A 72089-nucleotide genomic window follows, 5' to 3' on the forward strand; every position below is an offset into this window, starting at 1 on the left:
AAAGATTAAAGTTTTACCAAACTGAAGGGCTAAATTCGTTGTTATGGTTCTGTATATGGCTATGTATAAGGTAAAACATTCTTAGGATGCTTTCAAAAATTGCAGCCCACTTCCTCTGAGCCAAAAAAAGAACACTAGTTATGTGGTTCAGAGGTTTTTGAAACAAAAAAATGCTGTGGGTCTGAGAACTGGGTTTAAAAAGTAATAAACAACAATATTACAGAATTACACCTTTAACATAAGGTTACAACATAAGTTGTAACATAACACACTCACAACATTTATTATTCATACAATACCTGCTCTGTACAAGAAAAGAGATGTCTTGTTTCAAAGAATGGATAAAGTATGAGTGGTATCCCAAAAAAAGAAAAAAAAAAAAAACGACAACTATAAGGGGCTTTATCTAAAAGAGCAATGGTCAAGGGGATATAAAGATGATAAAGAAAGACCAATCGTTAATAATTACAAACACTGGAAGAGCTTTATATAGGGGAGTGTTTAGGATGATCTCAGTTAAACCCAGTTCTTTCTTTCAGGATGGCGCTGTAACAAAGAAGAATGAGTACTGTATACCAGAGACTATAATATAGAAGTAGGATTTCAAAGTATTTCAGGTAGACTCTTAGATAGGGTTGTTCAAGGATTTTAAGGGTGCATTAAATAATTGTGTACAAAGTTTTTTTTAAATGTTTTATTTTGCAATTATTTCTAGGTGTGCTCATTTCAAGGATTCTTCTTGGACATTTTAAGGGGTCCTACTGAGGGTCAATTGAAATTTTCCAGTGTGCAGCGTCAGAATATTTCAGGTGGGCTTTACATTTCACTAGAGATATCCTTTTATAATCCTATTTTTTTACGTAATTGGCATACAGATAGTGTAAGACTAACCATTAATAAGCAATAGTTAAAAAACTTTATATGTTGTTCTGTGCTGGATAATTTGTACTGAACATTGCCTGTTGTCTTTTTTGTGGTTGATGTGGTCAAAGGAATACACTTCTGCACTAGCACTTACAATGAGATAAAAGACATAAGACATATATAATACAGACCAGACATAATACATAATACACATAATGTAGTTAAACTACCTTATGACAAGGCTACATCTTTGTTGTATTGACTGTTTATCAAAGGACTCTAGGATTAAAGGGAAAATCATCTGAGACTGATGGTTAGCAGAAGTGCTTTTGAATGTTCTGTTCATCTAAAGGTGATTTGAAAAGAGAGTCTGGCTAACCTAATTATGAAGCATGATCAGGAAGCAAACCAAATGCAAAATTAAATATCATTTGTTTTTGTTTGTCTATTTTAAAAGCCCTAAATAGATAAAGACAAAATCTAGAATCTTTTACACTGTGGTTCACAAAACCACAGCAGATATGTGTACGTCTTGAGAAAACATGCTCATACAAATGTTTTTTTTGTTAACTCATGCTGAGGTAAATGCAGTTAAACATGCTGATATGGCCAGAACATAAAACAGCCTTTAGTAGCAGTACAGAGGTACTTCTATAAGTTTGTGTGTCCTTAGCTGTGTTGTCCAATAACGAGAAGTCCTTTCCTGAAACAGAATTGCAGTGGGATTCACTTCCGAACACTTTTTAAAGACACAATGATGCAGTATGTGGTGTCCAGACCACTTTACACAGAAGATGACTTTACAGATGAGCATGAGAAAGTCTGTCGACAACACAAGACAACACTCGGCCATGTTAAAGAATACTTCACGTAAGCCTGAATTGTTTTTTGTATTTCACTGATTTACTCTACTATACTCTTTTGATATTGTATGAAAGTGTACTATGGATATATAATTACATTATGTGTTTCACGGAACAAATTTGATACACTTTGTATGTATTTGTGTTTATCTTTGTGTGTGTGTGTGTGTGTTTGTGTGGTGATACAGTTGCAACTCAGAACGTGCAAAGAATGCAGCTTTGTCTTTGCTGCCAATCATTGGATGGATGAAAATGTACAATATCAAAGAATGGATACTGGGTGATATTGTATCTGGAGTGAGCACTGGGCTGGTGGCTGTACTGCAAGGTAAAACTGTCTCCAAATAAATATTGTCCTGTAACAAATTGAAAATTCAAATTACATTTATTTGTATAGTACTTTTAACAATTCACATTGTCTCAAACCAATGAAAAAAATGATTCCAGCCGATTCCAAAATTTGTCAATGGAATTCAAAATAAGTTTCTTTTTCAAAGAAACCTTAACATAAATGATCATGAGACCCTAATAAATGTGATTCTTAATACATATTCTTAAATATTTGAAAAATTGACTGACTGAAAGATTTGTTAATAGTGTCTCTCATAACTCAGTCCACAGGGAAGCTAATAAATGTGAAATAGTGGTTCATATAATTAAGTATATTTTAATCTATTCTTTTCTAAGGACTGGCATACAGCTTACTAGCATCTCTTCCTGCCTGGTATGGATTGTATGCTGCCTTTTTCCCTGTAATCATATACTTTTTCTTTGGAACTTCTAGACACATCTCTGTGGGTGAGTTACCATCTTTACAATTTCTTTTTACCATTTTAGTATTGAAAATGTGATTAAGATATGCATGACTTAAAGTGGAATAATTCAGAGGGGGACTTAGTAGTACAGTCCCAATAAAGGGTGTTATGCTTTGGTGTTGTACTGGGTATAAATGTAGAAATATACCTGAAGATAACCTTTGTCTATTACATCAACAACATAAAACAAGAAGTGCTTATGCAACCGTTATCTTCTGTGATTTGCGGTGGCCATAAAATACAAACAAAATGTTACACATATAAAGAATGAGAGATTATTAAAGCAAAAGGAATATAATGTCAATGCATCCAATGTGGAAATATAACGGAATAAAAATATAAATTTTATGTCCAATGCATATAATTTCAGATGCCAAAATATAGATACCAATATTTAGATGTTTTTGTGTTTCTAAAAATGTGAAGTCATCATGGAAAGCAAAACTAACAAGAACTGAATCCTGTTCTGGATTCCCGAAGCTTGCTCTTTGATTTCTTCTGATCCAAACACGGACCCAATGCTGACTGTATCTGGCTCTGAGGAGCTGTATGCAGGTGTATCAGCAGAACAGCTCCCTCAGTCCACTGTATTTGAGGAGCTGCTTGAGATTGTGATTCATTAGCTTAATTCATTATGGCCAAACAAGCAGTGAGTGGTTGCATTTTCAAAGCTAGATAACCTCTTCCTCACCAGTGGCCTAGATCAACCTCCCTGCAGAAAATCTCCAGTTCTTCCATGACCTCCACAACACAGTGGAAAGAATTTTAAATAATCTGTACATGGCTCATGTGCACACCATGTCAACATGCTGTCCAAGCCATACAGAGATCCAGCTCTGGGTCAAACTAATATGCCTGAAGGCAATTTACATTCTTGGGCTTCCAAATTTGGGAGCAGATATCCTGTTAAGGCAGGGGCTGAGGGCTGGGGAATGGCACCTCCACCTGCAGGTGGGAGAACCCATAGGGCAGAGGTATGGCTGAACAGAAGTGGACTTGTTCACCTCCAAGATGTTGATCTACTGTCCCTTATTGTTTGCCCTCACACCTCCAGCTCTTCTGTGGCTGTATGCCTTTCCTCTCATAGCTCTGCTTCCAGGAGTTCCAGAGCTACAAACAAATTCTATCACCTTAAATGGTGTCTCTTTAATTGTGGAATGGTTAAAGCTATTCTGCACCCCAGACCGGACTACATTCTGAAGGTGCCTTCTGTGACTGGCCATCTGGTCATCTTGAAAGCCTTTCCTCCGCCTCATGTATCCTTGTAGCAAGGTAGTCTTCATCTACTTTGTCCAGTCCAGACTCTTATGCTCTACATCCACCACTCAGACCAGTGTCATAGCAGCATTTGATATTGATGTTTTCATAGCCACAAAACGGAACTGAGTAAGGTAAAGAGAGTCTGTGTTGTTTTGCCACACTTTGTGCATGTCTTCTGTCAGACATCTAGAATCTGGGGATATTATGTAGCCTGACCTCATGTTGGCCAACAGAATTGACGTGTTTCCATCCTTGCTTCAGATGCCACTCTCACATTCCTTGTTTTCTTTCTTTGGGAACTGCATAAATTATTACCCTTAGATTATATGTCTCTATTAATGAGCTGTTATTATGAAAATGGCAACAAACACATTGATATTTAATGCTACTGTTGGCTCCATGTTATAGACAATTCATAAGCTTCTGACCAGTCAGATTAAAGAATTCATATAAAGGTGCTGCCATGTTAACTGAGATATGTTAAATGCCCAGGTAATGATATTATGTTGTGCTTTACTACTAGTGATCTTACAGATTTAACCATTCCCTCCAACTGCATGTTTCCATGTCAGGAGCTTTTCCAGTCCTGAGTCTCATGATAGGGTCTGTAGTGACCAGGCTGGTACCTGATGATGGTCCTCCAGCCAACATCACAGGCTTTGATGGGCTTACAATGGACCAGCAAAGAGCCATAGTGTCTGCCTCACTTACCTTTCTAATTGGCATTTTCCAGGTATTCCTCATCATGTCATAATCTTTAGCTATTGCAGCTCTGTGTTACCTACTTATAGAAAAAAATATCAGCTGAACTGTAGTACTGATACTGTAACTGAAATTGCAAAATGTAGTTACATTTTTAGCTATTTATGAAGACTGATTGTCATCTAAATGTGATTTCTCTTTTGCTCTTTAACACCCAGCTTGGCATGGGGTTGCTGCAGATTGGATTCATAGTCATTTATCTGTCTGATACTCTGGTGTCTGGGTTCACTACTGCTGCTGCAGTCCACATCTTGGTGTCACAACTCAAATTTATTTTTGGGCTGAAGGTACCAGGCTTCAGTGGACCATTCGCCATTATAAAAGTAAGTTCAGCAGGTTCTTGTGTTTTTTTGTGTACTGTATAAGTTACAATTAAATGCAAATGACTGTACATGAAATATGCCACAAGACCTCAGACACCTTATCTCAGTTCGTTAGAAAAACATAATGTCACAGAATGATTGCAACTGTTCATTTGTGATCATACTGTCACTCCATTCATACTTAATTTTTTAGATTCTGGAGAAAACCTTTGGACAGATCACATCGACAAATGTCCATGATTTGGTGACGTCACTTGTGGTAATGATTGTTGTATTCATTGTGAAAGAACTCAATGAAAGATTCAAGAAAAAGCTTCCGGTCCCCATCCCAATAGAAGTCATCATGGTGAGTATAACTGGTTAATCAGTATATATAAAACAAAGCAATAGTGTTGTCATCTTGTGTTAATGTATGAATGAATTGCTGTTATTAATTTCTGAGTACAACTAATTACTGTTTTTTATTAAGTGATTAATCTGACAAATATGACTGCAGGAAGTGTTTTATTACCATATTGCGCAAAACGCTTTAAACCGTACATACAGAAAGATAAAGGTTCTAACCTAGTTGTCCTTTCACCAATTTAAGAAATTTATGTGGCACAATACTGCCACGGAGTTAAAACAATTCATCTGCCATTGTTTATTCATCATGAGACACAAAATAACTGAAGAGAAAACTTTCCTTCAAAAATACTCAATCCACTTTTAGTTGCATGTGTTAAAATTGAGAAAGGTCACAGTCTAACCTCTGGTTCGAGCTCTCTCAGCTTTTGTTTATGTGAATGGCAAACAGAGCTTACTTAAGTAGCAAATACTTATTAAAATTAAATTAAAATAATAGCATACAGATGGAAGAACTAACACGCAAAATGAAAGCATAAGGTCTGCATATTCTAGTACATTTAGTTAAGCCACGAGGAAATACAAACTTCTTGATACCAGTGTTAATCAACACACAAAATAAATAATACTCCAACCACATTCACAGCTCTCATTAAAGAAGTAGAACTTTGATAAAGAAGTAGAACTCTGATAAAAAAGTTTTTTTTTGAAAACATTATCAAAATCTTTTTAATTGGTGCTCAATGTGCTAAAAAGATAAGATTCTAATGCTGTACTTTTTGTTGTACTTGGCTTTTTTGTTAACCAACTTAATCATGCACCACCTTTCTGGTTTACCACCAGTGAAACTTTACCACCAGTGAAAATGTTTTCACGCTCTCACTTATGTTATCAAATCAATCAAGAAATTGTTGCAGTAAATAATTTTATTTATGTTCATATTTTGGATTTCCATGAGTAGAAATATTAACTCAACAATTTCCATTATTTTGCAGACTATCATTGCATGTGGAATATCTTATGCATACAATTTCAGAGACAATTTTGGAGTGGATGTTGTAGGAAAAATACCAGATGGGTAAGCAAGGAAATCATTAATAATTTTATATTTCATTTTTGAGAATGATCACAGAGAAGAATGAGAAGTATGACCACAACATATTTTCTCCTTCTACTAGATTTGAGCCACCACTTGCTCCTAATTTTCAGGTCTTTCAGGAGACGGCAGTAGATGCTTTCCCAATGTCTATAGTTGGTTTTGCTGTAGCTTTTGCTGTGGCTAAAGTCTATGCTGTCAAACATGACTATGTTATTGATGGAAACCAGGTGAGCTCCACTGTCATGTAGCTTGAAAGAAAATGGACAGCAAATAATACTGCATAGATTGAGTGTGTCTCTGGGTTATTTGATTGTCATGCAAGACTGACCTATTTACAGGAGCTCATAGCTTTTGGTGCAAGCAACATCTTTGGTGGAGCGTTCAAATCCCTGGCAGCTAGCACAGCTCTCTCCAGGAGTGCAGTACAGGAGAGCACAGGGGGCAAAACACAGGTACTGCCCTTTATAAACATACAGTATGACAAGTTTATCAGTTAAACATTTATCAGTTTTGTAGGTGGTATTTCTGTGTCTGTATTGTGTCATCATTTGAACAGAAATATATCAATACATGAACAATCATAATTAAGAGCACATAAGTATATACATTGCCATTGCAATGAAATTCTTTCTGAAGTATAAAATCTAAATATGTTAACAGAAATAATGCCCTCTAGGGTTGAGGTGAGTTATGTACAATTCTCCAGTGAAGTACAACAATAAATCTCACATGAAACGCATGTAATTACAGGAATAAACAATCTCTGTTGAATGGGTTAAGGGTGGAAATTTATATTAATATATACAGCCTATAAAAATGTGACCTACACTAAGGTGCCTTTAAAAAGTCCTATTTTTCCTTCTGTCAGATGATCTGAACCCATTTTAGTTGTGTCTATTGTGCAGTGACAACAGCAGACTACAGTTAAAAGTAACATTTTGTTATATATCAAAATATAACAAGTCTATTGTCATTTTCCAGGTTGCTGGTCTTCTGTCTGCAGTTATTGTCCTGGTAGTAACTCTGGCCATAGGGTTCTTGCTAGAGCCACTGCCGAAGGTAACCATCATGGTTAATCTACAGTTCTTAATGTGCAGTGCATCAGTTCCGTGTTCTGAGATTCAGTTAATGCCTCAGAGTGGTATGCTCTATAAATATGATATATCGTGTGTGTTTTGTAGTCAGTGCTAGGTGCAGTGGTAATAGTGAATCTGAAAGGGATGCTGATGCAGGTCTGTGAAGTCCCATACCTCTGGAAAAAGGATCGACCTGACTGTGTAAGAGACCACCATGTTTTCAATCAGCCTTTGAAATTTCCTAATAAATCAATGATATTAGCCCTTTGTCAGATAATCAAAATCCAGCCATAGCATGATGAGTATCATTTCCAGACAAAACCAATATACATGTTACTTACATTGTTGAATTTTGTTAGTTAGCTAGCTCATATTAGCCAAATTGACAGGATTTATGAGGGAATGCTTAAATCAAATAGTGAATAATGTTCACAACTAATGCTAGGTGGCTAACAAATGCTAAAGTGTCAGGATCTTTCAGAAAAATGTTTATAAACTACTCAGTTGTACTACTCAAAGATCTGGCCATCAGAATGTGGTCTGAAGTAAGATCCTTCACAGAAAACATGACTAAAGATTCCCAAAAGTGTAATATTCAGAACATTAGCTGGGAAATAGTGTTAATAACAGCAATAATTCATTTAAAAGACTGACAGAATTGTTGGTGAATAAAACTGTACTGCATTTTATAATAAAATACTTCTAATAAAATAGACTTCTGCAATGGCTTTTGTAATTATGTGCGCATTATTTAATTATGTGACCTCCCTCCATTCAGTTTGTTTGGGTTGTGACCTGTGTGGCCTCCATATTGCTGGGGCTAGATCTCGGCCTTGCTGTGGGACTCGGAGCAGAGATGATTGTTGTTGTCTTCAGGACTCAGTTGTGAGTCTGACTAAATGAAATAAATAAAATAAAAATTAATAACTGCAGAAACGTTTGGTTTAGATACTGAAAAGAGTAACAATATAAATCCTCTATTTCTAGTCCACACTGCTGTGTCCTAGCAAACATCGCTGGCACTGAAATTTACAGGAACCGCAAAGACTATGTCAATGTAAGTCACTCTTAATTACAGATTAATTACATACTGATTACAGTGCTGAAATATTCCACAGTCCCCCATTAAAGACAATAAAAATTGTAACCCTAAATCTGGTCTACTGTAGCTCAGTAGGAGAGTTAATGCACAATATGTGTTTATACTGTATGTGTATATTGTGTATACTGCACCTGCTCACCTAACTGAGAAAATATTTCTCATGCAAAATATAATCCTTTTTTTATTATTAACCCTACACAGATATATGAACCAGAGGGAGTGAAGATTTTCAGAATTCCTTCACCAATATTCTTTGCAAATATTGATTTCTTCAGAGACAAACTGATTGATGCTGTAAGTATTTATAAAATTAGAAGCTTGACTTTAATCCTAAAGTTCTGCAACAACAAGTACCTGCCTTGGTCAGTATAAAACAAAGTGGAGGCTTAAACACTTATGTGGCTCACAAAAAATCAGTCCAGAAGAAATTACACAGTTTGCGGGTTTGTTCTGCTGTGGTAATAAATACTCACACCTACCTATAGTGCCTCAATTCCTACAATGATTTACTTATTTGTTGCCAATTACGGGTGTAATGCCAATTGCTCCATAGTAATAAACAAACTATAAAGTGTTTTCCTTATCTTCATTCTTTTTAATGTTAATTTAGTTGTATGCAGTCTTTCTTACATGTCTGCAACATGTCCACAACTAGTTCAAAAATTTTGCTCACCGAAAAAAACGAGGAACCAGACTCATAGGCTATACATATAGTTTACATAAATTGTTTTTGTGTGTGGGTATATATAGACTACTTCTTGTATTGTTGATATTCATTACACACACAGCTTCTAGACCTTTAAAACCTTCCTATCAGTTATGTCTGACTGTTCCTTGACCCATTTGTTTTACTGTTGCTGTGCCAATGCTATACAGATTTATACAAGTTATACAATTTATTCCAATGCATCTTCAACCGCCACACATTGGTGAGGTTAGACGTGAACACTGGCATGCCACAGAAAGGTTTGCACAAATGCGAGGTTGTTATTTTCATGTAGACAAACGTGAGCAGCCAGACATTCAGGACAAATGAAGACCTCATTCAGTTACATCACAATGCATAAATCATACCATAAATCATAATCAGACAATACAGAAATCATAACTGCCTAGTCATTACCAGGATCAGATACAGATAAAGGTTCAAGGTAGATAGCTTTATTATGATAATCCCACAATTTCCCAACCCCCGTCCAAAGCAGAGGTTGTTTTAAATGTATGTACTAACTTGCTTCTCTGTTACAGGTGGGCTTCAATCCACTGAGGGTACTGAGAAAGAGAAATAAAGCCCTGCGAAAAATTAAGAAGCTAATTAAGAATGGGGAACTCATAGTCACAGATGTAAGTTCAGTACCTAGTGAGGAAGATACATGGTCTGACCCACTTGCTTGAACCTTGAGTGATGGTTAACCCAGATGGTTTTCAGATATGGGTTTTAATATGTATATTAAGGGTGTCAAAGTCTATACATTTGGATAACAGCAGGCTCTAATGTTCATTCTTTATTAATGTTATAAATTACAGAATCTTGTTTAAACTTTCAATGCTAAGAAGATCATTACTTTATCCACAGAAGAGACTATATGCAACAGGCTTCTTGGTAACTGAAGAGTCAGAAGATGAGAGCAATATGGAGGACTTAGATAAGCCAGTAGACTTCTCGGGCCTTCCTATTCAGGTGAACTGGAGAGCAGAGCTTCCTGCCAACATCTCTGTTCCTCCAGTAGACATCCACAGTCTTGTGCTTGACTTCTCTGCTGTCTCCTTCATTGATATCTCAGCCCTCAAAGGTCTTAAAATGGTATGACAATTGCATCCTGATCTGAATACTGTATAATTATAGAAACGAATATGTAGACAGCATAAAATGCAACATATCCTATATTTCCAGGCTTTGAAAGAGTTTATCCGCATTGACGTTGAGGTCTACATTGTGGCCTGTGATCGTAAGTTTAAATGTTACTTTATCGTGGCATATAAACTGACACAATTATGTTGTCATTGTCTGAAATATGTGAGACATTATCTATGACTAACTTTTGAAATGCACTCCTCAGCTTACATCATTGAGAAACTCAAGAGCTGCAAATTCTTTGATGATGAGATTAAAACATCCATCTTTTTTCTGACCCTCCATGATGCTGTGCTGCACATACGTAATCTACATCCACCTTACAGCATTTGTGAAAAGGTGATTAAAAGAAAAAGGTACCATGTTCCATGTTAGACTATTCAACATGAGTAATTCACTCTGCTTAACTTATTAATGTACCCATATAGGTATATAACAACATAAATCACAAGCTGAATAATGAAAATTATAACATGCGCAACAGAGAAAAAACAGTGAGTGAACCCACTTTTTTTTACCACTTTTTTTTTACCACACATTATTCTTTATACTTTTATTCAGTATATTTTTTTCTTATTTATTTATTTATTTATTTATTTATTTATTTATTTTTTACAGGGCAAGAAACCAGAGACCAGGTTGTAATGAACAATCAGTATCTCACAAGTATGTTGGGGAAACCAAGACAGAATCGACTATTGGATGTTTTAAATCTTGAGAATTATTAATGTAATTTATAGCTGGATTTTTCTGGCAAAATAAAATGTATATTAGTTGAAATATATATTAGAATTATATTATATATATATTAGGCTTAGAACAAATGCGTACTGTATAATGTTTTGATTTTTTTTTTTACAAACGAAATTATGCATTTTGAGACCTTTTATGTGTTTTATGTTTATATATACACACACACCATAACTTTGTCACTAGTGTGTGTTTGTATGTGTAAAATATTTAATATGTATAAAAATCAAGCAAATATATTATTTCAGATGTGTGCACAGTATTATTTTTTAAAAATAAAACGTCTGGCAATATTTCTTACATTATTTTCTGGTTTCTGTTCTTTATTATTATTATTATTATTATTATTATTATTATTATTATTATTATTATTATTATTCTCTCTCTCTCTCTCTCTCTCTCTCTCTCTCTCTCTTCTCTCTCTCTCTCTCTCTCTCTCTATATATATATATATATATATATATATATATATATATATATATATATATATATATATATATATATATATACTATAAATGAAATTTACAGACAATGCTACACAAAAAAATATAAATAAAGATCACAATATACAGAGTATGAGAAGGGTTAGCAATGCATATAAAGTCTGATAGTCATGAAAATAACAGTTGTGTACATCACATATGATGACTTTTTGTACCATACACAATATACAGTACAGAATGTGTGAGCAATAGTGTGTGTAACATTTGGGGATGAAGTAATGAGTGACTGTTCTTACTATTTATAGATGTAAATTGAAGTGTAACAAGTTTGTGAGGAGCATGTTGGTGCTTTTTTTTAAACGGCAAGTTGCATATAGTTAAGGTTAGCTGTTTTTGAGGGTGATTGCCTGTGGAAAGAAACTGTTATTATACCTAGTAGGTTTAGTGTTCAATGTTCTTTAGTGCCTGCCAGATTGGAGGAAATGAAAACAGTTGTGTCCAGGGTGTGAGGGTGACGGTAGTGATTTTTTTTTCCCCATTTCCTGGTTCTTGTGGAGTACAAGTCATGGAGAGTGGGCAGGGGAACACCAATGATTTTTTCTGTTGTTTTTACTCTAGTCTGTACCTGTCCTGTTTTGTGGCAGCACCAAACCAGACGGTGATGGATGTGCACAGGACAGATTTGAGACCTGCAGTGTATAACTGTACCAACAGCTCCTATGACAGACCATACTGCCTCAGATGGCAGAACATACTTCCACAAATTCTCCTGGATGAAAGTACACCCTCTGCTGGGCCTTTTTGAGGATGTAGTTTATGTTGGAGTCCCAATTCAGGTCTTGTAAAATGGTAGTTCCCAGAAAAGGTCTTTATACATGACACATGTTGGATACTGTGAGGGGGAGTAGTGTTGATGAGTGTCTTCCAAATTCCACTGTCATCTCCTCAGTTTTGAGCGTGTTTGTGTCCAGATTGTTGGTGTTGTCTGACATGTAGTACCAGCCGCTCGATCTCCTGCATATTGGTCGTAACTGGAAGAGAGGCTTTCTGAGATTATTCTGTTAAACTGAACTGAATTCAACAAACAAAATCTGTGCATATATCCCTGGCTATATACATACAGTATCTCACAGAAGTGAGTATACCCCTCACATTTTTGTAAATATTTTATTATCTTTTCATGTGATGACACTGAAAGAAAGACTCTTTCTCATGAAAGAAGCAGAACTTCCTCACCTCCTTTATCCCAGCTCCAAATGTGGCCTTCAAAATAAAAGACTGTTTTGATAAAAATCGCAAAAATTGCTTTTAAAAACATCATCAAAATGGAATTCAAACTACAGATAGGAAAACCATTTTAATTGGTGCTCAATGTGCTGAAAAGATAAGATGCTAAGGCTTCATGCAAGCTTGGCATTTTTGTTAACCATCTTGATCATGCACTATTTATCTGCCAACTTTTCATCTTCCAAATGTTTTCAGTTGCTCACTGATTTAGCAAAACAACGTTAACAATGAATTAAGAAATAGCCACATTTAATCATTTTATTTAGGTTCATATTTAGGATTTTCCTTGAGAATAAATATGAACTTAACATGTGGAGTATCTTATGTATACAACTTCAGAGACAATTTTGGAGTGGATGTTGTAGAAAACATACCATATAGGCAAGCAACAAAATCATTAATTATTTTATATTTAATTTGTGAGATTGATCACAGAGAAGAATGAGAAGTATGACCACAGCATATTTTCACCTTGCACTACATTTCAGTCATGACTTTCTCCTAATATTCAGATCTTTATTATGTCTATACTTGCTTTTACTGTAGCTGAAGTCTATGCTGTCAAACATGACTATGTTATTGATGGAAACCAGGGGAGCTCCACTGTCATGTAGCTTTAAAGAAAATGGACAGCAAATGATGCTGCAGAGATCTGCAGTATATCTCCAGGTTATTTGATTGTCATGCAAAACTGACTACAGGAGCTTAAAGCATTTGGTGCAAGTAACATCTTTGGTGCATCGTTTAAATCCCTGGCAGCTAGCACAGTTCTCTCCAGGAGTGCAGTACAGGAGAGCACAGGGGGGAAAACATAGGTACTGACCTTTATAAACATAGTAGTATGTCTGTGTCTGTATTGTATTGTTGTTTAGGCAGAAATATAACATTGACATTTCATTAGATTTCAAAGATATATGATGAAAATAATAAAGAGCAAATAAATATATTTATTATCATTGCAGTAGAATACTTCCTGAAGTAAAAATCAAAATATGTTAACAGAAATACTGCCCTCTAGGGTTGAGGTGAGGTATGTACTATTCTACAGTGAAGTACAACGATAAAGCTCATATGAAACGCATGTAATTACAGGAATAAACTATCTATGTTTAATAGGGGTTCAAGGGTGGAAAATTATATTGATATATACAGCCTATAAAAATTGTGACCTACACTAAGGTGCCTTTTAAAAGTCCTATTTTACCTTCTGTCAGATGATATAAACCCATTTAATTGTGTCTATTGTGCAGTCACAACAGCAGACTACAGTCAAAATTAAACAAGTAACATTTGCTCCAAAGCTCCAAAACAATATACAATGTTTGTTACTTCTATGCTGTAAATGAAAAAAGCAACATCCAGGGATCGATCTTCCTAGCCTGATCGTACAGGGATCGATCTTCCTAGCCTGATCTTCTCTTCTTACGGGGCTACTTCGTCAATCCTGATGTTCTACCGCTGTTTGGAGTCTCATTGCCCGGTGGTCACCTTGCCAGGGATCAATCTGCATGGTCAGCCAGTGTCTCATGTGACTGTTGTGGATGGAGCCACCCGGAGACTGTCATACCTTCTTTGAACCAATGTTGTGTCAGTCAGCTGTATAGTCTGGTCTTTGTCAGCAATCAGGTCTGAGCTGAACTCAGAGTTTGCGATGACCCATTAGTTCCTCAAGAGCTCTCGGTTGCAATATTATAAACTGTTGTAGAAATGACATTATTTACATTTACATTATTTACTATTGAGTGTCACAAAATGAGGATGGGTTCCCTTCTGATTCTGGTTCATCTTAAGGTTTCTTCTTAAGGCTTAGTGGTTAGCACGTTCGCCTCACACCTCCAGGGTCGGGGTTCGATTCCCGCCTCCACCTTGTGTGTGTGGAGTTTGCATGTTCTCCCTGTGCCTCGGGGGTTTCCTCCGGGTACTCCGGTTTCCTCCCCCGGTCCAAAGACATGCATGGTAGGTTGATTGGCATCTCTGGAAAATTGTCCCTAGTGTGTGATTGCGTGAGTGAATGAGTGTGTGTGTGTGCCCTGCGATGGGTTGGCACTCCGTCCAGGGTGTATCCTGCCTTGATGCCCGATGACGCCTGAGATAGGCACAGGCTCCCCGTGACCCGAGGTAGTTCGGATAAACGGTAGAAAATGAATGAATGAATGAATTGAATACTACATTTTATAATAAAATACTGAATAGGCTTCTGTAATTATGTGCCCATTACCTCCCTCCATTCAGGTTGTTTGGGTTGTGACCTGTGCGGCCTCCATATTGCTGGGGCTAGATCTTGACCTTGCTGTGGGACTCGGAGCAGAGATGATTGCTGTTGTCTTCAGGACACAATTTTGAGTCTGACTAAATGAAATAAATAAAATAAAAATGAATAACTGCAGAAACTTTTTGTTTAGTTACTGAAAAAAGTAACAATATAAGTCCTTTATTTCTAGTCCACACTGCTGTGTCCTAGCAAACATCTCTGGCACTGAAATTTACAGGAACCACAAAGACTATGTCAATGTAAGTCACTCTTAATTACAGATTAATTACATACTGATTACAGTGCTGAAATATTCCACAGTCCCCCATTAAAGACAATAAAAATTGTAACCCTAAATCTGGTCTACTGTAGCTCAGTAGGAGAGTTAATGCACAATATGTGTTTATACTGTATGTGTATATTGTGTATACTGCACCTGCTCACCTAACTGAGAAAATATTTCTCATGCAAAATATAATCCTTTATTTATTATTAACCCTACACAGATATATGAACCAGAGGGAGCGAAGATTTTCAGAATTCCTTCACCAATATTCTATATTGATTTCTTCAGAGACAAACTGATTGATGCTGTAAGTATTTATGAAATTAGAAGCATGACTTTAATCCTAAAGTTCTGCAAAAACAAGTACCTGCCTTGGTCAGTATAAAACAAAGTGGAGGCTTAAACACTTATGTGGCTCACAAAAAATCAATCCAGGAGAAATTACACAGGTGCGGGTGTTGTTCTGCTGTGGTAATAAATACTCACACCTACCTATAGTGCCTCAATTCATACAATGATTTACTTCTTAGTTGCCAATTACAGGACAACAGCTCCATGGGACAATAATAACACTCATTCTTCTTTGACTGTTTATTTATTTGAATTAATTCTTTCATATGTTGTGTTTTCCAATTAATTTTCATTCAAATATAAGGTTTAAGTTTAAGTAAAACCTCTTATCAGTTACTGTTCCTTGACCACATCTTTTTTTAACTGAAAGATATTTGTTTTCTTGTTGCTATGCTATTCTGGCATGCCACAGAAAGGTTTGCCTGAATGAAAAGTTTTTATTGTCATGCAGATGTAATTGAGCAGTCAGATACAAAGTTATATAGAAAAATGATAGAAAAAGTTATAGAAAAAATACATTCATTTACATCACAATGCATATACAGCAATCATAACTGTCTAGTCAGGATCAGTAAAGAAATCAGTAAACAGATACAGGTTTCCCCCAATTTGTATTTTTTTATGTACAGCATATCTGTATGTTATTGTCTGAAGCAGAGGTTGTTTTAAATGTATGTACTTACTTTCTCCTCTGTTACAGGTGGGCTTCAATCCATTGAGAGTACTGAGAAAGAGAAATAAAGCCCTGCGAAAAATTAAGAAGTTGATTAAGAATGGGGAACTCATAGTCACAGATGTAAGACTAGGTACTAGGTACTATACATATATATATATATATATATATATATATATATATATATATATATATATATATATATATATATATATATATATATACACATATATATATATATATATGGTACTATACATATATATATATATATATATATATATATATATATATATATATATATATATATATATATATACATATATATATACACATACAGTCTGTACCTTTGGATAAGAGCTCATATATCCACTCTTTAGAATGTTATAAATTACAGACTCTTGTTTACACTTTCAATGCTGAGAAGATCATTGCTTTATCCCCAGAAGAGACTACATGCTACTTGCTCTTTGCCCATTGAAGAGTCAGAAGATGGAGGACTTTGATAAGCCAATAGACTTCTCTGGCCTTCCTATTCAGGTGAACTAGAGATCAGAACTTGTCCTGCCAACATCTCTGTTCCTCCAATAGAAATCCACAGTCTCGTGCTTGACTTCTCTGCTGTCTCCTTCCTTGATATCTCAGCCCTGAAAGATCTTAAAACGGTATAACAATTCCATCCTAAACTGAAAACTGTAATCATAGAAATGAATATTGTTTTTTGTAGACATCAAAAAATGTTAATTGCATGTCTGAGACTATGGCATCCATAATGGATGTTCGTCACTTTAAAAATCTGATATCACTGTGCTATAAAATTTCCAGGCTTTGAAAGAGTTTATTCGCATTGACGTTAAAGTCTACATTATGGCTTGTGATCGTAAGTGTAAAAGTTACTTTATTGTGGCATATAAACTGATACAATTGTGTTGCCATTGAATTTATGTTGCCATAAAAATGAGACATTATCTACCACTAACCTTTGAAATGCTCTTCTCAGCTTACATCACTGAGAAACTAAATAGCTGCAGATTCTTTGATGACGAGATTAAAACATCCATCTTCTTTCGGATGCTCCATGATGATGCGATGCTGCACATACTTAATCTACATCCACCTCACAGCATTATTGAAAGAGTAAAGAAAATAAAGCCATTGTTTCTGTATTCTCTGTCAGCATATTCCATATTAAACATTAATAATTCACTCTGTTTAATCCATTAAATTGCCCATAAGTATATAATGAAAAATACAGCTTGTGCAGCAGAGAAAAAACAGTGAGTGAACCCCCTTGTTTTTTTTTTTTTAGCTTTTGTAGCTACCTTTTTTTACCTCATAATAATCATAATTTGTATATTTACACTGTAGAATTTTTTTTGCAGGGAAAGAAACCACTTTTTTAATGCACACTGACTCAGTGTCTCTCAAGTATACTGGGGAAACCAAGATAGAATCAGCTGTAGGATGCTTTGAATCTTATGAATTGTTATTGTAATTTATAGATGGAAATTTTGGGGAAATCTATTCTATATAGTTGAAATATTTGGAACAAATTAGTACTGTATAATGTTTATTTACAAAAAGAATTATGTATTTAGAGGCACATAATCATGTAATCATGACTTGTATCTGGATTACTGGAGAAATATGGATATATATACCCTAACATTGAACCTTTTGTATATGTAAAAAGAAATTTTATATAAAATGTAGTAAATATAATATTATTATTATATTATTTAATTAATATATAATACATTTTATTTATTTATTATTATTATTATTATTAACAATAAAATGACTAGCAATATTTCTCATATTTTTTCTCCTTTTGGTCTTTATTATAATGTTCTTTTATATGTAGTTAGATACAGATTGTTCTATCATATGTAGTTATCATATACTGTACAAGTTGATACCATACAGCATTTTTCTTTGGTAGACTTTAAGGCATTATATAAAGAGAGGTCAGGCAAATATAACAAAGGCAACTCATTGACTACATTGCAAAGGAAATTGCAAAGAAAATAAATGGTATTAATTGTGCCTCCTGTGCTCAGACTGCTGTTAATGCAATGCTGAGTGCTGTGAATGAGAGTGTCTTTCATATTTACATTCACTTTTATTTCTGGCATTTAGCAGTCATCCTTACCCAGACTGACTTACAATGTATTTAAAAATTTTCAGGTACTAGTTTGAGTGTGTGTGATTGAGCACAGGTGTGTTTGATCAGACGTCCTGTGTCTCACAAATGAGGACATGCTCATGCATTGTGGGAAGTGGAGTCCATTGCATCTATGTTTGTAGGTGCATGTTGGCACTTGGTGTTAAAAGTTTTGTTAGACCTGATACTATTTTACAATTTTAGCTGTACCGCTAAAACAACATCCCCCTACAGTTTCCAAACCCTGAGTTTTCTAAAAAGTACTGAGCCTGCAGCTACACACTAGTAGCATGTTTGAGAAGTTATCTGTATAGCTACAATTTAGTACCCATTGGAAAAAGCAGACCTACGTTGACATACTGTACTTTTTTATTTAGTAGGACAGTGAATTCAGTCTGGTTTTAGACACCTTCCCCTTTCCCTGTTAATGCTATCACATCTTATTTATGCCATGCAAACACAGGACTGGTTCACCACTTGAATCTGTATAATACAATTCAGAGTGTTACCTTAAGTCTCTTAAGGTTATAGATGCAAAAGTGTACTATGTGGCTAAGAAAACCTGTTTGTGAAATTTGACAAGTAGGTACAGGTAGCATTGGCTTTACTTGGGTCACCTAATGTGGTGAAGTCTATAAGTGGCAAGCACAGACAGCTAAATTTCCTATGAGCAAAAAATCAATAAAAATACAAAGAGCTCATTAAAGAGGAAATGACAACAAATAATATATTTACAAAAAATAAAGTAAAAAAAAATAAATTGGTAAAAACTGTCGTAACAGTCGGAGTGAAGCTCTTGAGAGTGAAGGTCAGTTTGGACCACATGCCAAACAGCATGTAATGCAGAAATGTATTGATTAGCCAGACCATATGTGATATTGAAAACTATATAAACTTTAATCAAAAGCAATAGCAAATCTATTGTATATCCAATCAAGTGAAATTGTGAAATCAAAGTTTTTGTTTTCATTACATTATTCTCTCTCTCTCTCTCTCTCTCTCTCTCTCTCTCTCTCTCTCTCTCTCTCTCTCTCTCTCTCTCTCTCTCTCTCTCCTTCTTTCAAGAATTGTGCTGGGAATTCTTGTTGTCTTATCATATCTTCCCATCAGAGTTTAGTCATATCTTCCCATCAGAAATCATGTTTAGGAGAACCAAGGAGAAAACAAATGGGTAGAAAGCTGAATATTAAGAATGGAATGAGGGATATTTGTTCTATAATACTGAAATAAATAATTAGCTTCTCTGTGCTGAAATATGGCACAAGAACACACTCAATCTTGTGTCAGCATACACACAAGGAAGGATGACTAAGATTATCATGTTGTAATGGCAACCCAATTTACATCTGTAAATGATTAAATAGTCTGCACAGTAAAAGTAGATGCATATATTCCTCAAGCCGAGTCCTAAAAATACAGGAGATGCAGTAACTGCTTCTGCTTTTCACCTTACTTGGATTTTTCTGGAAAGACAAATGGGAAAAGAGGCAGAACTAGTCGACGGACACTATTTAGTGGACAGACGGGTGTTCTCTGAAGATTCTTTTTCACAAGAACATGTAAAGGTCACCAGGAGACACAAAGGTCTACTAGATCATGTTATAGAATACTTCAAGTAAGAATAATTCAATCTAAAAGTTGAAAAAAAAAAAAAATCACCACAAAAATGCCATATTTCTGAAATTATTAAATATTGAACAGTTAGCTTATTTTTGAGTATATTTGTGTATATTTGACTATGTTTATTTTCAGTTGTGTTTGTCACAGGCAATTTTTAATATAGTTGAATTATTTCATTGCACAGAATTAGAATTTATGAAAGTGTATGTTTGTGCTTTAGGTGGGATTCAGAACGTTTAAAGAATGCAGCATTGTCTTTGCTTCCCATCATTGGGTGGATGAAAGTATACAGATTTAAACAATGGCTGCCAAGTGACATAATATCTGGAGTCAGCACAGGACTTGTGGCTGTATTGCAAGGTAGTATTTTATTCTTTCTCTGACTTCCTTACTTAGCAAGTGAGTGAAGTGTTTTATTTAATACTGTAGGTTGGAATGGGTGACTTTGAGCACAAATTTTGATTTTCCTCAATAATACCAAGATCAAATGTCCTGAAACAGATAGTAATCATTTTAGAAAGATTGTGGATAGAAAAACAGGTAAATCTGCAATTTCTGCAGTGAGATATTTTAAGCATGAACATATAGACTTCTTTGTGCAATATGCAAGTTGAAGCTGTTCTATGTTTGGGTATTTCTTTTAACAAAAATTACCCTCTGGCATATACCTTTTATGGACTAAGAACTTGTGTTGAAGAGGCTTGTCTACTTCAGTGAGCCTTAGATTTGTCACAGATTTATGTTCACTGAGCCTTAGATTTGTCACAGATTTATGTTCAGTGAGCCTTAGATTTGTCACAGATTTATGTTCAGTGAGCCTTACATTTATGACACATTCATGTCTTCCATCTTTGAGGAACAGACCTAAGGGGAAAGGTCAGACAAAAAGCGAGACCCATTGAAAGTGTCACACCAGAAAGAATCTGGTTCCAACCAGGACCTGCTGTATAGATTATTCCTCACATTTAGCTTGGGAATATCTGGAGTCATGAGACATGGGTATAGGAATAGAAAATAATCTGTGGCTGAGAGAAGTCTGGGCTGACCTTGAACTTTTTGTTCAACATTTTGTCTTACATTTTGTCTCTCTATTAATTTTAGGTGTGAAAAATTCAAACACTGCTGCTTATCTTTTTAACCATATCACTTACAATACACATTCACTGTATTGTTTGTTAATGCATGTCTCTCTGATTGACTAGTTGGTGGAAGGACATAAAAGAAAAAAAAGCTCCTATCATGCACATCAGTACATTTTGTCATCAAATAAATAAATAAATAAATAAATAGATCTTACAGTATTTATATTTTATGTTTTACACTATATCAGTGTGTTCTTCTTTATTGACATTGAATTTACCGGGACTAATTATGCCACACTAATACAATGGGGAAAAGCAATGGAAAGTATTATTTTATATATCATATATATGTCATGCAACTGTGTATCTAAAATTGTATTAGGATTGCCTGTACACCTACTCATTCATTCATCTTTTTCAAATTTCCAATTGATCTCGTTTTAGTGAGTCTCTGCCAGATTTCTGTTTCTGTCTGAATTGTTAGATAACTCTGGTAGCAATAACCATGTCACTGTCAAAATCACTGGGATCACATTTCCTAGGAGAATGTTTAATGTGAACATTACCTGAAGCTGCTGGCTTATATCTGCATGAGTGTATGTGTTGTACGTCTGCAACACAATTGACTATTAGAATATTTGCATGAATGAGAAGGTGAATAATAGATTCCTAATAAAGTGGTCAGAGAGTTTATATTCAGGACATATATTTAGTTCTATGTGAAATTGTAAACAGAAATTGGACAGGAAATGCTCTTCATAGTGAATGTGAGAATTTACTGTACAAGATCCTCATAGAGCCTAATAACATGTTATTCTTACACTTATATTTCTCCAGGACTTGCATTTTCCTTGCTGGCTGCTTTACCACCAGGGTATGGACTATACTCTGCATTTTTTCCTGTATTGATATACTTCTTCTTGGGCACATCCAGACACCTGTCCGTAGGTACGAAACACCTGATGCAGAACTGACAAAGCATCTCAGAAACTCATATACAGATTTGAAACTTTTCTATATGCAGATCTGTATCTTTTCTATCTGACTCTTTCAGGTCCTTTTCCCGTTTTGAGTCTGATGGTTGGCAGTGTTGTACAGACTTTGGTACCTGAGGATAGTGACCCAGCGAACATTACTGGATTTGAGGGACTGACCATGGAGCAACAAAGAGTTATAGTTGCCTCTTCTCTCACATTTCTTATGGGCATTTTCCAGGTAACCTATATAAACAGTACTTCTATCACCTTCAGAGTATCACAATATTCAGATGACATCAACCTTTACTAATATAATTAGAGAAAATTGCTTGGCTTTAAAACAATCGATACAGGAATACAGTATACCTACTTACGAACATAAAATCCATTTGATTAACACATAATATTGGCATACACAGTACAATGCAAAGTAATTAAATATATTGAATAAATATATCGATAAATTGTTCCCAATTTACTGCAGCTTGCCATGGGGATACTGCAGATTGGCTTCATAGTCATTTACCTGTCTGATACGCTGGTATCTGGGTTCACTACTGCTGCTGCAGTACACATCCTGGTGTCACAGCTTAAGTTTGTGCTCGGGTTAAATGTACCTGGCAAAAGTGGAGCATTCAACATTTTCTTTGTGAGTAGAAATTGAATTAAAAAGATAGTTGTAAATCTGGCATGTTTTGTTACTGGCATGTTCTGATGTTTTTACAATGTGAAGTTATACATGTTGAAGTGACCATTTCATATTCCAGAGTATTCTACTATTCTTATTTCTGTGGGTAAGGGAGAGACAGGGAACTATTTATTTCTGCCATTATTCTACACAACAAACTTGGTGTCTAGTTAGCAAAGGAGGCTGTTTAGTATTCTTCTCACGATGCATAAATAAAGTTTGCACTGCTGCTCGGTTGTGGGTGAAGATGTAGTGGCAGGAAACACATTTTCTGTCCTTTCCTTAACTTTAATTTCCTATTGAGTGAAAGTATATTTAGCAAGCAAAAACTGAAAGAATTGTTTAATTCTTATACATGTATTGCACTTTTTTCAGTAATTCTTTTTGCAATTTATTTCAGACTTTGGAGAAAGTTTTTACACAGCTCTATTTGACAAATGTGGCTGATTTGTTGACCTCCATTATAATCATGGTAGTGGTGTATATAGTAAAGGAGCTAAACGACAAATTTAAACTACCTGTGCCAATTCCAATTGAAATCATTATGGTGGGTATTGCTTGAGAGACAACATTTCAAAATTATAGCATTTCCCAGATATCCAGTGAGATTTTGGGAGCCCTCATTTTTACTGTACTGTCTTCATTAGACCATCATTGCTTGCGGATGCTCTTATGGGTTTAATTTTGAAGCAAGGTTTAACGTGACTGTGATCGGAGAGATGGTGGATGGGTAAGGATGTATCATATTTACTTGAAGAAAATCTGTAATATGTTAATAATGATCAAAAAGCACCTTCTAATGAGAGATCCAGGAAGGTAAGAATTTCATATATACTGTGTGTAGCAGTGGCATTGTATCGAATGGAGCACTCTGCATATACGAGGCATAAAACTTTGCCATTCATGTTTTTAGATTTGAAGCTCCATTTGCTCCAAATGTGGAAGTGATGGAATATAGTGCATTAGATGCTTTCCCTATAGCTATAGTGGGCTTTGCTGTGGCCTTCTCTGTGGCTAAAGTCTATTCTGTCAAGCATGACTATGTTATTGATGGAAATCAGGTAAGAAACCCAAAATCCAAAAAAGATCCCAGATAGGACTAAATAAATAAACAAATAAATGTGCCTGTGCCTTCCATCGTGCCAAATGAACAAATGATTTTTTTCATTTTAATAGGAGCTCATTGCTTTTGGAGCAAGTAATATATTCGGGGCAGCTTTTCGATCCTTTGCAGCCAGCACTGCACTTTCCAGGACAGCAGTACAAGAAAGCACAGGGGGAAAAACACAGGTACATGATTCTGTGGATCACTTTACTAAACCAGTCACTGCCTTTGAACCAGGTAGTTAAGGAGTGAAAGACCCAGCATGTGTCAAAGGTTCACGTAGACAGTATTGCATTATTCAACTTTACATCTGAATGTTGTTATACATCTAAGACATGCTTTTATAGTTTATGATGGTCACTGTCTTTAAAGTTCATAAAGGGTTCAGTTTATCATTTGTGAGATCTATTGCTCAAATGAAAACTAGGGATGAAACATTAACTTTTTTTTAACAGATAGCAAGTCTAATCTCTGCAATTATAGTACTGATCGTCACAGTTGGAATAGGATTCCTTCTCGAGCCATTGCCCAGGGTAAGTGACAAGGAAAACTGTAAAAGCACCATGAAATGTTTATTGTGTTTATTTCCACTCACTTTTTTTGTGTAGTTATCAAAGTTTCTAGTTATCGAGTATATATATTTCAAGAACATTTCATAGTTATCAAAGTTACAATAGTCATCAAATAGAAATAATATAAAAATAATAATATAAAATGCATGTTTTATTTCAATCATCGTGTATGTTAGAGATGCACTACATAGAAGTTTAGAAACATTTAAACATTCTTGCATATTTCTTTTACGCTGTCTTACTTATTCTTCTAGTCTGTATTGGGAGCTCTTGTGATTGTGAACCTGAAAGGCATGTTGATGCAGTTCAGAGAGCTTCCATCTATTTGGAAGACGGACAAAGCCGATTTTGTGAGCACTCGTTTTATTTCTTTTTAAGAGCTATAACAGTATAAAAAATATTTGTACAATTTCCCATGGTAATAATCTCTGAGAACAAACTGACCAAGTGTATCTGTGTATTTTTATTGGCACTTGCACCACCCTCCCAGGGTAGACCCAAGCTAAACTACAGTCACCTGCTACATTTACTAAAAACTCTTCAATATTTCCCAATGTTTTCCCATGCAGTTATCCAATTATTATCTTGTCCCAAATATTGAATATTACACAAAATTGATCTTTTCCAATTTTTTTAAAAAAGCATTAGCTGGATTATGTGCCTTCCATCCATCCATCCTTCCATCCATCCCTCCACCCATCCACCCATCCATCCATCCATCCATCCATCCATCTATTCATTCAAAAAAAGTAAACAATCTGTAACCTTGGGTTTTTTAATACTAAGCTTTTTCTATTTTGATTGTATTGTTCTCTATAATCTTCCCTATTTCAGATTATCTGGGTTGTAACATGTGCAGCCTCCATCATTCTGAGCCTGGACCTCGGGCTAGCTGTGGGTCTCGGTGTGGAGCTGCTTACAGTCGTTTTCCGGGCTCAGTTGTAAGTTTGGATAGTTATATATACAGTGTTCTAGCAACATGAAGACCAAAATAACTCATGCATTATTTAAGCACCAATATTGCATGTTCATTTTATTCTAGTCCACGTTGTTCTGTACTTGCCAACATCATAGGCACAGATCTCTACAGAGACCGCAAAGACTACACCTCTGTGAGTTTATGCTCATTATTTATCTAATATGACAAAATTCTTACCCTTACAGTGATGTACATTTTCTCCTTTTTATGCAGATTCATGAACCTCCTGGAGTTAAAATATTCAGAATCCCCTCACCAATATTTTTTGCAAACATTGAGTTCTTCAGAAACAAAGCAATGCAAGCCGTAAGTGGTCTCTATGTTGTATACGTTTATAATCAAGAAAAGAGTAAGGCTTTTTAATTGTTAGGACAATGCTAAGGCTCAGACAAGACCAAGAATAATGCTCTAGTTAGATCTAAAAAGCAAACTCTAAACTCTAAGATTTTCTACAAAATAACCCTGTTTTTCTTCCTTTGTTGCAATTGTTTGACATAAGGTCAAGACCAAGGCAATATTGAGACAATTTCATACATTTTACTACCCTGTTTTTCTTTTCTCAGGTGGGATTCAGTCCACTCAGAGTTTTGAGAAAGAGGAATAAAGCACTGCGAATGATAAGAAAAATGCTAAGAAATGGAGAGTTACAGATATCACCTGTAAGTACAGTGTCCTAAACAGATAGTTATTCTAACAAAATCATATTTGAGCTATATTTTTTAGCAAGATTTATTATTAATGGTGCTTGCAAAGCAACATTCTTACTATCCTGCATACTCTTCCGGACAAAACTTCGGCGCGTAACTTGTCCCCCAGCTTTTGTCCTAGACCCATGAATGAGGTGTCAAATTGACCGGCTCATTGAGGAGAGGTGTGCTATGACTTTTCTAAGCAATCCGAGTACCGGTACTTCCGGTACCGGGTCTCAAATTGGCCTTTTTTCCCATAGACTCCCATTATAAACTTTGGATGTTTATTTGATATTTGAACTATCTACACCAAACTCAGCCAGCTCCTTTAGGGTGATACTCTGAACAAACTGTTAAATTGGTGTACCAACTGGCCTTCCGGGTGTGCCGCAGGCCCGCCCCCAAAATATGTAAAATCAAAAAACTTTTTACAACATGGATATGTGACATATCAAAACACTCAGCACAATGAGGGGAACTTCCTCAAGTGTATTCTGGTCACGTTTTTTGGTCAAGTGTATTTTGGTCACGAAAATCTAAATTTAGCACAACATGGACACATCAAAACATTCAGCACGATGAGGGGAACTTGCCACGTGCAAGCACCATTCACATTTTCTTCAGGAAATGTACATTCTAGTTATAATTTATAATCTCTAATTAATTCTTAACTTGGATAGTATCATTTTCAGGACAGATCACATTGTTCTCATGGTGTCACATGTTTACTTGAGTTCATGTGCAGATTCAAAGCATTACATGCTGAAATCACAAAAAGAATTGTACAAAAATGATAAACTCATGTAAAATGTGTGCATTTTTTTGTAAAGGTATACAAACACAGCCTTCTTGAACTGTGATAATCTTTCTTTCCTCTTAATATTGTCTGACTCAGAGAGGCTTTGAGCCCATTGGGTGCTCAAATAATGAGATGTCAGAGGATGAGAGCAACTTGGAGGGTTTAGATCAGCCAGTGGACTTCTCAGACCTTCCTATTCAAGTGAACTGGAGAGCACAGCTTCCTGCCAACATCTCTGTTCCTCAAGTTGACATCCACAGTCTCATCTTGGACTTCTCTGCTGTCTCCTTCCTTGACCTCTCAGCACTCAAAGGCTTTAAAATGGTAATTTGTTTTATTAAATATTTATCAGTAATTTAAACGCTTGTTAAGCTACCATTTAAAAAAAAAAAAAAAATTCTGTGTATAAGTGTACATCTACTCAGCATGAACAGAAAATCTTCATTAACCCTTTGCAACAGTACACTGGTGGTCCAATCTGCCAATAGAACGGAAGGCAACTTAGCTGAAATTTTCAATCAGTATAAAAAGCGAGTTATTTTAACTCTGCTTATTTAAGTCTGAAATAAAATGAATCATGATACTGTTTGATTTACATTACATTTACTGTTTCATTTTCATCTCTAATTAAATAGAGATTTAGTTGTTTATTATAATGCCTTCAACTTTTTAGATGCTTATAAACAAGCGCTTGTGGCATCTCAGAGAGCGGAAATGGGTTTGAGACCACCTTTTACTTTAAAGATAGAAACGTTATTGTAAAAAAAAGCCTAACCATTTTGGGTTTCATTGGGGAACTTTTCTTGAATATGTTTCCCCTACTAAGCTAAAACAGAAATACTTAGGAAACACTACAAATTCTTTAAGCGGAAATTCAATGGTGAACATGGGCACAAACAAAACAAGCGCAAATTCCATTTTTTAGCCTCTGATAAAAAGAGTTACGTTTATAACTCACTCTAAAATGGTTGGCCGGTAACGTTCCTGCAATGTTGTAAAAACGTTTGCTAACTAACAAAGGTTTGCTTCACATGTTTCACAAGACCTCACGGGGTATCCTACACATAACATTATGGAAATTTCAGCAACATTTACAATACAGTTATAAACACTGCTTCAAACATTGCTTCAATATTGCTGCAAACTTTGTATATGTAATAATAATATATGTAACTTTTGTTGGGTCCAAATCTCTTCCGTGATCTTTCTTTCTATAGTTATTAAAGGAATTCATTCGAGTAGATGTGGAAGTCTACATTGTTTCATGTGATGGTAATTATACTTTTCATTTTGATATTATAATTTGGTGGTTCTTTGTCAAACATTAAGCACTTGAGAACTGTTTTTGTAGTGTACATCTTGGAGAAACTGCACAACTGCATGTTTTTTGATGATGAAATCAAGACCTCCATGTTCTTTCCCACTCTTCATGATGCCATGTTGCACATTCTGAAGAAGCATCCAGATAATTCAGAGGAAAAGGTAAAGGAATATTTTAAGCAATGACCTAACCATGTGTTAAACTCCCATTCCCAAAGACTTGATGTTACAGATTAAACATAATATAAGTTAATGTTTTTTGATTGAGGGTGCAAAATATCCAGGAAAAACATAAGACTGATGATATAAAGACTGACCTCTGGCTTTCCTGTGTCCTTATATTTACAGGAGACATACTTCAAAGTGTCAAATGACCAGGCTAATGGATTATATCAGCGGAGAATTGAAAATACAAGAATTACAAATCTGTAAATATTTTATATCACTATTTAAAATACAGAGAACACACAATTATACAGTTATAGCAGACACTCAACTTTAACATTTCAAACAATACAAGTTTGTATTGTTTGAAATGTTAAAGTTGAGTGTCTGGTGTTTGTGACCATCAAAGCCCCACATCTATAACACAAAAGCAGGAATGTGTTAATAGAGTGTTGTAGTGATGGGAATTCCAGCACTTCTTTTTGAGTCACTTGTCTCAGCTCACCAATAAGAGCCAACGCTTTCAGCACCATAATGGCATCTTGCTTGAATTATTTTAGAATTTATAGTTTATCAGTTTAAGCTCTATAAAACCTAATGTAAAAGCTGCAAGTTACTACATTATTGCCTTCTAAAAAACATTAACAGTAGTGAGCTCCAGTAAATGCATGATATAATAAAGACTCATGGCACATCACTAGTACACATTGTTCATGAACACAATTTAACAATCAAAACAGCCAATTCAACCATGATTAGATGAGGAAAGTTTAACCCAATCAAACATTTTTCTTTTCTTGCTTTTTTAAATAAAGTTTATTCCAAAGGTCTGTCAGAACTGTCATTTCTTCTCTTTAAAAAGACCTACAGAAACTGCTTACACTGATGGGTGGTATAGACTTTGGAGTGTTGTAGAATTACACCTGGTTAACTCACTATATTTTTGACTCAGTAGTGAAAAAAGGGTCTGTTCCACTGGATCAGAAGGATCTGTTCAACTGTGAAGCAAATTTGCAGTTGAACAGTACAAATTTGACATTTCAGATTTTATATGTATTATCCCAAATAAAAGAGTGGCCTCCAACCTCTTCCTTAGGTTAAATATCCACTAGATACCCTTCTCTAAAAACAAGGGCAACAGCATATGTTAGCAAATATGAATGGCTCATTCAAACCTCAAAAACAAATAAACAAGAAAAGAAGGTGAAAAACCACTGATGATAAAATCAATCCTTAATTAGTATTTAATTATTAATACATTCATAAAGCAACACATTCGACAATTTTTTTAAATTTTGCCAAATACATTTTGAAATCCAAAAAATTGGCCGTAATTAACAGTATATAATCTAATATCAGAAATTAACGGCAAAGTCTTCAAAGACATGCATTTTTATATTCAAACTCAACTATACAGACTTTCAAACCCCTACCATAAACTCACTTATGATAGCAATGTTCAAAACTACCAAAAAAATCATTCTACTGGTAATAGGGTCTGTATCGGCCCTGGTCTGGGTGATGAGGACCAGGCATCTGTCCCTGTGGAGGAGGACCTTGCATTCTTGGTGGGGGAGGTCCTCTGGGAGCAGGCCACATCCCAGGACTCAGTCCTCCTGGTTGATTGAATGGTGGGCTAAGGGTACCTTTATCCTCAGAGAACTGAGGATTGTAATGGTGAGGTGGTGGGGCATTTACTGGACCACCATGTTGAGGAGGAGGGCCAGGTGGAGGGTGGTTCATGTACGGTGGCAACTGACTCATGAGGTGTCCAGGAGGAGGGGTTATAGGAGGAGGAACCGAGGATAAAGGTGGAGGAGGGGCTTGGCTGAAGACCTGTGCTGGATGCTGCATTGGATGACTAATTGGGGGTGGAGGAGGTGGAGGCCCGTAACGTTGTTGAGGTGGAGCCATCATGTGGTGTGGATGGGAAACTACAGGTTGCCCTGGATATTCTCCTGGATGGTGATGTGGTGGGGCATTCACAGGCTCACGGGAGGAAGAGCTTGCTGAATCGTCCTGAATGGGAACGGTGATGAGGTTGCTGTGCTTCCGTGTAGTCACTGTAGTAATGCGGAACGTCTCTTGAGCAAGAGAGCGTGGAGGCCCCATGTCAGTTGAAGGAGCCTGGCCAGGAGGGGGACGGAGGTCATCGTGAGAGGGAGGAGGTGGCTGAGCGTAGGGGTCATGAGTGGCATGTGGCAGAGGTGGAGGGATGTGCACATGGGGTTTGGGCATGTGACTGGGAGGCACACGGAAACGGTCTGAAACTTCCGAGCTTGGAAGGTGGTGAGGGTCAGAGCGGCCTGCTGAAGTCTTGCTCACCCTCATGTGGCGGTGGTTGATGTGGGCCTGCAAGTCTCTCTGCGAGAGGTAGGTGCGTTTACAGCCCTGAACGATGCTGCACATGAAGAGAGAACCACGCTGGCACTGCTCAATCCGCTGAACTGGGTCTGTACAGCTGTACATCGTCAAACTGAGAGGATAAAGAGGATGGATATGAATTAATGTTGCTCCTGATACATTTTATTTTTACTGCAAAGGTTTAGGAGAACTTTCCTCAAAACTTACCCTGGACACATTTTATCACCTTTCCTCTCATGAAGTAGTGCACATTCATAGCAGAAAACATGTTTACATGGAATCTGTGAAAGGAAAAAAAAAAAAAGAAAAAAAAAAAAAGAGAGAGTCCATAATGGCAGCTATACAAGAGTTCAAACAAAAAACTACCACTGGATGTGTTTATTTATACACAAAGCTTACCATGCGTCCATAGGTCTTAATGGGAAGACCACACTTGTCACAAAAATGGACAGGAGTTTCGTCTTTTTCACCAATCAGATTAAGCTAAAAAAATAAACCAAATTAACACAGAAAGGAGTGGTTTTGTTCATTCTGGTATAATGTTAGTGAAATTGGTACAAAATAGATAAATTCATAATGAAACAGACAGATCTTGAACCTTATAATCCCAAAACAATGGCTGAGGGTATCGCCTTGTGCTAGCATAAGCATCTCCAGCCTTTACCCCACAGTCAAACCTCTCCTCCTGCTTGTAGGCAAAGCTTTCTGTTTAGAAAAAAAACATCACCATTACTATTGAACTAGGCAATAAATGGAAGGCTTCCATGTGTTATAATTGAAATATGTAAACCCTTACTTCTAGCCTGTTTAGGGAGAAGCTTGATGGGTATCCTCCTTCTGACATCAGGACCTCCTAATGCCCCTTCTGTTCCCTGCATGTCACTGTCTGCAAATAAAAAAACTTTTTAAATCATGTAAAGACAAACATAGTAGTACTCTGTGGAGGACCTACTTAGATACCTGGTGAAGCTAATGTGCACTCATGAACTATTTGCTAAATTAGCTTTATAAGAAAAATGCACCCTGAATGGCTTGATTTTTTTTTTAATGATTAACGTGATTTTCCTGAAAGATTTTATCCGATTAATTAGCACTCAGATCACTACATAGCCAAGTTGAGTGTTTGCTGACAGAAATATGGTCTTGTTATTATTAACAAACAGCAAATCATGACTGCAATCACTTATATTTGAGATGGTCATTTGTGTCAACCTAATAAACGCTATTGGCATAACAGCAACTAGCATAACAGCAACTAGCAACTGGTATAACAGCAACTACCATAACAGCAACTAGCAGACTAGCATAACAGCAACTAACAACTAGCATAACAGCAGACTAGCATAACAGCAGACTAGCATAACAGCAGACTAGCAGACTAGCATAACAGCAGACTAGCAGACTAGCATAACAGCAACTAGCAAAACAGCAACTAACAACTAGCATAACAGCAGACTAGCATAACAGCAGACTAGCATAACAGCAGACTAGCATAACAGCAGACTAGCATAACAGCAACTAGCATAACAGCATATTTCAATACAAACATTAAATGTTTCCGGGTGCAGTTTCTTTTAAATGTTATTTCTAATCATATTATGCAGATATACTCGATCTCGATATACTTTCATCATATTTGAGAATACGTTTAAGAGCAAGTAAATATAAATGAAACAAGAAGCTCGCGCACCGATAACCCCGAATCAATACACTTGATATACTTGATCTACTTGAAGTAAATTGCACGAGGCAGTCCTATATAGGGGGCGTGGTCTACAGTGGCCACGCCCAAACACGTCTGTAACGTAGAAGACCTAGCTAGCTAACAACCAGCAAAACTTAACACGGTAAGTATGTAAACGGTACCTATATTTTTTTCCCTGAGCCATGCTTTAAAACATTTATTTAATTATATACCACCATAAACTCACACACAAAAAAAACTAAAAACAATTTTGTAATTTACGAAAGCACTTTTCTACCCATATCGTCTCTATCTGCTAGCTAATGCTAATGCTAACCTCAAGGCCGAATCATCCACAGTGCATAAAAAAATCCAATAACCGTGAACCAGATAAATTATCTCCAGTCGCCCAAATCTACAAAAAGCACGCAGATGTCACACACAGGCCTTGTATCGCTAACGTAACGTTGGTAAAAGTGCTCTATTGCCAAAGGAAAACATGCAAAGGGTGAAGTTCCCTCCTTACCAATGGCATCCATAGCTGTGTGAAGCCGGAAGTCTTTCCTGCTTCCGGTTTGAATCTTTCAACGCAAAAGTCTCGATCAAGATCTCGTTAAATACAAGAAACGTGATAGAATGCAACAACAAAAAAATACAAACAATTAGAAACGTCTGATTTTGACAGCAAATGAGTAGAAACATGATTTCTCGCTTTTAACGCCCATGCACATCTGTTGACTCACCAGCAGTACGCTAACATGGACGACACAGAGGAAGCTCCGACAGGAACGTTTACATGCGAGTTGTGCGAGTTTTCTAGTGTATACACCTTTTACGGGAGGAAACCACCAAACACCAGAGCAGTCGGGTAAGGATAATGTTAAAAACTCACGATTATCTCTGTATAAAATGATTGATTTGCAATTGTGACCTGATCAACCTTTAACCCAACCATGTATGAAACCATGTATCATACACACATACATATTCACATATTTATTCTTCTTCAGGAAGCACTTTATCCTGATCAGGGGTTTGGTGAATCCAGAGCCAGCTCAGAAACCTTTTATGTCCAGACCAATCAGTGCACCATGCAAACAAACACTGACACACACACACTGACACACACACACACACACACACACACACACACACACACACACACACACACACACTCTGACACACACTCTGACACACACACTGACACACACACTGACACACACACTGACACACACTGACTGATACACACACTGACTGACACACACACTGACAACCACACCGACACACACACTGACACACACATTCACAGTCAACACAGTATAATTACCAAACGAATATACAAATATTGCACATTAAGTGGAAATGTGTAGCATACATACCAGTGCAGATAAAAAAAAAATGCAGTAACAGTTGGGTCCAGTTCAGGGTTCGTTGAATGGAGTAGAATGAAATATAAAAAATATTTATTAATCAATATACATAGTAATGACAAAATAAAATACTAAATACTATTTTTAATAAATCAATTAATAATATTTAATAAAAAATAATATTAAATTTGTAAACGAATTACAAATAATTTCAAAACCAAAAATAAAAGTATCAGGTGCAGGAAACAGGAGAACAATAATTAGTACACAGACCTACCTTGTTGGTGATCTTCGTAGGTGCACAGTTATGGTATTGGAGCTTGTTTTCCATGCATAAGGCCAGCTCATGGTTTCACTGTACATACAGCTGTGCATACAGCTGTGCTACTGTGCAACAGGTGAGATGGTGTCATTCATTTTATACATATGGCAACTAATAAAATGGCCAATGATGCTCTCTGCAAAGTAGGTGTACCAAAGTAAACACATAACCCATTGTACATGTCTGTGCCCTTTTAAATGCTTGTCTACACCCCTTTTTCTACAGGTTTTTGGAAGACTGCTATGGCATGCGTGATCCTTTCACTCCAAACAAGGACAAATTCCTTATATTGGGCTCCAAGTGCAGTTTGTGTAAGAAGGCTGTATGTGTTGGCACGGTATGCTCGAAATAGCTTCTTTTACTGATATGGTTAGCTAGTACACTAAATTTATGTCGATTCAAATTGTATTACATAAAGCTGTTTTATAATCATCACTACCGTTTTATAATCTCATCTCATAATAGCGGTTTTTCAGAAAAACACATTGATATCTTTGCCTGTGTGTATGTTTTATTCAGGCCTGCAGCATTTTCTACACCAAACGTTTCTGCTTACCATGTGTGAGGGAAAACTTGGAGCAGTTTCCGGAGCAGATTCGAATAGAAATAACAAAGAAAAAAACAGCTCAGAAAAGTTAACATCAAGCAGAGACACTTAGATATGCGATGGACAGAAGATATTACTGACATATTTTTTTTTGTTTATGCTATACAGTGCAAACTGAATATGTTTGAACATTGATTTAGCCATTTTCTTTCTCACAAAAAAAGGAATCTGCTGATAAGGGGATTCAACAACCTGAATTGATTCACGAGTCATAATTTCAGAAATTGTAAAAGCGAATTGTCCTGCATTTCTATCGAGAATGCCTCAGGAAATTACAATATGCTTAAACAACATGTATAACACAGCTGAAATTCACAAACAGTGAACAAAGGAAATGCAGGATGGACTCTGTTACTACAAGAACCATGGCATTACAAGCACTGTCTCTGAGAACATACAGCAGAGGATGCTTTGAAATGTACCAATTTCTAACAGACTGCTATTAACGTACCAGTGTATTGCATAGTAATAAAATTTGATATTAGAAAGTAATTGTTCTGTTTCATGTCAAATTAAGTGGCATGAGAATGAAATGTAATGTTGAACATCATATTTATAAGTAATGGCTACAGAAGACAACCACAATGCAATGCAGCAACACAATGTGGTTGTGCTGAGTTAAGGCAGAGACTCAGCTTAGCTATTTAACAATGTAGAAGATTACAATAATGATGGTGTTGATAGACACGAACATTGAAGCTTTGAAAGCTGATCTGTTTAAACAGAGAGATTAAAGTGTTTCTGCAATGTGGCATGAAGATTAAGTTGGTAAATATATTTTTGACAATAGTGCATATATTAGTCTCTCGTGTCACAGTTCTTATCATATCTGAAAATGAAAAATAGGCAAAACCTTTTTGAATACAAAACAGTAAACACAAGCCAGCAGTTGTCAGTTCTTAGTCAATGTTCTGTTTTGACCAGTAGTTGTCAGTAGAAGCATTTTTGTGTTCACTTTTTCATAACCAAGAACTTGACCTCACTTTGCAGCAGTGGAAATGGGTATAGAAACTGTATAGGATACAGGAAAGAAATTGGTGTCATCACGTGATTGAAAAGCATCTAATAAAAAAACACAGATATAAGACCTAAGTGTTTCAAATTTGTTTCTTGTTTCCAGCTTCACTTTGGGTGAAGCTTCAGCTTCATTTTGGGATTCTTTGCTAATGCACTTCTTAACAGAGACACAACATCCAACAACTTCATCTTTGAATGAGTCACCAGGGCCCACTTTCTTCTCATGGCCTCGGAAACGTAATTAAATGTAATAAAATATAAAAAAAAAAAAAAAACAGTTTTGACATCTATTTGGTAAAAACTCCATAGTAACTACTGATTTAGTTTTTACACTCGAGAGACTGTAGTACTGACATTACTTACATAGGTGTGTTTTTTGTGGTTTTATCATTGCAGTGTTGCATCAATTGGACCCTTATTTCTTTTAACCCTTTATACCATTTTATCTAGTTAACCCTACAAAAACACTACCCACATAACAGAAATGAATAAATGAACATGTCATACTCTTGTACAAATAAAACATTTAAACATTGTGACCTTCTGAAATTAGTGTAGCTTGAAAAAAAATTCAGCACTGAAGGACAACTGATAGGACTCAGTGATCCAAACTACTTCTGATAGTGACAAAGTCTGACCATGATAAGATTGCTGCCAACTATGACCTCAGCCCTGCCAAAAAACGATTTAACACAATGAAAAAGCTCAGTAAGTTAGAGGATAATTGTCTAGTCTTTAAGAGTTAACATAAAAATCCTACATCCATAAGAAATGTTGTTTTCATACACCAATACACCAAATACACAACACACCAGATTGTAGTGTACTAGAAAAAAAATTCTGCTGCACTCAAAAATATAAATAAATTAATTAATTAATAAGTACATAAATGCAAAGAATTGCTTAATAAGTTCATTTTTCACTCAATTTGGTTAAATAGCTTGATTTGATTAAATTGATTAATTAATGTATAAAACCTAAGAAACAACAAGACACCATGTTTTTAATTTATGTCAAGGTTATATGTTATATTCACCAAATTTGCAACTATGTCTTCCTCTTTAATTTTTAATTATTTTTTAAAATATTTAATTATTTTTTAAAATTAGAATTAAAAAAAAAAAGACAACCTAGGCAAACCTAGGGACAACCCTAAACCTAAGTTTTTTTTTTTGTGGCACACTGTATTACTTTTGATAAGATATAAGATATAATATATATATATATATATATATATATATATATATATATATATATATATATATATATATATATATATATATATAAAGACCACTTGCATAATGGATATGTGTGTGTGTGTGTTTGTGCATAAAAATATCAAATATAATGGATGTTTTTATTAAGTATCACATATACGATATTGTAACACAGTATCGATAATGCTAATGCTATATAATCTACAGCCTCCTGTACTGTGTCTATTCGGCTGTTGTTATCATGTGTATTGCGTGGCACTGTGACACGGCGCTTGTGCGTTTCGCACGTAGTTGTTTGGCGATGAAACCCTGAGGCGGATGAACTACAGTGTGATGTGCACTCGTTTCACTCCGTGCTGCTGATTCCTTCGGCTTCTGGTTCTCTTTCAGAAAAGGGCGGTGCGTGCTGTTCAACCAATGAAAGCTTCCTTGTGTTTAAATAGCCCTCGCCATTAGCTCTCTCTCCCCCTCAGTAGCGTTTACTTGCAAGCGCCATATTGGTCTCTCGGATGACTTGGTGTTTTTTTCGATAGGAATTACTACGAGACAGGAGTGTAGACGGGAGTGACTTCTTCAGAGCTGCATACTTTTATGCAATCACTTGTTCCTTATATGCCACATTGACTGCGTTGCTCTTTTTTGCGCTTTTTTCTCTATTTTGGCATGCCTGCTTTCATGCGCACTCGTCGTCTAATCGGTTTTTATTACGGGAATAATTACGTGTTTGTGATTTGAGCTGTAATCTCGACAGAATCTACTTGTTTGTTTTTGCACCGAGTTTCATGTGGCAAAATGTCGGACGTGCGTCTTTCTAATGGAAGTCCGCCACTGGAGCGCGTGGACGCGAGACCGGAGGCACACAGCAAGCCGTCGGTGTGCAGGAACCTGTTCGGGTCGCCGGACCCGGGGGAAGTAAGACGAGCGTATCTGGACGAGCTACGGGACTCGGAAGTAGCGTTCAGAGAGAAATATAACTACGACTTTGTGAAGGACACGCCGCTTGAGCCCGGTAGATACGAGTGGGAGGCTGTGGACGCAAGAGACGCGCCCGAGGTTTACAGCAGGCCGCCGCGTAAAACCGCACCAGTGGATCTTAACGGGACTCAGACGGACTGCCAAAAAACTCCAAGCGCCGCGAAGAAAAGACCTTCCGTGGAGGACCCGGGTAAATCCAGCGGGATGTAGGAGTGTTCACGTTCTGAAATTGTGTTCCTTATTTTCATGACGTTCGTGATCATTTCGGTCTGCAGCGCACACGCGCTTTTAAACATCTGGCTGAGTTGTTTTGACGTTTCGACGCTCGCGCAGCCTTTTGTTTGAAGACCGACCGTAACATCATTACGTTTATTTATATATATATATGTAAATCACGCGTTCCTGCGTGATACATATTGCTACAGCCGTTGCTCTTGGCTTTCGCTATTTCCTTTAATCATTTTTTGCAGTCAGATTCATGCACAAGAACACTAGGAAGTAGGGCTAATTCGAGAAAAAGGAAAAAAAAATTCTATATATATTTATTTTATTTTATTATCCCCCCCCTTTTTTCACTATATATAGTGAGAATGCTTTTGAAATTGTTAGTGGCGCACAAACAGGCGTCTAACCGCGTTTTTCCTTTCAGAATCAGATTCTGCACGGCAAAGTAAAAGAGTGAACCATGGAGAGGAAGGCAGCAGCAGTCAAGAAAGAGCAGAGCAGACACCCACAAAATCAGAATCCAGCACGTAAAACAACAGGACTTGCATGCAAAGGTGGGTTTCAGTAGGTCTGCAGACAACATCTAGAGAAAAAAATAATAAAAAATACCACTTTGCTGCTGTTATTTTTGCACTGGGGAAAAAAATCATATGCTTCACAGTTAAAATTAAAACGTGGTCAAACACGATGTGCACGTGGAAGGTTCTTACAGGAAGCCTGTGTTTCATTGCAAAAGGAACTTTGGTGTTGTAAACAAACGCCTTTGGGCTGCAGTACTACAGTGTAGTAACACGTCATCGACATTGGTGTGTGTATGTGTATATATGGGTGTATGGGTGTGTGTGCGCAACATTGTACACATCCATCCATCCATACTTTTGACTGTCACTTATTAACGTGTTCCTAAAAGACATTCTCATTTGCTACAGGGGTTTTGTTAGCCCTGAGAGAATGACAAAATGTATGCACTTTTTCTGACAATGCTGATGTGTGTAGTGAGATACAGGTTTTGTATAGTGCATGCATTTGTGAGCGACGTTTATTTCTGTGTATATTTTCCTCTGATCCTTTTATTTTAGTTCTAAATAGACTTTATTCTGTTTCTTGCAGGGAGATGAAGAATGTGCGTTTCTCCATCAAAGAGCTTTATGAAGTAAACAGGGACAGCTATTGGAAAAATAGCATTTCCTTCTCTAAGGATGTGCAAGGCAGTAGAAGCACTGATTCTTTTTCTTTTCTTTTCTTTTTCTTTTTACACTAAAGTTTTGGCACTCAAAGACATTTGCCTCAAAAAGCAGACAATGTAGCAGTGTGCAAATGGTTTTCCTTTTTGCTTTTGTCTTTACTACCTATGTAAATAATTATATGTAGCATATTAAAATATAACATTATGATGAGAAAAATCATATAGTGTGAATGACTTGAAGAATTGCTGTGCAGTTTTCAAAACAACCCCAACAAACCTCCCAGATTAAAGTGAAAAGATATTAGGATCTAGGAACTTGAATAAGGTATCAGTATCATCAGGGTATAAAACAAAAAGTTGGATCAATTTAAAAAACATTAAAATAACCCAAGAGTTCCCCATAAATGATGAAAAAGAAAATAAATAAATGTTAATGGTTGCAAGGGAACTTATGTGCAACTATCTGAGACACCAGTACTTAAATTTGGGATTTTTTTTTTTAATATACATAAAATACCTATTGTTGGTGGTGATACCATAGAAGAGTGTATGGTACTTAATTATGTGAAGTTTATTTAAAATCTGCCAAAGTCGCAACACATTCAGGCAGGGATATTCCTTTTTAAGGGTGTGGTTTTATGGTTTTGACAGTGTTTCACAGTATTATTATATCCCTGGGATATTCCACTAGTTTTCCCCTTAGATTATGTTTTGTAAGTTGCTTATGAATGACAACCTACTGAGTAAATAATAATTTTAAAAAGAAACTGAAATTAACAGCAAATTTTCTTCAGTCACTTTTTTTCTTGCATTGCAATTTTTTTGATAATATTTTTTTAAACACTGGTCCATGTTTTTTTTTTTTTTTTTTTAAATAGTCCACAAATCCTGTCTTTTGCATTCACACATGGTATTCATGTTGAACATGATGTTCCACTATCCCCCAAAAATAAACATAAAACAAAAACTAGACGTTACACTGCATGTGTAAAATTCTGAAGTGTACCTGTGTATATTGCTTGTAAAAACACTGAGGACATTATACTAACTTATTTATGTTAAGCTTTTTTGTGGTTTATGACTATCCAAAGTGGCATTTGTGTTTTTTCTTTTTTTTCTTTTTTTTTCTTTTTTTGTTTTGTTTTTTAAAAGACTTTTTTTTTAACTGAAATGTTTATTTTCAAATTTTGAAAAGAAATTTTTCTAAGGTTGCAAACTGAGCCTATATTAAATTTTGATGTGGATTTTGTATTGCTCGTTTAAAGAGATGATTAATAAAAAAAAATGACAAACACTCAACATTTGATTCTACTTTGTATACATCAATATGCATAACAAAATGCAAGAATCTTGTTTTTTAATATCACACAATTTCATTAATTTACTAAATCTTTTTTCCATTGTTCAGGATAACTAATGATTTAATACAATACATTTGCCAATAAAAACATGCTGCTTAAAAATAATCCCTTGATATATTTATCTTTTTTTTTACTTGAAGTTAAACAACTAGGATCATGATGTTTTGTGCATTTGATATTACATCCATTTTTATAGAACTTGTCTATAGAACTTGTTTTTATAGAACATAACCAAGGCCTTTTACTCACCTGTACTAAAATGTAAGCTTCAAATGTTTACAACTTTTTCACTAGTAAATAGTTTTGCTTATTATACAGATGGATATTTTAGAGCGGAAGGACAGGTCAGAAAAACTTGGACAAACTGGACACATTCTCAACCTCTGTAATGTCAGTATTTGTCTACATTTGCATTTACCTCCATCCAGAATAATTAAACAGTATGATCATTTATAGCTACCTATGGGTATGAAGCCACAAATGTATATGCGTGTAAGTAGTAATAAATACAGATTGCATGAGATCACCCGTTTAAAATACTCGTTCATAAGTTACATTACAGCCCAAAGACGCTATAATTTTAATGTGTTCGCGGTTATAGGCAGCTTTGAACTTGAACTCGGCGCAGTTCAATGTCCCTTGGAAGCCTATAGGTTACTCTGCGCCATGTCCTTTGGTTTTAAAGCTTTTAAAACTACTACGTTTTAATCGCCCCGAAAATACTGCATGCACGAGAAACTGAAGTGTGGATGGAAACGTAAGGTGAAGTGTTTCGCCGTGCGCACAGACTACTCCGGGCGCCATTCGGAGCGCGCTCAGGAACCTGCCCTCACCCTGCCTTCCTCGATTGAGAAAAACAAGGACACGTCCCATGAAAAAGAAGAAGGAGGGGAATGAATCGATAGGATACTGACATTTGGTTCGCCCAATCAGACCGGGTTTAAGGAAAGCACACCACTGGCAGCAGCCACTAAGCTCTCCTGCGCGCTCGGAGCGTGCGAGTCAGTACAGGATGTCCTTTCCGCTAAAGCACGATCCCGAACCCAGCACCACTGGCTAGATTTATGGATTTTTTTTTTTTTTTTTTTTTTTTTTTTTTTTTTTTTTTTTTTGCTGACGCTTGCAAAACCAGCCGTGGCTGACACACAGAATGAGTGCTTAAAGACCCAGGCTATCTGTAGCTCGATGAAAAAAAAATAACATAAAAGCAGCAGCAATTGTGAAAATAGCCTGCATTGAAGCGTGTACAGAAGTTACACAAAGAACGTAGGTGGTCGTTTTTAAAATGAATTTTGCGCATCCTTGCTTCAACTTCCCACATGATAAACCAAAGTCATGATTGCGCAGGATTTCGTGAAGGTTTACTAAACGTGTTAACGCCTCGAAGTACAAAAGGAGCAGAGGAAGAGGTTCCACTCCTGGCCACACAAACACAATGCAAATACCAAACTCTGCTGTGATCTCAACTACCTATTTATGCTGGAGATATTTTTCAGCTTTCTATACAGTGACCATATACTTTATATCATTTGCCTGGATACATGGAAAGTGAAGTGAGTCTTACAATGAAATTAATATAATAATAATAATAATAATAATAATAATAATAATAATAACAGTTGGTGGTGCAGCAGGTAGTGTTGATGCTACAACCCCAGGGTCCTGGGCTAAATCCTGAAGTCAGGTGTGGAGTTTTAAGTATTCTAGTCATTTCCATTTACTTGCACCTTCAAAGAATATGTCTGTGGATTGACTGGATAATCATTTCAGCACATGGTAAAAAAAAAAAAATAAACACCTCTTTAATGGAGCTATCTGAGAAATTTAAAATGACCATTAAAATGCTTTAATACATGAACATGCATTTATTGTAAATGTTCAAATGTTAGACAAGAATAGTGTGCTAAAACGTTTGTACTGTGTATTTAGCTGTAAGTAATACATTAATTTCAAAAGAAAAGTAACAAGTAATTCAAGGTCACTTCATTTAAGCAATAAGGCAATCAAGGCAAACACCTTAATGTTTATCAGTCAGTATTTGTTCAGGAGTGTAGTTTTTTAGTGATCTTAGGGTTCAGTAGTTAGCTGTGTTACTGGGTCAGCTTAAAATGGGGCCACATTTGCTTGCTAAACCTGATTTAACTAATAACCCAGGATGATTTTTTTTCAGTATCAGGATGATTTAAAGAGTGATTAATGCTCTACATCTAGTTGAAAGCAAACCAGACTGATATTAGCACATAGTCACCATGACTGTTCAGATGGTATCTATTATGGCTACACTCTACACAAGAAGATATTTTGGCTAATAATCAAAACAGATGTTTGGCCTAGGATCTGAATTAGGATCAAAATGCATTTAATACCTACTCAAAATTTCTGCTGATGCCAAGCAACCTGTCATCAGGTTCATTGTAACACAGTCATCTTTTTGGATAAATTGTTATAGTGGTGATTTCTCCATAGGGGAAAGTGGGACAGAGTTACACATTTTAGAAGTTTTTAATTTTTACAACAAATCTGAAATTTTAAAAGTCATTTTTACAACCTCTACATTTTACATTTCATCATGCTATTTACCTCATTTAATTGACTAAAATATATATATTTTAAATTAACTCTCTGTGAAATGTATGTCAATGTTCTGTAGATTTGCTTAACTGTACATTTGTGCAATTCCGAGGGAGAGAGCTCACTGCCCCACATACTCACAAGTTATTATTGCACCTACTGGTCAGAAATGGGAACTACAACAAGCAGTAGTAGAGGCTCATTGGGCAGGAATCACGTGAACCCATGCTCAGGGGAGGAACAGGGGTCAAAGCTGTTCTTAACCTAGACACAACTTTATACTCTAAATTGGACTAGAATAAAATATTTGGTGTCCACCAAGATCCTGATTGGTTGCTTATAATTAGATATACATCTAATACTTTTCTGCAAAGAAAGGCAAACTGTATGCAGGCAGCGTATCTATGATGTACAGAACCATTTTGATTTTAAATATATACTGCAAAGATAAAGAAGGAGAAAGAAAGGGGGAACAGGTGATGTTCTTTCATCAGAAATGTGTGTGTGCATCACAGTGACCTTGTTTCCCACACAAAGATTGAGAAAAATGTGTCTCCCTATTTCAAGGCCTGAAAATTTTAGGATGTTTGGGACTATCGTGTGGTTTTTGTGATGTAGTTGGGCTGGAAATGTAGCTGAAACCTGACAACCCTGGTTAATGATAGCAGCTCTTCTGTGTGCCCCACGTTGGCAATTGGAAACACACCTGCTGTATGAAACACAGTTGAACAAAATTACATCTTAAAACCATTCAAAACAAACTAGTTGACTGGATGATGTTACCTTGACTATAGAAATCACTACATAGCAGCCTATAGAATAAGTCATATCTTCTTGACATATGTTGACATATATCTTCTTTTATGCTGGTTAAAAGTGTTTTAGAATAATCTTTTACACCATAGAACAGTCTGAAAAATAAACAATGTCTGCTCTTAATTTAAAGGCATGAAATCCCACCCAACTCATATGAACATCTACAGTGAGAACAATGGATTTTTTTTTTTTTTTTTTTACATTTCAGCTTTATTTACAGTACATCAGTTCCTTCATGGACATTTTATGCCACAATCAATCACAACATATCCTGCCAGATATGATCTCAGAAAAGGTACAGGAAAATATTTGTTCCTATATTCACCTTTTCTAACCTCCTTTGTGTTACTTTATTAGAATACTCTTTTATTAGAAAAAATAAATCTAAGCCAAAAAGGAAATAGTCCAAGAGAACTCCTGCTTGATTGGGGGCAGAAACACACGAACATATTGACTCACAAAACTGTCAAGAGCAGCCGGCCAAATCTGAAGACTCAGTGATAGTAACACAACATTTCCTAAATTAGGAGACTGCTAATTTAATAGCATGGTAGACAATGAAAAAAAGAGTGATCAGACAGAAACTCAAAATGTTTACAGCTGGGCCTATTATTAGATATTTTATGCAGATCCAAACATGATGTCATATTTGGCTTCCCCACTGGGAAAGAAACATTTGCTAATGCCTGTATTATTTTGGATCTGCAACATCTCATGTTTTTTGTCATTAATGAGTGATTTTTATGAGACCGAATAAAGCATTTTATTTTCCACGTCTGTCTGCCCAAGAGTCATGTGCCTTGGCTGCCCTCAACCCCACAAGAAACCTGCACCAGGCATGGAGCATAACCAACTCTGGCTGGTACTTGTACTTATTTGGTCCCTAACCTGCACAAACAAATTATTTAAACAATTATTTAAGCCTTTTGCTGTTGGAACTCTTATCTTGCCGTGTACCTCAGATGTATGTGTGATTAGGATTGCACCATGTGTGCCACTTTTAAGGTCATTTTAATTTTTAAAGTACTATTGCAATTCTGAACTCTACTTTGTTCTGACTACATGGAGATATTATTCTTATTAGTCTATCTATTTCCTCCTTATCTTTGATGACTATATAAATGTTTAGGGGTGTGCAGGATTATGGTCTGATAATGCTCCTGCTAATTACAACCAAGTTTCAAGATTCAGCTTTATCATATACACAATCAACTTGTACAGTGCAGTTCTTAGTTCACAAGCAGAAAATAAACAATAAAGTAATAATGTTATGAAAAAAGAAAATCTTAAAAACTATCAGAGATAAGGTATAGTGGCTAAAATGACATTACTAAAATAACAGGTATGCCATTAATGACCTGCCATATCATGAGTTCATACAAACTGACAGTGTGTGTTCACATGGAAAGTCGTATATCAGTTCCATTCCCACAAAACACAGTCGGTTTTTAACAATTAATTTTAACCTTTTATTTAATACATGTTTAAAATAGCAATTTTAATAAATAAAGCAATTTTCAAATAAAGGTATCCCTCAGGGGTCTATATTAAATCCGCCATATTTTCTACATGTATTCAAAATGTAGAAAACTGCAATGACGAGGGATGTATAGAAATCGTTCCTCTTTCACATCTGTGGCTAAATTTACTATTGTTCAAATGGCAGTAGTTCCTCTGTTTGACTATAGTGACGAAGCCTATAGATATGCATTACAAAGCCTTGACAGTTCTTGCCATTTCTCTATATTGTTTGTGATAAATATTTTAAACACTCCTCCTTTTTTACCTAGACAAAGGTTTCTACTTCATATTCACCATAATAGCGACTGGATCACAAATTTCAAGACTCTTCTTGTGCTTTTCGTCTTTCACTTGGTAATGTCTAAGTATAACACTAGGCTAAATAGTTCCTAGTTCATTGTTTTAGGCTGCTGCAGCAATGTATTGAAATATTCTACAAAACCATTCAAAATATTTAACTCTTTCTGAATTCCAGAAAAGGACATGTACCAGTATTCCTCCCTACTAAGCACTTTTATAGACTTGCTACAGTACCTTTGTTTTAGTCTTTTATTCACAATTTTGTTGTATGTTTGTTCTCTTTAGTTTTTTTTCCCTTTTTCCTTCCAAATTATGTTTCTATCCTCTTCAACTGGCTTTGCAAAGCTTCCTGGTTAAAATAAAGGTAATATACATAGACAATAAATAAATAACTCTTTAGCATCAGTTAGTAGCTAGCGAGATGTTTAGTGCTATGTCAAAATACTTCATTAGACTCAACAATGAATGTTAGATAACAGTGTGAAATGTGCATGGTTTAAGTATCAGAAGTCATTTATATTTATTGACAGTTTAATAAACATTCACTGTTCATACATAGCAGCAAGGTGCTTTCCTGCTCATTATGGTTATAAACAGTGGATATTTGAGTTACAATAGCCTTCCTGATAGCTCTTACAAGTCCATTCTCCTCTGATGTTTCTAAACAAGGCATTTTGCTGCAAAACTACTTCTCATTGGATGCATCTTCTTTTCACACACCATTTTCTGAAACATTAAAGAATTTAGAGTGTGAAAATCCCAAGAGATCATTTTTTTTGTAATATCAAACCAGCCCAACAACCATTCAAAGCTCACTGATATGACACTCATTCACTGAGAACAGTTATACTGCTATCTTTGACCTTTCTTCTTAGAAATATAGTCCCACGTTCTTTATAACTTGGTGTCTGTCTGCACAATGTACAAGATGCATGCGCCAACATACATGCCACCTACACTGACCTGGAGAGTTGCAAATGAGACAAACTGTTAACTTCAATAACACGCAAGCTAAACCCTTTAACCAATTAAACTGTAGACCAGTCCTGTTTAAATGTATTTAGAACTATTACTTGATTCTTATAACATTAAGTAGTGAAGCCAGTAGACAACGATATGTATTTGACCTGTCAGCTAGCCCTATGACCCTTCGAAACCATACACACAAAGAGAGAGTCACAGAAAGACAGTGAGAGAGAGAGAGAGAGTGAGAGAGAGAAAGTGTGTGTGTGTGTGTGTGTGTGTGTGTGTGTGTGTGAGAGAGAGAGAGAGAGAGAGAGAGAGAGAGAGAGGAGACAGCAGAGACATCTCTCTGTATCACATAGAGGCTCCACGCCCACAGTGGCCACAGAGGGAGACAGACTTTGCAGAGCAAACACCTAAATCTAACTGAAACCTTGTTGTCTGGGGCTGCAAAGCCACAGCTCACACCCAGATCACACGATTTAACGGTTCTTTTTAAATAAAAACAAGCCAGTGCAGCAGCATAATGACAATTTTACAAGAACAGTATAATCCAGCTTTTCTGAAGACGTAAAAATAAATATCAGGGGCATATTTATATTTATTTAAGTTGGTATCACTGAAATAAATGGTGCAAGTTGGTATTTGATCCAAATAACATGGATAGAGTTGAAATTCTCAATGTCATATTAAAAAAAAAAGAGGCCAGTCAGATAAAAGTAAATCCATCTTCTGCTCCTGCATTGTAATATGACCCCAGCAATCACATAAGTTGACTAAAATAAATTCACTATGACCAGAGATAGAGAAATGGGGCATGGTGATATACTTACGAATACACACACACACACGCACACACACACACACACGCACACACACACACACACACACACACACATTTTATAAATATGTTACTTTCAATAAAGGTAAATCCCCAAGGACCACAACCTTTATATCATGGTCATTATGATGAATTTAATATATAGGATGCATTATGATGGCAACTCCTACACAACAGGAGAAACTGATATTTATATTCATGTTGAAATAACTCTTAGTGCAAGCCTATTCATTTAAACTTATGACAACACACCACAATAGTAATCTCACATTCACACAATGACAAAATACATACAGCAAAACTAACTAGACCAGCTGCACCACATTTTCCACATCTCTGGTACATGTGCAGGCACTCTTCAAGTCAAATGAATCAACAATATTTTCTCTGGCTTCATCTCTCAACTACACCTTTACAATTAATAGTAGCATTTATATAACCTTCTAACCTGTTAAAAATATATACAATCATATATTGTTAATGAAAAATATATATACAGAGACATCACTGACTACATGTATTATTTTGAGAGATTGCAAATTTACTAGCATATTGTGAAACCGATATCAAAACTGCATGCACAAAATGAAAGCACATTATAAAGCCATGCAGCCTGTTAAAGTTCTGCAATAATAGCGATTCAAAATATACTCAACAGTTCTGAAAATATACTCTTCAGTTCATAATATCATGATTTGACAGCTATTTAGTGCTGATTATTCTTGCCACAGAATGCAGACTGTTTTACTCTTTACTCAAATATGCAATTTCCAAACAAATTGTCCAAATGTGATCATTTTCAGTGCAGCCATTTCAATTATAACTCTCTCTCTCTCTCTCTCTCTCTCTCTCTCTCTCCCTCTATTCCTACTGCCTGAAGGGATGCCAGTGCTAGCGCCAGACACACTTCCACTGCTGTGGCTCCTTTCACCATCTGGACCTGCCAAATTCATTCTGATAGCTCTCCTGCTTGGTGATTCTGCACGTTATTTACTTTAATGGCTGCTGTATGTCTCCCCATAGATAGCATAAAGCTTGCACCTGTAAAAACATTTTATGCCCAAAGATCACAATCAATTTAATGAAGAATCTTATCAGGATAACTATTGCTCTTATCATAAAGACTGTCTTCTGCATATCCCAGGAATCCTATTTACAATATGCTCATAGTGTTAAATCCTTTCAACACAACTGTATACGGTTATGATTTGTAATCCAGTTATTGGGTGTCACTCAAAATAGCATACGTTTCCTCACAAGGTTAATTCCTCATGTTGTCTCATGGAATTTATTTGCAGCTGTAGCCTCTGTCTTGCTTATACAAATCTAAATCTGGACAAACTGATAATGGGTGGACTCTCCCTTCTTCATTACTATTAGGGGAAAAACAGTGAACAAAGACAGCAGTTACCAAGCATCTAATTTAACCCGCAGAACTAAAGTAACGTTCCATCTGATATGCATGAGACATGTATTTGACACAAAAGAATGTTACCAGTATTTTATGTGAAATATTACTACATATTTAACAATATAATCTGCAGCCAAAATCAGAATATGAGACACCAAAGTGCTGCCCTCTTTTGGAAGAGAGAATAGTGTAGTCAAACTGCATAAAGAATTATTTATCAGGCAGCATTAATTCTGAAAACTTAGCATGTCTGTTACAATGACAAAGACATTCCTATCTAAAATCTGTCTTATCTGTGGGCTGGCTTGATAACAACTGTAATTATGGTTCAGCCCAGGGTGGTGCACCTAATATCATTCATGTCCTCAATGCAGGATTCACAGTGCAAAAGGGGGGAGGTGGTTTCTCACTGCTGCCCAGCCAGGAAAAAAAGATGAATGTCTCTGAATAGAGAGCAGATATATGAAACCACAGTCTCCCTTTTCATAGAGTAGGAGAACATGGGGTTGGCCGCCAGAGGAGCAAAAATACTACCAACTCAAGGAATGTCTTGGCATTGGCAAATAGTGAAGTGCACTCATTATGAGAGAGATTAAGAGAAGACGAGGGAGAAAAAAAATCCCTTAGGCATATTGCCAGTAGCCTCCAACACAATAGAGAAACCTTGAGCTCATCTCATGGAAACCATGAATGTGAATTTTACCTAGCTACTTTCCTGCTAAATCAACACTCTTCCCTTCAATTATACTCTCTTTACTTACACTATTCTACTAGACTCCTTCACAGACAACAAATCGCTTCTCTGTGACACTACATAACATTTGATAGTATATTTAACAGATACAACAGGCCAATCAATGGGTACATTTGAAAGGACATTCAGGATAATTAAAGACTGGGCTGTTATCTTTCTAACATATAATTATGCCAGTAAAATAAATAGAAAAAAACAAAAGCACAGAATAGATAAAATTTCAGTACTGCACAAACAACAGTCAGAGTACCATGACTAGTAACAAGCTGTTGGTCAACACAATTAGGTGGGTCCACATTGTTGTCTTTGTTTATTCTAGATTGAATAGACTAAGGGATAATGGCTGTGATGGTTGGCCACTTGCTTTCATTCATCTAAAGGGGCCATGCACAACCTTTGAAAAGAAATAAACCTTACATTTCAGGCTCCCCCAGCAAGAAGAAGAGCTGAATCATCTCAAAGAAATGTTATTTTTAATTACACTCCCTCCACTTGATGACCAAGAAACTCTCTGGCAGACTGACTTGAAAGATGGTAGCGTTTCGATTTTGCTATTCACATCTCTATCTTCTTTCCAAACCCTATTATGGCACAGTGAATTTCTATGTTCTTATCAATCTCATAGATGTATGATATCATGATCTACAAGTAACAGGCCTATTAAATGTATTGGATGTAGTCTACCTGATGAGCATATGGTTTAGTAAATGATCATTAAATCCCAATACAAAAATTGCACACACAAACATTTACTATTAGTATTTACCCTGAATACTCTTTTTCTGGTGGTGTTAGGGTAACTGGCTTTATAACAGGAATTATTTACAGACATAGAGGAAACCAACACACCATAAACAGAAGTAAACTAAAAATGCCAGCCTTTGAAAACAACATCAAAAATATAAATATGTCAACTGGAGGGACTTCATGGGGTTGGCATTAAAACAATTAATCTAAAGGAGGAAGATGGAGACAAAGAGAGCAGAAAAGAAAACCATTGCTATTACAAAAACATAGATCAACTAAACAAAAACACGTCATAAAACTGTCATTTCCCATGTCTGCAGGGATGCTGCTTTCCCGGCAACAACAACAACAGGAAGTTGTCCACAGAGCTCCCTCAATGGGACTGATGTTTAACCATCCAAAACATACTTATCCATCCAAAATGCACCTCTCAAAAAGTCACAGAAAGATGTGCAGTGGTTTTAATGCCAGCTGTATGTTTTAACCTTGAGTCTAAGGTTTAAATGAAAGACAGACATACCGGTAAGTCCCTAAGCAAAGGAGTCAGGCTAATGCCCAGGGCGAGAATATTCCAGAGAGCAGTTAGATGAAAGTGATGGCATCAGTGTTTATTGAGGGCCTTTTTCAGTGGGTTCGAGGGCAGCTCATAAACCCTCAGTAATTTAATTAAAGCAGTAACAGCAGTCTGACTGGAGCCACATGGAGAAGTGTATGTGTATGTGCATGTGCGTGTGTGTGTGTGTGTGTGTGTGTGTGTGTGTGTGTGTGTGTGTGTGTCTAGTTTGGGGGTCTTTTCTCAGTTAAGCTAAAATATGTTATTTCCTGGTATCTCTTCATTTTCTTTCTGATTCTCCACTCATACTACAATTAGAAGAGAATAATTCATGTTTTTTTAACAGGAAATGTTACTTTTTACAATGAATAAAATACAATGACATGAAAAGAAAAAACAGAAAACTGTTGAATGTATGTTTAATAGGATGACCTACTTAAATCGTTGATAACCATTTGCATGATAGCTCGAAAGATATATTCATTGCAGGAATACGAGTCACTTTTCAAGCTTTTTGTATTTCTTATGCATGCAAGGAAAGCAATTATTAATCAACAGGACTTCCTCAACAAGATTTATCATTCTTATTAAATTTAACAGAAGTAGTAATGGAGACATCCGGGACAACTTTGTGCATTACACACATCTGAGGCCTGGGGTGGTACTGTATACACTGTGTACATTCTGTTATTTGTGTGTCTGCATGAATACATTGTAACACAGCCCCAGGATTTCAGAGGACTCACATGACTCACTAGGAGGCCCATATTAAAGACTTGGACTGCTCAGGCATACAGTATGATACTCCCAATTGTTACTGTGACATATAAGTAAGCAGCATATGCATAGTTGGGCAAGAGAATAGTCATTGAAATGGTTCCCCAAAAAGCCAAAACAGAACACTTACAAATTGGTGTAAACTGTTCAGGGTGAAAAATGTTTTTTTCCTTGGGTGTTGGTGATAAGAGAATCTGCCAATATCCTTGGTAGACTAGGCTGTATGCATATTAAATGTTCATTCATTCATTCATTCATTCATTTGTTCATTTTCTACCGCTTATTCCGCTCCGTCACTGGGAGCCTGTGCCTATCTCAGGCGTCATTGGGCATCAAGGCAGGATACACCCTGGACGGAGTGCCAACCCATCGCAGGGCCACATTAAATGTTAAAAGAGTAATTGTCTTGCCTAAGTTCACACAGAAATGGTGTACAGTAAAACTGTTCCAGTCACTGTGAGACTCCTGTATTATTGCAATCGCTAGCATTTTTCCCAATTTGTCTTCAAACACATTTCTTTTTTGTTTAGGAAATTGATCTGCATACATCCATGTTACAGGAGTCAGAGTGGTGCTCTAAGGGGTCAGTCTTCCAGGCTGGCTAAAAAAAATAAGTGCTTACAATTTGCTGCTGAGATGGTGAGAGGTGGTCTTCAAGTGGAATAGGAGTGGGATTAGAAGTTTTTGAATGGTTCCCACTCACATATCTCTGCAACAGCCTTCACCTGGGCAACAGGAGCCACCTCTCTCCACTTGACATTCATATGGCACAACATCTATTTGAAAGACCTCATATTTAATTTAACCAACATGACTTGTGACCTCAAAGAGCTTGACACTTGGTGGCTAATTTTGAGCAAGATCAGAATAATATGAGGTCCTTGGCTAGCTGGACGGTACGGGAGGTGATGAATTGACCCAGTGCCATCCCTTCTGCAATCGTTTCTGGCTGCACTGGACCAGAATTCAGCCAATGGAGGGGCCTTTGGACATGCAGGAATGGCTGGTCCCTTCAACCACTGCCATAATTTGGAAACACACTGAGCCTCTTTAGTTGAGACCAAAGAATTAGAACATTGAGATCTTTCAATTATGCATATCAAGAATTGTTGTCCTTAAAATATTTAATAAAACATTTTCAAATCACTGCTATTCTACTCTATTGGAGATTTTGGAGCAATGTGTTGAGCAACATTCTCCACCATAATGAATAAAACACCAGTTGAGGCAAGATTTGTGTTCATCTCTTAATATTGTTTCAGAAACTTGTAGAATTCATACCCCAGGGCTGCCTTTCCAGCACCTGATGAGACCTTAATAAGACACTTAATATTGATTTTAGTTTAAGTCTGAAAGCATGTAATTGCAACTCCTTCCTAACTGACCTTCAAATGGCCAAGTACCAGGAAATATCAGCTGTTAGTCTAGTTGCCTTTGCCAAGAGTTTATTACTTGACCATAGATTGATATTTCAGTAAGAAAAACAATCCAGACATTGCAGAAAGGGTGAGAATATTGTTATTTTGTCCAGATATTGTTAGTGATAATTTTGCAGCAATGATAATTAATAAACATTTGTGTGAATAATATTGTTATAATAAAACTATAAAATGTACCTACATGTTTAAGTACAAAATTCAACATTCATTACATACATAGGTTGTGTCAGTTATTTTATATAAATGCTGACAGTTGTTTTGGTACTGACTTTAACATTTGGGTACATAAATCAGTAATAAAGCATTTTGTTTTTTTGATTTTTTTTCACTAAATCTGCAATGCTGGTTGTAAATTCTGTCTTGCCTACAGTATAATATGCCTCCTGACTATTGTACAGCTTTACTGCATACTTTATTTTACTGTGTCTGCAGAACAGTACAGCGAGACTTTATCTAATGAGAGTAGCAATAAAGCCATCAATTTACTAGTAATTACATCTAAATGTCTGTTACACTGACTTTATGCCTGTTTATTCCCAGATAGCCAGTTTTTATGGAGGCAGTATATCAACATCTCGTGTATGATACACATTATCACACTCTCAAGAACACAAACTGTACACTCCACTCACCCACTCATCTCAGCCAAAACACACACACACACGCACACACACACACACACACACACACACACACACACACACACACACACACACACACACACTCCATTAGAATGTGCTTCTTTGAATGGCTCAGAAAAATCAAATGAGACAAAGAAAAACATTCTAACATCTTGGTTCAAGTTTATAGCTGATAACATTTGTTGTCAGTGTAATGATGTTTGTGCTGGACCAAGGTCTAAAGAAATAATATGTCACTGGGCGACAGGTAACCTACAGTATACAGTAATTGGGGACAGATAAGTTTTTTATTGTACCTTATAAAATTTAATACTCAAATAAAAATCAACAAGATGAGCAATTTATTGTACCAAAGAAACTGTACACTGTATCATTAAATAAGGTTGCTTGGTTACAACTGTGAAAGACAAAATTATTAAACTTAGTGGAATGTGAATAATCTTTTAAAATAATAGGAATATTATTTCATGTAGAAATGAAATTTAACTGTGTTGGTTGGGTTGGATGGATGAAATATTTTTGTTTTGTGTTGGCTTTAAGGCCTAAATCTGCTGTATTATTAATTTTTTTAAAAGTAAAAGTGTTTTTTGGACAGCATTCTAGGTGAAGGATTTCATTACTCTATTACAGTGGTAATGTAAATACAAGCCCTTTTCCCCATTGTGTTGCTCTTCTCCTGGTTATCTTCTGCATCAACAGTCACCAAATTACACTAAATCTTTAATGCTGGGATCTGATGTTGTCACTTGCAATTTGTTCAAAATATAACCATGGCATGTTCATAATACATATTTAAACTAATATACACATTGTAGGTGTTAATTTAAAACTGGGGAATTTGCAGCATTGTGTCAGCTCACTAAAATCAAATACAATTAAAAAACAGAAAATAAATTGCAATTATTTATAATCAGCTAAATACAGTACGATTATTTAACAATTTGAGAATTAAAATTAAAATAACACTCTACTAAGCCTCATCATTTGTTTACTGACGTTATCACTCATGCATGGTTGAAAGTGAAAAATGAAAATCACATGACAAAAAAAAAAAAGCTCTTATTAAAATGTGTCAAACAAACCTTACCATGCTGACTTGAGAATTACTTTAAAGACACATGGGGGATTCCTTGTACAGTTTCAGAGGATATTATGGTTTACAGCAGCTTTATTCTGCGAGCAGTTGCTCTCATGATTGTATTCATCTCGATCTTACTTTGGTTCTCCATTTGAGAGTGGCACTGAAAAGGGTGGGGTGGATGGAAACTTCCACAAAAAATACAAAATGACAGAGAATGCTTCCACGGCGGAATACTTCATGTTTGTTGACTGGTCATCAAGCAGTCATGGCAACGACTTTGGTCCTGAAGGACATTAGCACTGACTTTTCAATTATTTGGTGCAATAGGAGTAAGACTGCAAAAGGTACATACATATGAATTCGTAAAGGCCACATTGTAAGATATCAGTGATTAACTAAGCATTGATTCATTAATTGTGCTTATTGGCAACTATAGCCGTGAAAGGAAATGAATTAAATCACAAATCTGAAAAAGATCATAGTCATTTAAGAAGCATGGTGGCTCATGCTTTAGTTATCCTTTGTAACTAGAATACCCAAAACGTTCTGTATTCTGACATGAAGCAAATGACAAATTTATACACCATTAATGTTAATGATAGCCTTCCCGTTCTATTTTCAGTCTGTCTTGGCTATTACTAGACATATTTAGCACTGGCAAATGCTCATGTTTTATTTCCACATCATGATTCTGAGGCTGAAACCTGGAGCTGAAGCCACAGACCACACTTGGCACTATGTAATGCCTATTAAAAATTCTTAGTGCAGGCTTAGTGAGTACCAGGCAATCCTCCTTTCTAAGAAGACTCTGGATGAGCTAAATGATTTGTTCTTTTTAAATAGCATGTATAGTGATGGAAACTAAGCATTTGGTCACATTTGTTTTTCGTTATTCAATATACTTCACTCTCTATTTGCTTTAAATTGACACACGTAATGCTTTTTGATGACATACTTAGAAATATGAACAAAAATTCATGTAGTAATTAGCAAAAGACATTGGAATCATATGCATGTCACTTTTTTGTATAAAACTGCATATCTGTATTACTGGGAAAGAATTCTGTTTTGTTTTTTATGCTCTTGTTCATATTTTAGACACTCATCTTAGTTGAAGGTTTAGTATGTTCTGATATGGGTTGATAAAAAGAACTATGTGATTATGTCACAATATCTTAAAGAGGCTTTTCACATTCCTGGAGTATTTAACAGGTGATCAATCTATTCTCCTGTCAGTCTGCTAAAGATAGTACTGTCCTCAAACTGATATACTGACAGTATATAGTAATGGACAAAAATGTAGTCTTTTTCCAACACATTGTTGCATAGGACCTTTTGTGTATGTCCTATAGAGTTAAGGCAGCCCAAGGGACTGCTTTATTCTATTATTTACACCTTTAATAAAAGTAAATTTGTAAAATATGACATCAGAGCACTTTAAAAAATTAAAGCAAACAATGTGTGAAAAGGTTATTCTGTTATTTTTATTATTTAACTTAACGCCTGTGTAATGTCTATGTTTATGTATCTATACGCAAACACTTTACTTACACAGCTGATTAAAGATACTTGAGTGAAACGTTCCACCATAAAAACTTGGTTCATGATCTCAATGGCTTTTGTAGTTCAAAACAGGCATGTGTTATAAGGACATTTTCAGATAACAGAACTATTTATATATCTGCTGCCATTTCAGTATCTCATTATCAGACAGGGAGTCTCCAGTCAACAGCAATTAAGCACACTACCAACAGAAATGAAACAGAAACAAACATTACTAAGCTTTTCTTCTAGCATTTGTGTTAGACTTTGACATGGGTGGAGCCAATATAATGGCCTGGGTTTGCCCAGCTAAACTCTCCACCAGCACTCCTGTCTTTTGTTTCATTCCACCCAACTAAATCATTTGTTCTACTTGACTTTCCAGACTGGCTGCTCACTCAATTTTGCCCTAAAACATCAGTATTTTTATGACAGCTATTAATCAGTCTCTACGTGTTGGCAGATTTGTTGCCATACGATGGTGTTTATAGCAGTTTCAGCAATCAATTTTCATGGTTAAGAAAGAGGGTCTATTTATGTGACACAAAGTCACTTTCTTAGTGACTTTTTTTTTTCTCTTCTTTCTCTTTCTTAGCTGTGAGCAGTTATCACTATATAAGTCAAGCATAAAAGAGTGAAAAAGACTAAAACCAAATAGAGGAAGCTTCTCATTCAATGTTAACAACACTATGATTCATGGAGTTGGAAATTTAATTTGTTTTGCACTTTTGCATTTGTTTTGCAAACTATGTGAAAGTTGAACTCATATAAAAAACGAGTCAAAAACAGTTGTTTCCGCAAATGACGCATTTATAATATCCTTACAGAAAAGTCACATGAATGTCATGTGATTTTTTTTTTACACATTTTAAACTTTAAAATTTATTTGGCTTTAAAAACTATTTATTTTTTCATGGTTTCATTTGTCACATCATGTCAGAAATTAATATGGACATCGGGCATCCTCAGGCTTTGATTTTGAAATTTTGGACAACATTAGGAATTATGCATTTCTATTTCTATTTTCTATGCATTTCTATTTTTATTTTCTATGCATATCATTTTCTAATAAATGATAACAATAATGACCTAACAGTAATCAACTGCTCCTCTAGATTATACCCATAATCATGACAAGTCTCATTTCAGCAGACTTACAGTCATATACGGCTCATTAATAAGCTTTGTTGATAAGCTGTTATCTTGAAATTATTTCATGTGTCATTAAAACAACAGATCAACCCAACAATGTTAATGATTATACAGTAAGACATGGGTGATGTAGTAATCTCCTAGTCAGCTGTTTTGTCAAGAATCATTTTCTTGAGTTTAATTATGTCCATGAATTATATCCAAATTTGCTCACCGTAGTATAGACTTTACAAAGACTTTGTTTCAGAAATAGAAAAGAAATACTTCAAATCACAATTGGAGTGTTTACAAAAAGAACCTGGCATTTAATGATAATTGTGGATTAACTGTGTCATGGAGTGTGTAGGGTGTGACATATTGTTGATTTTGAAAGAAGGGTTTATCCAGGCTACTTTAATAGGTCTTAATGACGTACATACCAACAGGTAAACCTAATCCTTCCTCAGCCTTGATGACACAAACATATACACACACCCAAAACCACACATGCAAACACATACACACACCACTGCATTCTATATCTCTAATAATGCTAACACAAAAACACACGCACTCACACACACACACACACACACACACACACACACACACACACACACACACACACACACACTCACACACACACACACACACACACACACACACACACACACACACACACACACACACACAGGTAAACGATGTAGATATACCAAACAGGTGAAAATTGCTGAGGAGAGAGTGATAAACTCATTGACCTGTAAAGCAAACACCCAGAGATCACATGTGTCTGGGTGTTGGATCGCTCATGGAAGGATCTGTATTTAGCGAGTGATGTCATTTCTGCGCTCAGCCCTAACAACCATCATAAACAGCGATGCCGTGCGAAGTGAGAGACAACAATCCGTGACTAACACCTTCCACATCACACCATGAAAGCTCCTCCTCTAACTCCCTGACATGGCCTTACAGGGCAACAGTAAAGAATCCTTAAGATGCTTTAAAATTTTCCCCAGCACTCTATGCTATTTCTCTGGATTTACTGACCTCATTTTAAATATTACATCACTGTCAGAGAAATACACACAAAACCTATGTCATGTCCAAGAAAAAATAGCTCGTTAATGGTCTAGAAATTAATCGTTTTCATTTATTCACTCCTTGTTTCATAAACAATAATGATAAACACAATTTTTTAAATGTCTATTCGTAAATGTGTTTAAGTTCAAAACATATTAAATATTACAATTTTAAGATTCTGCAATATTTCTAGATCCCTATTTAACATAAGTCAATTTCTGATATTGACCATGTTAACGGCTTTGTACACATGGTCATCTTTTCTGCATACATACGGTGTTAAACGTGTTTTGAGAGCCTTCTACAGTTCAAAAAAATTGTCTTATTACTAAAGAATTTCCAAAATTTTGTAAAATTCCAAAGAATTCTTGGCAAGTCTATTGTTCATTTCTGCTTAAAAAATGAAAAACTCCAGAATTATGATAAAATAACAAAGTATTCCAAAATATAAAATACGTATAAACTGTTTAAATGTGTTAAATGATCACCTCTTGTACACCTAACTGTCCACTAACCCTTTCTAGCTGTCTTGCTTTTTATTTAACCTTTCCAGGTTCTATGGAGGAGCTGCCTGTTGGAGCTTTAGCCTCAACTGCCTGCTGTATGAGCTGTGGTTAGAAACTGTGGTTAGGGCAAAGACAGCAGGCTCCAGTTTACAGCCCTACACAGACACACAGCTACTGATTTCATACCATCTTCGTTTATTTAGGGATGGGCAGCCCTCTAGAAGGCCTTGCTCCAGTCACCTGACAACTCAAGACTCAGCTACATGATGTTTGAGCAATAGATTTTAATCTTGCGTTTGTCTCAGAAAAGGCTTTTTTACTGTCATGATGTATCTTTTCCCATGTTTGTCTTTTCCTGTAGTGATTTCTTATAGCATGAAGTCAGTCCCAAAGGAGATGTTGAATCTACTATTACAAAGAGTCCATTCTGTTAGCACTTCTGCTAAACCCGTCATCGGACCCATCTTTTAGTTTTACAAATGTGTTCTCATGTGTTCATATAAAAGATGAGGGTAAACTGATGTGGGCCCCCACAAGTACTTCACACAGGGTGTTTAAAGAAAAACCTTTCAGGAAATTTTCATGAGTAGTGCACAAACTAATGACTGATAATGTCTAATTGCAAGACATTTTGTGTCCCCACCCAGATCAGTTGAGCCTTCAAGGAAATGTTAAAATCACAGTGCTGAAGCATGTACCCATTTCTACCTGAATTAATGGCAAAATGAAGCCAAAGAATTTAGGAACCCTAGACCATACCATGAATAGTATGAGGAGATGTAAGAGAAAAGTGTGTGTGTGTTTAATCCTGACATTTTAATTTCTCCAGCAGGACAGGCCTAGGCATGTCTCAGTGGCTGATGGCAGTCTCGGTTTTACTGCCTGGAGAGAGGGTGTCCACACGTAGCTGGGGAATGTCTGAACCACAGGCAGCACATGCAACTTCCACCCATCGATTAATGCCCCTGGATTACTAACAGGTGGTTAACATGACTCCAGTGCAAAGGCCTTTTCCTGTAAAGGCCACAGACTGCAGAGGCTATCAAGAATTTCAAATCTGCTTTAAAAACACCATAAAACAGACAGTAAACCAGAGAGAGACAGAAAGGAGACATAACAAGAAAGAGAGACAGTGAAGTGTGAGTGTAAAAGTGGGAGATACTCATTTGTTCACAAAAAAAATGAGAAAATATGTATAAGTGAGAGATCTTATGTGAGCAATAATTTCACAGTTGCTTATGACAAATCAGACAAACAGTAGCTTCCAATTAAGTAATGGTTCAATTTTTCTATTGAATTTGCATTTTGGAGCCAAACAAATATCCTTCTTCTCTCACACACCATTATAAAAATGTATTTGGGATTAGAATCCTGACGGTAGCTAATAATATTTTAATGCATAAAGGATTGTGTCGTTGGTGAAAATAATTAGTGATGATATTAAAGGAAAAATCCGCCCTAATTAATTTGTATGTCAAACTTTATAATCAATATACAGTCCTCCCCAAAAGTATTGCTATATCCCGAAGACATTTTGGTTGAGATCAAAAGGTGAATATGAATATGATAATTTCTGAAAATACAGACTACCCAATTTTTAGATGAGCAAAAACATCGGAAAAGTCAATTAAAGTAAATAACACCTAATATTTGACTATTGTGTGTTGTAGTTACTTCTCCCTTCAGTCTTCTATTTAGGAGGTGAAATGAATGCCCAATTGGTTAGTCACTCTAAAGCCTTCCACTTTTTCCCCTTTCCTTGTTTTGTGTTTTGGATCATTGTCTTGCTGCCTGAGTTCCTTACAATTACATTGGATAAATTCCTTGAACAATGGCAGACAGAATTGTAGACTGTAGACTTCTGAGTTTATTGTGCTGCTTCCATCATGACTTACATCATCAATAAAAAATATTGAACATGTTCCAGAAGCAGCCATGCAAACCCAAGCCTGATACTACCTATGCCTTGCTCGACCAATGAGATTGATTTATATCATGAGCAGATCTTTTTTCTCCACATTTCGGACTTTTCATCACTTTGGTAGAGGTTATTCTTGGTTCTATCACTTTTATAGCTCTTCTCTGTATTTCTGTGCTAATTCCAATTTGGCCATCTTATTCATAATGCTGATGAGTGGCTTGCATCTTGTGGTATGACCTTTATATTACTGCTCTTCAAGCATTCTTTAAATGGTGGATTGCGATACCTTTATCTATGTACTGTTGAAGCTGTTTTCCCCCATAGACAACTCTTTGGCCTTCCTATGGTTTATCCTCTTTTATCAACAAGTTCAGCATTCACAGGTACCCAGGATAAATACCTAGACAAGTACAGTGCTTTGGTACATTTGTCCAACGTTTGTCCAGTTTTCCCATCTCCTCGTCTGTACACTCTGCTCACGCTAATGCCAACATCAATGCCATCATGCTTGTCATCCAGCCAAGATGTTGAAAAATGTCACCAGGAAATTGTGAGTAAGAAAAGGAGCTACCCATGGTACAAATGAGATCTTGTATGTTTGGTATTGTGGAAATCTCAGCTAATAAGTAGCATTATATATTACTTGCAATTTGCCCCTGTGCAGCACAACTTTGCAAAGGAATAATGAAAATACATCACCTACCAAAATCTTACCCTATAATCATAAGTCTATCACAGATATTTCAATGTGGTTTCAGACTAGACTATAAAAAAAGCAAAGGCATGATTATGATTATGACTCAGGTTCTTTTAAGTTTCAGCAGCCAACAATAATACTCCAAATACGAGGGAGCAAATATCATCAGAACACTCTCAGTATATAATCAGCCAATGCCTCATGACTCATCATCAGTGCCATCAGTGTATGTCACCCCTGCTTTGTCATAAACAAAAATGGTGTTTTCAACACTATAAATCCATTTTCTAACCACCAGGTTCCCCTTTACCAAAACGTATCAATAACATCATTTGCTTGCTCAACTGGTCTGTTAGTTATTAACCAACTAAAGTTATTAACCAACTACAGCAAAACAAAAGTGACTGCTATTGGTATAAGGTGCAATCTGTAAATAATGAAACATAAATGTTCATAATCCATCAGAACCTAAAGTCTAGAAATCACCATCCAAGGCCTGGGCCTGCATCAGCACTTCTGCTGACCAGCTCGAAGCCTCTACAAAGGCCTCTTAAATCGAGCATGAGATAAGAGTGTCATTGTTCTACCTCCTGGATCTGCAGAGGACATTGTTGCTCAGACTCTCAGATAAACAGAAGACGTTGTTCTGCTGCCTCTTGTTTCTACAGAAAACATGTTGAAAATCTGCTTGTATCTTGTGCACAGTGTACATGTGTCCAGGTCAAGTTTGAGGGTGAGGGAAAGGGACTGACTGTCACAAATTCCCACTATTGACATGTAAAATGGCTCAAAACATGGCAGGCGTTGTTCTTGTTTTTGTGTTTGAAGTCATTCCATGCAATTCTTCTTTTTACATTGACATGCATACCTATGCTCATATTTCCCATTTCTCGATTATGGATTACTCACGTTTAAGCCTATCAGCCTGTTATCTGACCTATGCACAATTGAATCCTATTGCTCAGACACAATACATCTGTCTTGAGTTTAGTTATGTAGTTATCAGTCTCAGACTCAGATCACAAGAACACTAAAGGTTGCAATCAGACTAGCACTTAGTATGTACATCTGTGTATGCACACATAAGTGCCTTTCCAAAAGGATAAACACATTTCTGAAGACTGTGACACAATGAGCTTTACTCAAAGCAAGTGGATCCTAAAAGGCAAGTAAACATGATGCAAGTGGATCCTAGAATAATCTGTGAATGGTTGGGTGCAAATGGGGTTGGGGTTAACTGATTAAGTAATACTGACAGTTATCCATACCCATGAAGTGTTCTTGAGAAATTCTGCAGTATTTCTTGCTAATAGAAATTATTTGTTAGTCATCTAAGACTTTAGATGTCCTGCCATGTGCTTTTCAGACAGTGCCAGACAGATGATTACAGTATGATACATCATGTCGAGAAATAGCATGAGACGCAAATGCAGGTATTTCAAATGATATACTGTATAGTCCTACAGAGTGACATGGGAAAAAGTGTTGGGCAATTGAATGTGCTCTCTTTTGGCCTTTTGGTCCTCTGGGAATGGGGAATGTGAAAATTGGGTTGTGATTTCTATGTTTTTATACTCATATCCATGTTTCTTTTACTTTCCTGTGTTTAAAGTCCAAAAATTGTGCAGATGACTTATAGACTATTTGGTAATCGATATTAAACACTTATTTAATTCTATTTTTCAATAGTTTTCTTCATATTTTAAGACTGCATATGCATTATAAGAAAAAGCTAGTCTCTAAGCATTACATTTTATGATGCATTTGCATATGTGCATATGCATTTTTCTTCATAGCTTTACTGACAAATTAATTGACTTGGCATTTATTTATCTAAAAGGCCAAACTGTATTACCAATGCTGGTAACTTTCCAACTTCCTACTACATTACCCTCAACAAACATCAAGGAAGAGAATGTGTGTTATCTAGAGATAGGTTTCACCTCCGGGTCCTGTTCTCTGTTTTTCCTGAACCTTTGTCACAACAGGCCTTGTGACTATACATACAAAGGTTACAAAATTAAGAAAACAAGTAATAATGCTCTATTGTTTTCAATCATAACCTTCTACTTTCAGGCTTAAACTGGAATAAAGCCACTGAAGTGCAAAGTCTTCCTTCTGCCAAAAAACCCTGGGTGCATTTGGCCTGAAGAATTTGCAGTAAAGAAATACACAAGGCTAAATTATGCCAGGTCATAAAGTGGCGTGTTGGAGATGCATGGCTGGAGTGGCGGCACTGCGTGGGTTGAGAAAGAGAGAAAGGGCCTGCTGAGCACTTGGCTGAAAGCTATGTTCGTCCTTGGTTAGGTCACAGATCCCTCCAAGGTTAATGTTTAACGCTCACGGCTGCCTGTGCAAACTAACCCCTGTGTGGAGTGTGTGTCTGGGATGGGGGCGGACAGCCAGAAGAATGGGCTCTCAATCAAATACACTGTCGAATTATGCGTTTCTTGACCTTGTTAAATTTGTACACTCAGCCAAAAAAGATTTTTTATAGCCGCAGTGGGGGAGTGGTGGTGCGGTTGTAGAAAACAAATACACATGCTTGCATATGTGTACAAACACACACTCTCTCTCTCTCTCACACACACACACACACACACACACAGTAACTGCTGAGGGGTGAAAATCAGACTTGGCTTGGAATATGTACACTCATATCCTGTGAGCCAGGCCAAGTCCCTTCCCCCACAGTGTTTCACCTGACTTTACTTAACTGACATGTGCACTACCCAAACAAACTGGCCCCTTGTGAGATGGCCACTCACTTCTTCTGTCTGCCTGACAAAATCATGGATATCCAGTGAAATCTACAGAATCCAAAAAAGATACAGTTATTGAATTGCCTCAGCCAATAGAGACTTGCATAACATTTACTACAGTGTTTGACAAGCACTAGAGAAGTTCATCTATCTATCATCTAACAAAAAGTATGTTTCTGGAATTTTCTAAAAACATATGCTGTAATAATCATTTGTTTCACAATGTTATTAAAATGTTGCTTGCAAAACATATAAAAGGTTATATAAAAAAGTAACACTATGAAAATATGTGGTAATATTCTTACAGCTAAAAATGTAGAAATATTTACAATTAATTACAGTTACGGTGCAGAAGAGGCAAGGAAACATTTTTGGTCACTTTCTAATTATCATTACCATTAAATTATTATTAAGATATAGATTTGCTAAGCTGCTGTAGGAACATTTAATAATTATTTAGTTTTTTTTTTCTGTTTCATCCAAAAAGAATTGCATTTCTGGACGATTTTCAGTATAAAATGGTTAGTGGTATCCCCAATAAAAATAAATTATGTTCACTATATACTTGTTACATATCATTTAGGTCAAACATACCTTTACAAATTTTCTTTTACTTTACTGTATTTACTGCTTAACAAATCTACCTTTATCCATTTCACCTTATCACACTCAGGAAGGTATGTTGACATTTCATACAGATCAGGTAGCTGAACAAAACCACAGCGGGTCACAGAAAACGAAAACATCATCGCCATTACACTTTGAATGGAGAGAATACCATATTTAGAAGATAAGAACTGGACTGGATAATAACCCAATAAAAACATTCTTATTATTACTCTATAGAATAAGAGCATACATTTTAATGTATGTGTCCAGAAACTAATATCATGTATCCAGATTCACTTTTTTCCCGAAGACCATGTGACTTTGCTATGAATTGTGTGGTATCACTTGTAGTATGTGTGGTAAGCACACTGCACACTTCATTGTTGTATATTTATGACAAACCATGAAGAAAACTTGCTAAATGGGGCTCTGAACATATTCTTACATACATCACTTCCCTTTATTTTCAGGAGATCTTGCACACACCAACTGAGAATACTGTAATTATGGGTGTATCGAATGAACCAGAAACACAGCAATCATGGTAAATATTATGAAACGTGTTTGTGCAAGTAGCCCACTGGTTCATCTCCTGTTTAAATTTAGGAGAAAAAGATGGTGTTTGCGTATTTTTGAGTGATAATGCATCCAAAATGTAGGTGTAAATGCAGGCCTAAAATGATAATTTTGACAAATCTGTTCCCATCCAAATATTGCAGTGGTACTTCTAGTATAGCAATGAAAATATCTCATTGAAATCTGACTGATTAAAATAATTATTTTAATACACTTCTTGTAACACAATTATCATATAGTCATAAACTGCTCAAGAGTGAAGCCCAAAAATAATCCTATTTTAGCCCATGATAGTATAATGGGTGTGGTAAGAGTCCCCTGATCCCTGGTTTTATGCTGCTTTCACTCAGCTCTAGTTGATGGCAAATTGTACATTGATAAATGTTGATTGATAAATGGCACATTCTGGAGTATTATAAAATTACATTTCAGTGGAGGAGACAAAACTTGTTAATGTTAATTTTTATGTGAAGATAATATTAAACCACACATTTATCTTGGGGCATGTCTCAGTGCTTAGACTGTCCTGCTTCAGATGTTTCAAAGAGAGATAAACTATGTAAGAGACTTTACTGTACATGTAAAATATTTTTTTCTCTTTTTCATTATGCTTTATCCCCAGCATCTTGTTCATTCCAGATGGGGTCAGGGAGTCATACCATGGTGTCAACTATATGCCACATGTGGCTGGAGCAGGAAGCATGTAATTATTTTGCTGGCTTTGCGCTCTCTATGGGGCCAGATTGCACTGAACATCTACAGCTTCACGAATAGCCTTTGTTTTACAGATTTCTCTTTGCTCCATGCCTTCTCATTCTCCCACATCTGTGTTTAGGGTGATAAATTTTTTATGCTGCATTCCAACACATGGCATGAACGGTAATGTACCATGAGTGACCTATGCATACAGATCTCAGAATTCAAATCTCAGGACAGCTTAAATATAAGCTTAAATATAAGAAATGACTCTTTAAAGTTGGTTACACCTGCATGCATCCATACATAAAATGTATTAAATATTGTTATACAGACTACTCTTGTGTCTGTATAAGCAAATTCTACAATTAAATACATTGTGGGGGCACGGTGGCTTAGTGGTTAGCACGTTCGCCTCACACCTCCAGGGTTGGGGGTTCGATTCCCACCTCCACCTTGTGTGTGTGGAGTTTGCATGTTCTCCCCGTGCCTCGGGGGTTTCCTCCGGGTACTCCGGTTTCCTCCCCCGGTCCAAAGACATGCATGGTAGGTTGATTGGAATCTCTGGAAAAATTGTCCGTAGTGTGTGAGTGTGTGAGTGAATGAGAGTGTGTGTGTGCCCTGCAATGGGTTGGCACTCCGTCCAGGGTGTATCCTGCCTTGATGCCCGATGACGCCTGAGATAGGCACAGACTCCCTGTGACCTGAGGTAGTTCGGATAAGCGGTAGAAAATGAGTGAGAGAGTGAGTAAATACATTGTGCAAATTTTTCAGATTGCTTAAATTGCAAGCCATGCTAGAATTTTATCAGTTTTTTTATGCTGTTGATTTACTACTTTATCGAGCATTGCTACATTCTTCATATATCACATCTGTCAACAACCAATACAGAAGAATTTGGCCCTGACAATCAATTGATTACAGGGTCATGAATGCAAGATTTTAGATGGCCTCCATAGATGACTGAAGTCTTACAGACGTATGTATAGAACTTTAAACTTCTGTCATCTCAAATGGGCATTTTAGATTTAGGTGGCCTCTTGGATAGTCAGACTAGATACAGTACAGGCCCCTGCTTCCACAGAATGACTACTTATTGATGGACCTTTCTGTTCCTCAAAGACCGTACAAATGTCTGGTTCTCATTGAGTAGGTTAAGAATTATAACTTACATGCTCATTGTAGACTTCAAAAAGTTTCCTGGTTTTAAACTAAAAGCCTTCCATAAAGTCCTTATATGCAAAAATCCTTCAAGTAAAACAAGTTCAAAAATAGAGAAAAGTACATGCAATAGAATAAACTTGCTGTGACAGGAGACAATGCATTCAGCAAGGTCAAGAGGGCAAACAAACTGGCCCAAGGGCTTGAGATGCCTATCCAGAGTGACTAACCCTGTCAAAGGCCTTGGAGTAAAATGCATTAATCTAACTAAATCTAGCATGACATGATCAAAGAGGCTGAGAGGCTCATGTGACGTTAGCTGAGGGGAGGTGAGTGTAAGCTCACACGTGCAGGCAAATCTGGATAAGGGTGAGACACTGCGAGAGAGAAAAGCTTCTTAGAATGGGAGCTTGTGCTGTATGTAACAAATCATTGTGTCCTGCAGCAGCTCACAAACAGTAGGCAATACCACCTTCAACAACCTTTAGGCAAAGATCAAGACCTAAAAGTTTTCACCTATACTTAATAAGTAAAACATTTAATACATAATCCCCACTTAATAACCAGCTGTGATAAGTGTTATAATTTATATGTAAGGACAGGTCTACCCAGCTATTTCCAATAAAATGTAAACATATATTGGTAACAATGGGTGTGATGCAGTATTACACCTTTGTTGGGATGCCAGTCAATTGTATGGGTCCCATGCAGACACACAAACACAGTTATACATAGAGCCAAATCTAACAGCATGATATGAAAAGAACCTGGATGAAATATGTGCTGCCCTAAAATTATGTATATAGGAATCTTTTTAAAATCAAGACTCAAGTCAAATCTGCTGTACTTCGATACTATTAACAGGTAATAGTAGTGTTTAATGAAGAGTGACAGTAGTAGTAATATTAAAAGTAAATAGTAAAAGTTGGTTTATAGCCTGCTTTAAAGCCTTCTTTAAAAGATTTTTAAATAAAAAAATATGAGTACAGATAAATATAAAGTATAATTTACTTAACTGTAATACAGAATGTTTGAAGAACAATAACTGTAACATCATGGAATTATCATTATGGCACCCTTATATATCTTTTGCATTAATTTTAGTATCCTCAGTACAGTTTCCTTCACCACAGATTAGGGGTGAATTAGGGGTGAATTAGGGCTGATTAGTGCCATTGTATATGTATTTGTTTATTCTTCCAAATATTTACTGTATACCTGTATTGGCTTTAAAATATTTTTAATGTATACCCTACATGCCTGAATAAACAGGGCTGAAAAATAAATCATTTTTCATTTAAAAAAAAAAAGCTATATTCAACATCTGAACCAGGCACCCAGTCTGGCAAACACTGAATCTTCTGTATAATGTGATATAGAAACTGTTATTTATAGATAGTTAGATAGTTAGATAGTTAGATAGATAGATAGATAGATAGATAGATAGATAGATAGATAGATAGATAGATAGATAGATAGATAGATAGATAGATAGATAGATAGATAGATAGATAGATATGCATCTGAATAGAAAGCAATAACAAGAGAATATGGCCTTAACACACTATTTGGCCTTAAGTAGACAGCAGGCGACTCTGAGGGACAAACATCAAATACAATTATTCAACCAGACGCTGACAAGATCAGGATGCTAACTTTTTATGATACAAATTTTATGAGTTTTTATGTCTAACTCTACACAGATGAACTAAGGTTAGTAACAATGCTGTTTCTGTGGTAGTAATTGAGATAAGCTTGGCATAATAAACACTTCTGGGACATGACATAGGGGGGTGTAGAGAGAACCATAATGCAAATACCATAGAGGCTAAGCATATTTTTGAATGTGTCCATGTGTGTGTTTGCAATTACAGCGTCTGGATGCATGCCGTTTTGTTCACTATGCATTACATTTGTTTTTTTATGTGTAGGGACACAGTCAAAGGCCGAGCTGATCAGAGTGCCTTGATCCTCAGACGCTAGTGCTGGGCTCTTTCTAACCAGTCCAAGAAACACTTCAAAGAGAGCCATTAATGACTAACAGTGAAGGGAAGTATGTCCTGTTTCCATATATTGTGATCTTCGTGTTGAGAAATGGCTAACAGTAGTGAGCGTGGGGGAGAGAAAAAAGAAAAGAGAAGGCACATCTGTGGCACATTTGGCTCTCCCACGCATGCTGTCAGACCTACCAGTAAACACAAAGGTGTAGCCAAACACAATATGCATGAACATACATATGCACACACATACATACATATACAGTATATTCCTGGCTTTCCAATTCCTTCTGCTGATAATGAGGTTTGCATCTTGGGTAATATTTCTGCTCTTGAGGTCTTTTTTGAACAGTGGATTGTGATACCTGTGGAAGTTGTTGGTGATGTCACTGACTGTTGTTTTGAGGTTTTTCTTTACAGGTCTCACTATTTTTCTGTCATCACATTCCTAACCACTTAGAAACAGCCCAAGGCTGTTATTTTCCTTGGGTGACCTATTCAGTGTTTGGCTGTTAATATACCATTGCTTTTTTCTATTTCAGGAAATTCTAAATTATTTTACCGGCTGCCCAATACTTGTACAATGGCTCTAATCAATTTTCTTTCTTTTCTCAACTCGATTAATGGTTTGCTTTTTTACCACTGGCAGATCTCTGATCTCTGTTTGTATCCACAAATGCTGTCTTTAATTGTTTGAACAATGAATCTAACAGGACACACCTCAAAAATAAAAGCACCTGTCAGTCACATGTTACGTGTTACATATTTTTGATTACATGAGAACTGGTTGCTATTTTTAAGTTGTTTAACACACTTATATATCAGTTAATATCAGTAATTAAATGCTTAAATTCTGATCTATTGTCTGTTGAGAAGTACACAAATCTTTCCTGGTCCTACACCTTAAGGCTTCTTTGAATTTGTGAGGGAAAGAACGTGACAGAGCGAGCAGTGTGGTTAGAAATGTGAGCTGTTGAGTTTCCTTAGCAAGCAGGCCAGATGCTGATTCAGCACTAGTGATTCACGCTCCACTGGGAATCTACATCTCTCTGCACGGCTGCAGAGCACAAGGGCCAGATACGCATACACACCACAACTGATTTAGGTCCTGCTCAACCAGCTGAAGACACAGATCACTCCATCATAGACTTTCGAGGGTGTAGAATCAATTAGAATAATGCATTAAAGTTACAGTTTGAAATGTCCATGTAATTTTAAATATATATTAAAAACTCTGTCACTATTATAATATTGCACCAAAAGCTAGCTTATTTTTTGATTTCTGGTAAATGTTTCCAGCCCAGAAATAGCTCCACCCAAGTGGAAAGTAGCTGCTTAGACCAGCCCCTCTTTTTAAAGAGATACAGTAGCATGATGAAGCTATATGTTTAAAGGTGCAGTGGCTAGTTTGTTTTTGTTTTTTTGTTTGTTTTTTTTTTTTAAAAAGAAGAAGAAAGTGTATCTATGTATTAAAACAAACAAAAAAAAATCCTGAAAGACAAAAAGCTCCATACTTGACTCTTTGATTGTGTTTGTCCACTAGACATATCACTAAGGACCTTGCACTCCACCCCCTATTTTACTGGACAGAAAAGCAAACTGAATAATCAGTAAAGTGAAATGTGTTGTGAAAAAAATGTATCAGATAGATGTTGATTTCTCATATAGCATAATTTATACCAAGGTTATCTAATTAGCAAAACTCAAGCCAGATCTGACCCTGGAGTATTTTTTTACTGGTTCTATAACTGTTTTCTACTAGCTAACCTTATAGTTTAATAGTCATTTTATGTTTTCCCATAACACACCATAATTAAATTTCAGGTATGCAACTATATACAGTATACTCACTCTAATAACACTCTAATAACTGACCATGAGTGTGTTCAGGATTTCTATATGCATTACTGCAACTGTGCCAAATGTGCTCTTTCGCTGACAAGTGTTCTATGAGTTATATATAGAGAAGAGACTTCCAGCAAATGTTTTATAAGGCCATAAAATGTTTTACTGTTCCTGTTGTTCCTGTTATTTATTGAGATTCTTTCATTCTGTGTTTTTTATTGATGCAATACAAATGTGAGCAAAAGCATTTCCCTTTTCCTT

At 36.2% G+C, this 72089-nt stretch overlaps 5 protein-coding genes and 1 pseudogene across 9 annotated transcripts; 5 read left to right on the forward strand and 1 right to left on the reverse strand.

The window, feature by feature from the left end:
• Nucleotides 1-524: 524 nt before the first annotated feature.
• slc26a3.2 (solute carrier family 26 member 3, tandem duplicate 2) lies at nt 525-11299 on the forward strand. The gene is made up of 22 exons (XM_060889520.1): nt 525-617; nt 716-809; nt 1577-1734; nt 1916-2055; nt 2415-2525; nt 4375-4535; nt 4723-4887; nt 5081-5233; nt 6228-6310; nt 6411-6558; nt 6670-6783; nt 7313-7390; nt 7513-7608; nt 8186-8292; nt 8395-8464; nt 8711-8803; nt 9758-9853; nt 10086-10313; nt 10404-10458; nt 10570-10703; nt 10793-10858; nt 10983-11299. Exons 3-22 carry the CDS (start codon nt 1619-1621, stop codon nt 11007-11009), a joined length of 2241 nt encoding a protein of 746 aa, XP_060745503.1. The 5' UTR covers nt 525-617; nt 716-809; nt 1577-1618; the 3' UTR covers nt 11010-11299.
• Nucleotides 11300-14441: 3142 nt separating this feature from the next.
• Nucleotides 14442-17720, forward strand: LOC132858765 (chloride anion exchanger-like; annotated as a pseudogene).
• A 2244-nt stretch (nt 17721-19964) lies between these two features.
• slc26a3.1 (solute carrier family 26 member 3) lies at nt 19965-29392 on the forward strand. Of its 3 annotated transcripts, XM_060889517.1 has the most exons (20): nt 19965-20181; nt 20407-20546; nt 22106-22216; nt 22323-22483; nt 22730-22894; nt 23334-23480; nt 23581-23663; nt 23847-23994; nt 24110-24223; nt 24494-24571; nt 24865-24960; nt 25445-25551; nt 25653-25722; nt 25803-25895; nt 26153-26248; nt 27174-27401; nt 28295-28349; nt 28429-28559; nt 28746-28875; nt 28935-29392. In XM_060889517.1, exons 1-19 carry the CDS (start codon nt 20042-20044, stop codon nt 28827-28829), a joined length of 2247 nt encoding a protein of 748 aa, XP_060745500.1. In that variant the 5' UTR covers nt 19965-20041; the 3' UTR covers nt 28830-28875; nt 28935-29392. The 3 variants fall into 3 exon arrangements, with proteins under 3 accessions (XP_060745500.1, XP_060745499.1, XP_060745501.1); XM_060889516.1 differs by having other exon boundaries at nt 28746-29392; XM_060889518.1 differs by having other exon boundaries at nt 19965-20150; nt 28746-29392.
• A 391-nt stretch (nt 29393-29783) lies between these two features.
• On the reverse strand, nt 29784-33277 carry cbll1 (Cbl proto-oncogene-like 1, E3 ubiquitin protein ligase). 2 transcript variants are annotated; one of them, XM_060889521.1, is made up of 6 exons: nt 33137-33277; nt 31723-31812; nt 31525-31631; nt 31326-31409; nt 31134-31207; nt 29784-31038 (listed from the first exon to the last, which is right to left on the reverse strand). In XM_060889521.1, exons 1-6 carry the CDS (start codon nt 33147-33149, stop codon nt 30045-30047), a joined length of 1362 nt encoding a protein of 453 aa, XP_060745504.1. In that variant the 5' UTR covers nt 33150-33277; the 3' UTR covers nt 29784-30044. The 2 variants fall into 2 exon arrangements, with proteins under 2 accessions (XP_060745504.1, XP_060745506.1); XM_060889523.1 differs by lacking the exon at nt 33137-33277 and adding an exon at nt 32948-33127.
• Nucleotides 32660-36001, forward strand: cdpf1 (cysteine rich DPF motif domain containing 1). 2 transcript variants are annotated; one of them, XM_060889524.1, is made up of 4 exons: nt 32660-32773; nt 33357-33478; nt 34528-34639; nt 34822-36001. In XM_060889524.1, exons 2-4 carry the CDS (start codon nt 33369-33371, stop codon nt 34939-34941), a joined length of 342 nt encoding a protein of 113 aa, XP_060745507.1. In that variant the 5' UTR covers nt 32660-32773; nt 33357-33368; the 3' UTR covers nt 34942-36001. The 2 variants fall into 2 exon arrangements, with proteins under 2 accessions (XP_060745507.1, XP_060745508.1); XM_060889525.1 differs by having other exon boundaries at nt 32717-32773; nt 33360-33478.
• A 1597-nt stretch (nt 36002-37598) lies between these two features.
• Nucleotides 37599-39826, forward strand: cdkn1ba (cyclin dependent kinase inhibitor 1Ba). Its single transcript, XM_060889721.1, has 3 exons — nt 37599-38308; nt 38768-38897; nt 39454-39826. The coding sequence occupies exons 1-2, from the start codon at nt 37936-37938 to the stop codon at nt 38872-38874; spliced, it is 480 nt and encodes a 159-aa protein (XP_060745704.1). The 5' UTR covers nt 37599-37935; the 3' UTR covers nt 38875-38897; nt 39454-39826.
• The last annotated feature ends 32263 nt before the right edge of the window (nt 39827-72089 follow it).

The sequence above is a fragment of the Tachysurus vachellii genome, chromosome 16, assembly GCF_030014155.1.
Source record: "Tachysurus vachellii isolate PV-2020 chromosome 16, HZAU_Pvac_v1, whole genome shotgun sequence".
Classification (NCBI taxonomy): domain Eukaryota; kingdom Metazoa; phylum Chordata; class Actinopteri; order Siluriformes; family Bagridae; genus Tachysurus; species Tachysurus vachellii.

Coding starts and splice junctions, on each gene's coding strand:
- cdpf1 (XM_060889524.1), top strand. CDS start 33,369: ATGGACGACACAGAGGAAGCTCCGACAGGAACGTTTACATGCGAGTTG. Junction 33,479..34,527: donor CCAAACACCAGAGCAGTCGG/GTAAGGATAATG, acceptor CTTTTTCTACAG/GTTTTTGGAAGACTGCTATG. Junction 34,640..34,821: donor AGGCTGTATGTGTTGGCACG/GTATGCTCGAAA, acceptor TGTTTTATTCAG/GCCTGCAGCATTTTCTACAC.
- cdkn1ba (XM_060889721.1), top strand. CDS start 37,936: ATGTCGGACGTGCGTCTTTCTAATGGAAGTCCGCCACTGGAGCGCGTG. Junction 38,309..38,767: donor ACCTTCCGTGGAGGACCCGG/GTAAATCCAGCG, acceptor TTTTCCTTTCAG/AATCAGATTCTGCACGGCAA.
- slc26a3.1 (XM_060889516.1), top strand. CDS start 20,042: ATGGGAAAAGAGGCAGAACTAGTCGACGGACACTATTTAGTGGACAGA. Junction 20,182..20,406: donor CATGTTATAGAATACTTCAA/GTAAGAATAATT, acceptor TTTGTGCTTTAG/GTGGGATTCAGAACGTTTAA. Junction 23,995..24,109: donor ATGTTATTGATGGAAATCAG/GTAAGAAACCCA, acceptor TCATTTTAATAG/GAGCTCATTGCTTTTGGAGC.
- slc26a3.2 (XM_060889520.1), top strand. CDS start 1,619: ATGATGCAGTATGTGGTGTCCAGACCACTTTACACAGAAGATGACTTT. Junction 1,735..1,915: donor CATGTTAAAGAATACTTCAC/GTAAGCCTGAAT, acceptor GTGGTGATACAG/TTGCAACTCAGAACGTGCAA. Junction 5,234..6,227: donor TCCCAATAGAAGTCATCATG/GTGAGTATAACT, acceptor ATTATTTTGCAG/ACTATCATTGCATGTGGAAT.
- cbll1 (XM_060889521.1), bottom strand. Junction 31,410..31,524: donor CATTGTTTTGGGATTATAAG/GTTCAAGATCTG, acceptor TTATTTTTTTAG/CTTAATCTGATTGGTGAAAA. Junction 31,208..31,325: donor TTAAGACCTATGGACGCATG/GTAAGCTTTGTG, acceptor TTCCTTTCACAG/ATTCCATGTAAACATGTTTT.